Genomic DNA, 60,948 nt, shown 5'->3' on the forward strand with positions numbered 1-60,948 from the left:
GGGACCAATGAGGCTCCCAAGGGAGGTACACCAGGCCCAGGGATGGGGAAGGCCTCAGACCCTCTGCCTATCTTGTTCTAAAATGTCAGGGATACCTCTGCCCGCCCTCTTCTCCTGAGTGGAGAATGCTCTGAGAAGCACATTCAGTCTCCCGTTTCTGTGACCACAGCACAGATGCAACCTAAGGGAGGAAAGGAGGATTTGATCTCACGCTCAGAAGTTCCACCCCCAAGGTGATGGGTGTCTAAAGAACTGTGGGAATGTTTTTTTTTTTTTTTTGGGGGTTTTTTGAGACAGGGTTTCTCTGCAGCTTTAGAGCCTGTCCTGGAGCTAGCTCTTGTAGACCAGGCTGGTCTCGAACTCACAGATATCCGCCTGCCTCTGCCTCCCGAGTGCTGGGATTAAAGGCGTGCGCCACCACCGCCCGGCAAAATGTGTAGCCCAGGCTGGCCTCGAACTCGTGATCCTCCTGCCTCTGCCTCCTTCAGCAAATCCTACCGGCGTGCGCCACCACAACCAGCGGGAATGTTTTTAAATGGCTACACCATTAGACTGTGAATAGGAAGGGAAGAAAAGGAGTAGGAAAGGAGAGGGGGAGGAATAGGAAAGGGACTGAATTCAGCATTTCCAGGGAGGGGGGATTGCCTTGAGACTTAGTGACTCAAAACCGCCATGGATTGTTTTGTAGTAGAGTGTGGTGGTTTGAAAGAAATTGGCCCCCAAAGGGAGAGGCACTATTAGAAGGTGTGGCTTTGTCGTCGGGGTGGGTGTGGCTTTGTCGGGGTGGGTGTGGCTTTGTTGGAGAAGTATGTCACTGTGGAGGTCTCATATATGCTCAAGATACTGCCCAATGTCTCAGACCATGTCCTGTTGCCTTCAGGAGTCAAGATTTAGGACCCTCAGCTAGTTTTCCAGTGCCATGTTGGCCTGCTCGCCACCATGTTTCTCCATGATGATAATGGACTAAACTTTTCAAAATGTAAGCCATCCACCCCAGTTAAACATTTTTCCTTCTTAAGGAAATTAAGGAATTGCCAAGGTCATGGTGCCTCTTCACAGCGATAAAACCCTAAGACATGTAGCTTAGCTTCATATGGCTCTGTTTGGCCACCCTCAAATGCCAGTGGCTCTACAGTGGCCCACTCAGCTGATGTCAGCTGAGGCAGCAGAGATGATTTTATCACAGGGCCATTATCCTTTGGGAATCCAGCGTGGGCTCACTGCCAGCCTTGGGTGGACACCAGGCTTCCCTGAGCTGAAGAAAGCAAGGATCTAAAGGTAGAAGTCATTTCCCTGCTTCTCACTATGATGTGTGCAGTTATCCCATTGGTCAACGTCTGCATGACTGGAGTAGAAGACTGGGGCTTGCGTAGAAGTCAAGAATCTCATGGTTTTTATTTTGACTCTTTCCAGGGCCACCTGGAATGCAGGAGACTGTGTTTAGCACATCAGAAGACATGGGCTTCTTGACTCTCTGCCCAAAACTCAATAGGTACTAAAGTCAGAGCTCAGGGCAGAAATAGCACCCTTATTAAACTATTAGACGTGTTTGTCTGTAAGGAAATCACACTATGCGGCATATCACAGAACTGTTTTTAGGGAGAACAGAGGCTGGGGTCAAGTGTTCAAAGAAAACAATTATTTTTAAAGGGCCATTGTAATGGATGAAGAAAGGCCCGAGAGGTTGAGATCGTTGTTACAAATGAGCTGATAGGGCAGGAAGCAGCATCTACAATTATGAGAGTAAAGACACGGGAGACAAGATTAACAAAAATTTACAGCAGGAAAAACAATCAACATCCATTACATGAGGAAACCTGGGAGGTAAAGCAGCCACAACTAAGCTGAAATACCCTCCTAGTTCCAGAAGGAAGCCTGCATATGGCATCTGAAATAAGGACATTTCCAGACGTACATCGGGATGAGGTGAGGAGCAGAAACTGCTGTAAGTGACTCTATGGAGAAGTATTGGGGTAACAAAGAGGCACGCCACCCCAAAGAGAGGAAGGTCAGACGTGTGGACAGAGGGAACCACATGGAAACCTATGCAGCTTCAGCCCCTGCTTTTCCATAGAGGAGACCACCTCTTTAACAAATGCTGTGTGGAAAACTGGATTTCCCGCACGTGTAAGGAAGAGACTAGATCCATATAGCTGTACCAAAAATCAAGTCAAACGGCGTCACAGGACTCAATGTAAATTCTGGATTTCTGGAGCTGCTAGGAAACACCTGATGCATGACTCGGGCAAGGACTTTCTAGAAAGGACTCCAGGAAGTAAGGGCAAGAATTGGTTGGGGTTTGTGTGAAATTGAAAAGCTTCCATAAGGCAAAGAAAGCAGCAGAGTGGAGAAACAGCCTACAGCATGGCAGGAACCCACTGTAGCTACGCGTCTGATGGGGGCATTACTAACCAGAACATATAGAGAACTCAAAATGTCAAAAGTGAAAAAAAAATCCAATCCATAAATGGAGAATGGATCGGATGGAAGTTTCTCAAAGGACGAGGCACAAATAGCCAATCAACGTGGAAAATGTTCAACATCCTTAGGCATCAGTGAGATGGAAATTTAAACTACTTTGAGATGCCGGCTCACTTCAGCCTGGTGTCTATCATTAAGAAAACAAATCAAGGCTAATGAGATGCCTCTGTGGGTAAAGGGGCTTGCTGCCAAGCTTGATGATCTGAGTTCAATCCCCAGAACCCATATGATAGGAGGAGAGAACTGACCCCACTAGTTGCTCTCTGATCTCCACATGTGTGCTGTAGGATGGGCACAGACATACATATACACTCAATATGTACACTCAACAATTCATATATGTATATATACCTACATTCACGCATGCATACTGTTTGTGAGAAATGAAAGAAGCCGAATGATAACAAAATCTTGTGAGAATGTCGGGGGAGTCTCCTTAGTCTTTGATGGTGGGATCATAAGCTAGTACAGCCACCAATGAAAATTAGTATGGAGGGTCCTCAAAATCTAAAACAAAGGCATCGCCTGACCTCGCTACATCACTCCCATGTCCATTTCTGAAGGAACCGAAGTATAACACAGAGTTACCTGCTGCAACCCATGTGCACTGTGGTGCTCGTCACTACAGCCAAGCTAAGAATCAGCCCAGAAGCTAGTTGCATCCGCTTCTCTGTTTTAGTGATAAATAAAAAGCATCTTGGGGAGCAAAGGGTGATTGGGCTTATACGGCACAATCATAGTCTGTCACTGGTGAAAACCAAAGCAGGAACTTAAGCAGGGGCAGAGGCAGGAACCACGGAGGAAAACTGACTACTACCTTTCTCTCCATTGGTTGCTCGATTCGCTTTCTTATACATCCCAAGGCCTCCTGCCCAGGGCTATCACCACCCACAGTAAGCTGGACCCCCCACCCCCCCATATCAATCATTAGCCTAGAAAATGCTCCACAGACTTGCTCACAAGCCAGTTTGATGGAAGCAACTCCCACAGCCTACTTGGTAGTATGACCATCCTGAAATGTCTGAGATCCGACTTCCTCATCTGTAATGTGGGATAGTGCATGTAGATTCACATGGGATCACATGGTCGTACTGCTCAGTTGGTGCTGGTCTCCCTGTTAGGAAATATGCCCTTCCGTGTACATATATTTATGGATTTACAAAGTAAAATCATTTAAAGTTCCCATTAGATACAAAATAGAAATTTAAGCAAGATGAAATCACGAAATACAGATCAATATTCTTATTATTTTTTTCTGCAAGACTTGGAGGAACTTGGTGCCGTCCTCAGGTCTGTTTCTTTAGCTGTTTCATTAAACTGACAAGCCCTTTCCTGGGAGAACTGAGGTATGAGGACAGGATGACCATGCCCTGTTCACTGTTGAAAGTGCTTTGTTCCTATGACAACGCTATGGTTTGGCCATTGCTGTCATCCCTCCTTCAGTTTTGAATCAGTTAGCCTACCATGCCTCCAAGGTGGGCTACACAATGCTTAACTAGGCTCCTCTGGGCTGCAATAAGGAGTACCTGGTGAAGTGGGATTCACCCACAGAGGTTACTGTAGTTGTTTAAAAAAAAAACAACTCGTTGGGAGCCTGCCACCCAAATGTATCCCAGATAAATACATGGGATCTTATTCTCACTTATCAATGCCCGGCTTTAGCTTGGTTTATTTCTAGCCAGTTTTTCTTAACTTAAATTATCCTGTCTACCTTTTGCCTCTGGGTTTTTACCTTTCTCTATTTTTTCTTTCTTTCTTTCCTCCTTACTCCGTGGCTGGTTGTATGACTGGGTGACTAGCCCCTGGCGTCCTCCCCTCCTCCCCTCCTCCCCTCCTCCTTTTATCATTCCTCCCTTCCTTCTTTGTTCTTCTCTTGAGCCTAGATTTCGTCTCATTTATTCTCTCCGCCTGCCAGTTCCACCTATCCTTTCTCCTGCCCAGCTATTGGCTGTTTAGTTCTTTATTAGGACCAATCAAATATTTTAGACAGGCAAATTAACACAGTGTTACAGAGTTAAGCAAATGCAACTAAAAAGAATGCAAGACATCATTAAGCAGATGTTCCACAGCATAGACGAGTGTAACACATCTTACACTAATATGCCACAGCAGGATACTATTATTGCTAACTTCTTATTTTGTCACATAGGATGTTAGTTTGCAGGATTTCTTCAGAAAACTTCTGGATGGTACCTATTAAAACTAAACAGAGCCGCTGTTGCGGTGGCTATGTGGGAAAAGGCATTTGCCAGCTAATGATGCAAACCTGAGAGCTGAGTTTAATATCTGTAACCCATCAAGGTGGGAGGAGAGAACCAACCCCACAACGTTGCCCTCTGACCTCCACGTGCATTGGGGTGACATGCACACCTCTCTCTACCCACATCACACATACACCACCACCACCACCACCAATTAAAATAAAAACTAAATAGAGTTCAATTGACCAAGACCTTGCCTAGTATCATAAAACCCTAGGCTTGATCCATAACACCATGTAAAACCAGATCTGATAGCTAACTCCTGTAATCTCAGAACTCAGGAAGTGGAGGCAGGAGGATCAGAAGTTTAATGATAGAGAGTTCAAGGCCAGCCTGTCAAAAACAGTCAACTAAACAGAAACTGAGCTGTGGCTGAAAACTAGGCATTGTATGCATTAAGCGCACGGGTCCTAAGACATACATCTCAAAGAGTGTTTTGCAAATGTACTTGTCACCTAGGTCAAGAAATAGAACTTTCTGGACCCCTGCTTGGCTCTTTCATGCCTTCCTTCCAGCTGCTCCCCATCTTCCCTACCCACCATTGCAGATGTAGACTGTGGGAAAAGTCATCTTTACCAGTCTTTTCACGCATGGCGGTGACTTTGTGTCAGAAATCTCATGACAACCAAGGTGGCTAAAATACTTTCCTAATGGGGAAAGCTGCATAGATGTGGTAGAATCCGAATGAAGAGTCTCACCCGCAGCGAGGTTTCCACAGCTCTCAGAAGCCCACTGCGGCCAGAGAATTAGAAGATGAAAATGCTAATTACCCTGGTTTTGTATGTCCACACTGTGTATGTGAATTGAAATAGCACGTCATAATTTATTAACAAGTACAGTTATTCTGTGTTAACACCGTGGGTATGAGTTTAAGCCAGTAGGAAGGCTAATTACCCCAAACTGATCATTATATCTTGGGAAGAAGAGAGTGTCTAATGGGCAAGCAATTATGATGGCTGCCATGGAAATAGGTTTCTATGGTAGCATGGCTGTTGCTTCAGCTTACCTGAGAGATGGAGTTCAGGAACTGTAAGTGAGATGGTTTCAAGTAAGTCAAGGTAGCTGGCCCCCTGCCTCAAGCAGCTTCTACTCAGCCTAAAGTCAAGGGTAGGCTAGATTCCACCATCTTCCCTGGTGGAGATGAATCTGAATAAGACCCAAGGAAGAGATAATCTGCCCGCCTCCTCCTTTCCCCAGCCTGAACCACCCTCTGCTGCTATGGCTGTAGCTCTGCTCCAGCGGGCCAGTCCCAAGATGGTGCCCAGAGCCTCCTGCAAAGCAGGTTTGCGTAGAGTGCTGAAGGTTGCTGGAGGGGCACATGCAGCCCCTGTCTGCAGGAACCCCACTAGTATCATGGAGCTCAGTGATGGAAGAGGATCCATTCCAGACAAAGTGTGGCCTGCCAGGGCATCTTAGTAGGATTTCAGTACCCCTTCGTAGGAAGGGCTTCTATCCCTGTGTAGGGCTCCCTGCCACTCACTCCTCATGCCCTCTGATGGGCACACACATGGTGCTGCGGCCTAGATGGTTATCAGGCTCATAGAGAAGGAACTGGGTCCAGAGAGGAGCTACCAGTGGCCAAGGTCACTTGGCTGCCAAGTTTCTCCAGGGCCATCTCCTTTCCCCATGTTGTCCTCCTGCCAGGGCAAGGATGTCCTAGAGGAAGGGAGAGAACAAATCTCTCTCTCTCTCTCTCTCTCTCTCGCTCTCTCTCTCTCTCTCTCTCCCTCTCTCTCTCTCTCTCTCTTTCTCTCTCTCTCTCTCTCCCTAACTCCCTCCCTCCATCCCTTCTTCCCTCCCCCCTCTCTCTCTTGTTTTGTTTTGTTTTCGAGACAGGGTTTCTCTGTACCTTTGGAGCCAGTCCTGGAACTAGCTCTTATAGACCAGGCTGGCCTCAAACTCACAGAGATCCACCTGCCTCTGCCTCCCGAGTGCTGGGATTAAAGGCGTGTGCCACCACTGCCCTAAGCAGCATCCCCCAGCACTGTGGGGCCCTAGAAACCTTAGAAGCAAAGAGGGCCAGTGTTTACAGTGGTCCCAAGGACCTTTCCAGGGTTAATAATCCCCATCTGCACCCTTGACGCTCTATTTAGACTCTTAAAGATGTAGAGGCAGGATCAAGGGTCTACGGGAGGATACCTGGAGCCTCCTAGGGATACTGGAGTGACCTGTAGCCTTGTCAGACAGCGCCAACAAAATAGTAAAGACAATCTACCAGTTTACAAGGAAAAAGGGCCTGCTCTGGCCTCTAGTCTGATCAGCGGTCAGGAGGTACATGGCTCTGGTCTGTGTTGAGGCAATTCATGATAGCAAAAACTTTGTGAGACAGTAGCCTTCCTAAAAGTCCCCAGCACTTCTCAACTGTACCATCAAACTCGCTCAAGGATTTGACAAGCAATAGATACATATTTGAAGGCATTTCCTTGCAAGGCACTTTCTAATTACAAAAGGGAAATGTGGAATATTCCTTTGCGCTGTGAGAATATATGTCACTGTGATTGGTTTAATAAAGAGCTGGACAGGTAGAGGCTATCTGGGACATGCAGACAAAAAGAGAGCACAAAGAAGAAGGGGAGGGGTCTTGGGAGTCACAAGGAGATGAATTTGCTGTGCTGAGAAAAGGTACTGAGCCACATGGCAGAACATAGATAATAAATATGGGTTAATTTAAAATGTAAGAGTTAACTAGTAACAAACCTAAACTATTGGCCGAGCATTTATAATTAATAGGTAATAATAATAAATCTCTGTGTGGTTATTTGGGAACTGATTGGTGGGACAGCCTACACATGGCACCCAACAAGGAATAACTTAGATCCACATAAAACCTGAGAAAGCTTTTTAAAAAAATGTTCTAAACACACAAAAACGAAAACAAACGCGACTTCTTGGAACTGTCTAGGGTAGGCTCAGTGCTAGTGGCAAATGGAGGCTCAGCTCCTTTAAGAATCAGCATCCAGGCTGGGAGGAGGTGGCACATGCTTATAATCCCAGCACTTGAGAGGCAGAGACAGGTGGATCTCTGTGAGTTTGAAGTCAACCTAGTCTACAGAATGAGTTCCAGGACAGGCTTCAAAGCTACAGAGAAACCGTGTCTTGAAAAACAAACAAACAAACAAACAAACAAGCAAACAAAGATAGTCAGCTTCCTGGCTTGGTGCTAACAGCAAACACGGATGCAGCTCTTTTAAGAGGCCCCGCTACCAAACACTTACATAGGGTTTATGAGCATTGGGTGGCACACTACTCAGTAACAGCATGGGCCCAAAGACTTCCCAGAGATGGGACGGTAAACATGGCTCCCTTTGGTACCTGTGCCATGAGGTTAAACTCTCAGGGTACTGACGTAGGAGAAGTCAGCCACCAACTTATTCACTGGTGCCATTCAGTAAGCTAAGCAATGCCGGTAGCTGATGTAATAATTCAAGACCAAAAAACAATACAGATGCTCAGTAAAGATGGATTCAGACAGAAAAAAAGCCTCTAAATGGGTTACAGTGTGTTTAAAAATATGCATAGGCATGGAAGAGAAAAGAGAGAGTATAGACAGTCATAGATTTAATAATCATTTAAAAATGAGTAAATTAAAAATAATAATAAGCCATATAAAGAGGAGAAATATGCAGCCTAGATCCTATACGTTATTGTGTTATCTCTAGATTTTCTGATTGCTAATGAAAAAAGAACAACTATGTAGACACATTGGATTATAATAATTGCTGAATTAAACCAACCTATATATTTTAAAAATGTCTTGACTTCAAAATGGAAGTCAAAAGGTATGTTACTTTGAGGAAGAGGTTATGCTTTTATTTCCATTGGAATTGAGAAGTTGTGGATTCATTCCAGGTTGATATGGATCAAATTTGATTGGAGAAGACACCCTGAAAATTCTGGATACAGATATTAAAAATAAATAAACCTAAAATACTACAAAGCACATAATGTATATTTTACTTGTTCAGACATGAAACAAAAAATCATCTTTGGCTAACTTGTGTACATTGTACAGCCTATACTTGTATTAATATAGATATATATGTCACCTTTAAAAGTTAATGTATTTTCAGAGCAGGGGACCAATAAAAAGGGATGGCCTAGCATCTTGAAACACCTCTGTTACAGTCTCCTCAGAATTCTACATCCAAAACAACTTCAAGGCTGCTGGCTGAGATGGTCCAGCCACCCAAACTACTCCAGCCAAGACCTAACAATTCCCCTAAAGATACCAGCATCCACAGACAACAGGCAGTATAGTCTAGAGAGTGGTGCCCATAGTCCCAAAAGATGGGGGTATGAGTGGGCTTGGTTATTCAATGGATTATGAATGTTTGTCATTGCTTGGAGGGTTAGTCACAAGTTGTTATTGGTCGTACTAAATAAAAAAGCTAAATAAAAGAGGTAAATTCAAAGATCTCTTTCTAACTGAAAAAGGAGAAATATGCCATAGGAATGATAGAAAAAAAAGGATAGATTATAGAATCTAGTTTAATCTAAACAACAACGATTAATCTCAAAATTTTACATTGGCATGGATTTTGGTTTATTAATACAAATTTAATTTTGTTATACTATATGTATGCTTCTACTCTTTGGGGAGTATTGTGTTTATGTGACTCATTTTAAAATGTAATTGTATGACTAAGAAATACAGATTAAAATAGTCATCTATATAACAGTTAAACTTATAGTCATGTTAGATATGTTTTCAAAGTCATATACAGATGTATTTAGATAGATGGTCTTCAAAGACCAAGGAATATGACATTTCATATGTTTAATAACCTAAAGCTTTCATGACAATGAGACATGTCTGCTTCTGACAGCACCAATTTACTTCAAAAGAAGATGATGGGCATTGAAGAACTCTGTATGGAGTTTGCTTTCTTGATGACAAAAACTAATCATCTGGGCAAAGAAACTACCCCTGTTTCAATTGCTGGCAGTATACTATCCAAACTGGACCAGTAGGACCCACAAAAAAGCAACTGCCAAATTTTGCTAAGACAAGGTAGGACAGTCCTTCAAAATTCCCAGCTTCTCAAAAATGTCTGTCAGCTATACTAGGCCCATAGGTCAGAGCTGGATGCCCCAATGTCATAGAAGAACATATCTGCCCAATGACAGCGCATGCCTCCTCTGCCCACGACCTCAGCTCCCAAAGTCAGTTCTGCACACTCTCATAGAAGGCACACTGAACTGACTGCAGTGTCTCTTACATCCGTGTGAAGCTTAAAGGCTGATAAAGTCATTCTAAGATCCAGAAGGCATGAGAGGGTAGATAACTACCCTCTAGAGGGTGACGATTAGCCTGGGGACCCAGATGCGACCGATATTTGTTTTTCTCCATCTAAGTGCTGGAAGACTTTTCTGCTTGCTCACTCATATGTGCATATTTTAAACACATAGTATTCTTAAATCAGGTTTTTTTAAAGTGGGGTGTGTGTGTGTGTGTGTGTGTGTGTGTGTGTGTGTGTGTGTGTGTAAACAAGAGGTTGACCGTGGGTGTCTTCCTCTTCTGCTTCATTCAACGAGACATAAACGTGGCACCAGAACCAACCTCCTAATAACGTGAAGAAGGGGAGACTCTCCCCGACAGCCCCTCATGGGAAGCACTCCCTTTGTAGGCAGAGTAGCAGAAATCAGGGGAGGGTCCCTTAGACACAAGAAAGGGTCCAGTGTGATGAGCAAGCACCCTGAATGACAGAAGCTTGTGGCCCGAGGAAGCAGAAGACTCCGGAGGCAGGAAAGCTGTGGCTGTCCCCGAGGCAGAGCAGCACGCGTGGCTTTGACCCTCCTCTAATGGAAATGCTCCTGCTTCCTCTTCATTTGTGCTCCCAGTGGCTCAGGTGGTAGTTCGCCAGCCCTGCTTCCCTGCCCCGCTTTTTCTAGTTCTCACCCCCACCCCGCTCCAGCCATCACCTCAGCAGATGCAAGCATTTCTCCCTCAGGATCCTTGCTCTGAGATCCCAACCCAGGATGTCCCATGCTTCTGGACTTCTCACTCCATTCAAAGATGTTTTATAGCAGTGCTTGACTCTACTGGGAGAGACAGAGCTGACAGGGCCAGAGGGTACATGGGATTTGACCTGACTCGCCATTGCTGGTGTGCAGGGGCCTTCTGAGCAGCAAATGTTCACCATGGGGAAAGTGAGAATGCTCATTGTGAAAGAGAAGAGTTGAGGGGAAAGGGTGGCTTTCACTGAACACCAGCCGTGGAGGCCAGGTCAACCTCAGAGGTCTTCCTCACTCACTCTCTACCTTAGGTTTCGAAGCAGGATCCCTGACTGAATCTAGAACTTACAGACTTGGCTAACCTGGCTGGCCAGCATGCCCTAGGGATCTTGTCTCTGCCTCCCCCAAGTTGGGTTTACAGATGTACGCTGCATGCCTGGCTTCTGGCATGGGTGCTAGGAAACCAAACTCGGGTCCTTACTTAGGCTTGTACAGCAAGCACCATATTGACCGTGCCATCTTTCTAGCCCCACTGGTAGATTTTATATCCTTGATCCACTTAGCACGCACCCCTCCCTCCCAGTTATTACCAGGTAAATGCTAACTTACAGACAAGGAAATGGTTCAGAGAGGGCAAGTCGTTCGCGCAAGACCACACAGTCAGCAGCTCAAACAACTGGGATTTGAATTGTCCGACTGTCTTGTACTCGTCCCACCCATTTCTTAATAAACACCCTCATTATTAAGTGATGACTCACACTGCAGCAATGGCTCCTAATTAAGTTTGGGAATCGGAAAAGCATTTGGGCAGTGCTCGGAGGAGGCCGGCGTGGCAGAATTACTTCCATCCCAAGCTTTCTTCCCCAGCCAGGGAGCGGCTGGGTTTCTCTTTTTGCATTCCTTGCTATTCACAATGAGCAGATGACCAGCTTCCGCCTTTCCCATCCTCCCCAGGCTGCCTCAGACCCTTTGTATAACAGGAGCAGAGAAACCACAAGAACTGTCAACCGAGAAATTCATCAATAAGTCAATTCCCACTTCCCCAAGCTATGACTATGGGGAGCACATAGTGGTGGACCCATGGTGACCCATGGTGGACACAGAGAAGCCTTAGGCTCCAGCCCCCAAATGCAGTGACAACCCTACAGAAAGTGCTTAGCGTTGCAGCTAGAGGTCAGAGAACACATCTGCTCCCAAGCTTCAGGTTAAAGCATCATGCAGAAGAAGCCATGGCTGGCCTCCCGCTCCTGCCAAGAAGAGCTGGGCTGAAGGAAGCCAGTTGAGAAACCCAGCTTCACGTTTTCTGACTGTAGTCTGGAGGCCATACCTGTTGATCACCCGTGAGATGGTGGCTTGGTTGGGTGGTTGACGTTTCCTTCTGAACCAGCTATGAGAGAATCCCACAGGGCCCCTTCTCTGCGGTCTACCATCTCAGAGGCACTCTGGCAAATAAGATTTTGAAAGACCTGGAAGGGGCCTGTGTTAGCTCTCCATCGCTGAAACAATACACCCGAGGTAATCAACTTAGAGAGCGAGGAGGCTGGCTGTGGTTCATGGTTTTCGATGTTTCAAGCCCATTACTGGCTGGCCCACATCCTTCAGACCTCCAGAAGGGCACAAAGCGGCAATGGCTGGGAACATAAGGCAGGGAAAACTGCTTACCTGGTCTTAAGGAAGAGGAAGGGACTGGGGTTCCACAACCCAAGGGAATACCCCAGTGACCTAACAGCCTGCCGGGAAGGTTCTCTCACCTGCTGATAGCGCCACTCTGAGAACCTGGCCTTCCACACTAGGGTATTTGGGGGATATTCAATATCCAAACCTGAGCAAGGATGTAAGAGTGAGGTGGATTTGGCATGTGACCTCCAGCCAGCTACACAAGCTCCCTGAGGCTCAGCTGACTCTTCTACAAATGGAGCGGATGAGGGAGAAGACAGAGCAGGCTGAGGGGTGGGATCCTCTCCTTCCCTGAAAGACAGACAGCTGCAAAAGCCGCTGCACAGACTTCAGTCCCTGGCTCCACTCTGACCTCAGGCGCCACCGAGGAAGGAGAAGCTGGGATTACCCATGTCGGGATAGCCGTGTGCTTTTCCTAGTAGATTAGAACTCATTCTGGCACTGGGAAGACCCTGTGGGCCAGCTCAGTACGGACTGCACACAGAGCTTGCCAGCCCCTGTTTCCCTTCCATGTCGTCTCTCTCCCCTCACACTGCCCCGTCCACACCAGCCCTTCCAGTTCATCTCGACCAAAGGGCTTTGCACAGCTGTTCCCTCTGCCTTTCTCCCAAGATGTCAGAGGGCTCCCTTGAGATCAGGTACAGCTGGTCACATGAAGACAGCAGCTGCTTTGCTCGGAGGACCAGGCTCGACCACAGTGTCCATAGCCTGGAAGGTGGGTGACCGCAGGTGGGGGTTAGTGATGGAGGGTGGAAGTGGTCAATCGCAGATGAATGAACGCAATGGAAAGCGCTGAGTTTGAAGTCCCATGGCCCCTGCCTTTGTTCCAGTCTTCCCACTCATGACCTTTGCTGGGCCACTTGTGTTCTCTGAGTCACTATCCACACATCTGCTCAACACAAAACAAATTCTACCTCACAGGGCTTCTCTAAAGCAGACGTGATAACGTGAGCCTTGCCTTTGCTTGCTCACTGCGTGTTCCCTGGGGCATTAGAAGAGCTTCCCGCACGATGGGCCCAGCCTTCTGTAATTCTCACCAGTTTTGCTCCCATGAGAGCAGGTATCATGATGGGGCAACGTCTGTGGAGCGACTGTCATGTCAAGAAGTTGATGGGACAAGGTTCTTGAATCTCTTCCAGCTTTCTTGAGATGAGGAAGCTGATGCCAAAGGGGAGACTGCAACCCAGCTGTCAATACGTTAGCATCCTGAGTAGGATCTCAAAGCAGTGACCTCTTTGGACACTGGGAACCAAGAGAAGAAATCACAACCGGTGCTGACACCGAGGTGGCAGCAGGGCAGCTTTCTCCAGAAGGGCACTTCCAACCCTTCCTGTAGTCGCTCGCTCCTTCCCCTGGCTCCAGGATCAGGTTTTATATCTCCACCAATCTCAGAAGGGCAAAGGAAAGCCAAGGAGTGTAGGGCACGCACCCAAGAAACACCACAGAGATCATGCCTCAGACTCTGTCGCCAGAGGGAACCAGATGGCTGGAGAGATTGAGGCAGCCGGAATGGAAGGGTCTAGGTGGATAACATGGTAGAGGGAAGAACGATGACAATCCGGGCATTCATAGGATAATTAGTCCGAGGGAAGTTGGAAGCTACAAGAGAAGCAGACACATGAAGAGAGGAACCACTTCCCAGCCAGGGGAAGTCTGACTAGGACCCAGATGAGCCTGTATGAAGAGCAGGGCTTTAAGAATCGGGGACCTGAGGTCTTGTCCTACCTCTGTCATGACAGAGGTAAGTGGCTTTCTTTCTCAGAACTGTGGTTTCTTCTGCTGAGAAACACAAGTAATAATGTATCTGTAACAGAAGGATGTTGTGACAAATGAACTAGCCTGATTTTCTAAGTGCTTAGCATGCGTATCTATCCTGGGAAGTCAGATGCCATGCTGGGAAGACATGAAAATGACTCCAGGAAGAGGCCTATGTAAAGAGCCACTGAGGTCCTCCTCACCATGTTCCCACATCTCAAGGCCATGCCCAGAAGGAATGCTAACCTAGCCAACTACTAGAGGAACAGGCAAGGAGAGCCCAAAGCTATTGGTGCCACAAGCCAGGAGCACACTCAAGCCCTAGGAGCACTCCCGGGATGAATGTGGTCTGGAGAATTTTTGGGAGATGAACTTGACCTGAGTATGGAAGAGCAGTTGCAACTCAGACAAGCAGTAAAGAAAAGAAAGCTTTCCTTGGGCCATAGAGAACAGCATGAACCAAACATGGAAGGGTAGACCCAGTACAGAGAGTCCTTGAAGTTTGGACATCATCCTGGTGACCAAGGCTTCTCAGACTGAGTTAGAGATTTCATGGATGTGCTCTGGGGACAGAGACTGTGACTTCCAAAAAAATCCTGTGGTTCAGAGATAACAAAGAGACAGAGAAGGCTCTGTCAACCCTGAAACAAGCAAATTGCAAATTGGACAGACTCCAGCTCCAAAGGGTGCCTGGATGCAACTAAGGGCATACACCTCAGTCAAAGTGGGGTGCTGGGATTGCCCACTACCTCCCATAGCTCACTGGATGAGAGATGCTTGTAATATAATCCCTCAGTTCAAAGCTAAGGCCTTGGCAAGCTAGCAGGAGAGTCATGGGCATTTACAGAAGGCTGCTTGGCCACGGAAAGATAAATATCAAGGGGAACAAGACATGGCAGATACATGGTGTGTCATGGAAGACAAACCGGAGCCAGGGACTGCAGAGCATCACGCAGGAGGAAAGCCCTGGTCCACACACTCAGCGTACAAGTAGACAGGTCCCTCTGGGAATCAGAGCCCGCAGTGGGGGGGGGCAAGACCTTAGGCCCAAGACACCCAGGACCTCAGTGGAGCTGTCCACATGAGCGCATGGAATGTGGTGACATATCTGGGGTGGGGTCACTGTCTGAATTCTCAACCACGGGTGAACCAGTCCTCAGCAAATCTCATTCAGTGAATGAAGGGAGGAAATGAATGAACTACTGTGAGCCCTACCTTACTCGGTCCAGGTACTATTTCCATAGGCTTTTCACGGTACCTCCCCTGGATGCCCATGACCCTCCCATGGCCCCAGATTCTAAAACTTGACTGACTTTACAAAAATCCCTTCTTTCCTAATATACCTCTCCACCAGCGTGTGAGTACCTAGACATCATCTTCAGCTTCTGCCAATCCCTCCTGCAGTGAATGCTGGGTAATAAATGAACGAATCCTTCAACCAACTGCTCACACTAATGCATGTGGGACAGGAGACCTCAGAACCAGTGTCCATGCTACAGCTCACAAGATCAACCCGACTTGTCCCTGCAGCCTGAACGTTATATGTACATTTGAATATTTTGTGAATCTGTAACAAGCTACCCGCCCCCTTTGCACACCTGTGGTGATCATGAACCTTGACTCTTAACTCATGGGATTTGAATCACCATGGAAACAACCCTTGGGCAAATCTGTGAAGGAATTTCTGGGTTAAATGATGGGGGAAGACCACCCTAACATGAGTGGCACCATTCCATGGACTGGGTCTCCCACTGAATAGAAAGAAGAAAGCAAACTGAATGCCACAATCCACTCTCGCGGCTGCCGATGAAATGTGACAAGCTGCCTCAAGTTCCGGTGGCCCTGACTTCTCTGCTGTGAAGCACTATACTCTTAGACTGTGAGATAAAAATAAATCCTTTCTTCCCTTAAGTTGCTCTTGCCAGGCATTTTGTCACAGCAACAGGAAAAGTAACCAATACACCCATAATGCACCAGGGGCCACATTTATCAGCAAATTAATCTTCATAACCCAATTTCTATCTCCATTTTAGAGACGAGGAAACTGATACTCCAAGTGGCTCAGCAGTTCGCCTAAGATCGTGTAAGTAAGCGGCCAGCCCACAACTTGACTCTGGCTTGTGTGGCTCATCAAACCCTCCCGTCACTCCACTGACAGTGGCTGCAAGTCATGACAAAGGCAGACACTGTCATTTGCATCTGCTCAGCACTTCACAGCCACCATGCAATCCTTGGGCAGGTGCTGGTGACTCCAGACTGCAGGACTCACAGTGGCTCATAGACCCTGCTCTCATCAGCTCCTTCCAGAGTTGGGACACAAGGGCGTTTCTCCTCCCTTCGTGGGCTCAGCTCTCCGTCCCCCCTCTCTCTCTATCCTTTACTTCTTCAGTGCAGACTGGCAGCCCAGCTCAGCCCCCACGGCCCTGTCCCCCACCCACCGCAGACCTCCTCCCCGCTCCGGATGGAAAACTCCTGCAGTCCTCTCTTCTTCCCTCAGTTTCCAAGGGGATCAACTTGACTGTGAACGTAGTTTGGAAATATTTTCACTGTTGTTTTTCCATTTTGTCCTTTGTTTGAAAGAGTGTCACAACTTCCAACAGCAAAGAAAAGAAAAATGCTATGCCAGGCTGACCAAGGCTGGACGCAAAACCAGAAATGACTTATTCAATAATCAAAACTGAATGCCACCCAGCCAATAGCACTCACCATCACTCCAGCGTCAGAAAACTTGGAACTTTGGGGCTCTTCTCCCTGGGGTACACCCAGCAATTACGGCCACAGGAGGTGAGACAGGGTCTTACTCCTATGGTGGCATATGAATCTTGCCATGACACCTTTCCAAGAAATGCCCAATCTTCTGGTTCAATCTTTCCAGACAGAGGAACTGATGGAAGATGGGCAGCAGCTGAGGTGGACATCTAAGTTAGAGATCCCCATTGTGCTTAGACAGTGGCCAGAGTCGGGGCTCAGCATGGAGTCAAGATCCTGAGTCAATATGGGATCAGTATTAAATTCAATCTGTCTCAAGGATTAAGGGTCAGCCTACCTCAAATATCAAAGTCCACTTGAGACTGGAATCAAGAGCTGGTGCAAAACAATATTCACGGCTCTGAGTTCTATTAAAAATTAAGATTTTAATCTTGGTTTCAGTCTACAATTAATAATGGGGTCAGACCTCTTCCTTGGATTAAGTTCATTGCACCAATATAATGGCTAATTTTGCTTGTCAACTTGATATACCTGGGAAAATAGAACTTCAGCTGAGGAATGGTTTCCGTGAAATTGTGTGTGAGAGGATGTCTCTTCTGATTGCTAATTGATGTAGGAGGATCCAGTCCACTGTGGGCTGATGGTACCATCCCTAGACAAGGAGGCCTGGGCTATGTAAGAAGCATAGTTGAAGGTGAACCCATGGCAAAGCCAGTAAGTGGTATTCCTCCATGGTTTCTATTGGAGCTTGTACCTTGAGTTCCTGCCTTGGCTTCCCTCGATTATTGGTTATAGCCTGCAAGATTCAATAAACTGTTTCCTACCCCAAGTTGCTTTGGTCATGGTGTTTATCACAACAACAGAAAGCCAACTAAAACATTCTGTCTAGGATCAGGCTCAAGTTTCATTGCGTGACAAGGATCAGGACCCCTCCCCCTGGCCAGCCTAGCAAAATGGAGCCTGACTCTTGCTGTTCTGAGAGCAGGAGTCGGTTTGCCTGCCAGATGCTGGCTTCTCAGACTCCTGTCCTGAAGCTCCCCGTAGATCAGCATGGGATGCTGGCTTCTCAGACTCCTATCCTGAAGCTCCCCCTAGATTAGCATCGGGCTGTATAAGGTAGCAGGTGTCTGCGAGCTTTGCCGGCTTTGCAAACTACAGAGGTTCATGTGAGCACCCTGGAAAAACGCTGGGATGTCACTCAGTTTCACCTGGGCCCCCGCAGCTTCTGCTTCCTCTTGCACCTGTGAAACTCACAACAACTAAAGTTCCCCAGTGTGCCCTTGCGCTGTCCTCTACGAGCTTCATGTATATTTGACTGATTTGATTCTCTCCTTCCATCTTGTTGTAGGCACTGGAGATCAAACTCAGCTCATTGGACTCCCACAGCAAAGGCTTTCCCCATGCAGCCATTCCCCCTGCCCATTATTGCAATCTTATGGACTGACGCTAGAGCCCTGCTTTCTATGGAGAAACTGAGGCCAGGATCAATCAAGTAACTTGTTTGAAGCCCTTCCTCAATGGGAAAATGTCTGCTTTAATCAGAGAGGGTGGCTCCCAAGTCTACACTGATTGTGGGACCTGAGAAGGAGGTGGGAAGTGTGTCATGGAGCAGAGTGGTAGACATACGTCATCATAGAGCCTGAGAGGTGACCGTGATTCCCAGCAGTCTCTCTGCCCAAGAGGCCATGCCCCAGCAAACTCCACACTTGCACAGGACATAGAGGGTTTAAGAGAGTTCTGAGTGGTGCTGAGGTAACTCATTAAACTCGTTTGTTTATGGAAAGAAATTTCAAGCCAGCTGCTCAAAACCTGTATTTTGTGGGTAATTTTTTTCAATTTATTTCACGGCATTAAAATAATAACAAGCCAATCCGTGGAGGATGGGGGCTGGGATTCCTCCGGGGTTAACACAGAAGGGCCGGCTTGCTTGAAGCTCTGCGGCTGAGTCCTCCATAAGGCCTGGGCTGTTTGCCTTCCCGGGGAAAAGGCAGACACACAAGGAATGAAGACAGAGGTTTCAGGGTTTCCAATTGAAGAGGGACTGACATGAAGCCCTGAGGAGGCGTTAGGAGGTTTGATATCTCTGTTTACAGATTCTGAGCAGACACAGATGAGGAACACATGAGAACATTCCCTGAGTTGGGAGTTGCTCCTAGCTCACATACATTACCTATGACTTACCATGAGAACTCTCTCATCCTCTCTTGGTTTAGAAGTGCCTTGGCAGATGGAGGAGTCAAGCCGAAAGTGAGGTGGGGTGGCGCACACCTTTAATCTCAGCACTCACTCAGGAGGCAGAGGCAGGTGGATCTCTATGAGTTTGAGGCCAGCCTGGTCTACAGTGCAAGTTCCAGGACAACCAGGACTGTTGCACAGAGAAACCCTGTCTAGAAAAAAAAAATAGTTGGGGTCAAGTTCATGTGGAAACTGATCCCCCAAAACATGGCATAGGATAGACACTGGACAGGAAAATACTTGAAACAGGAAGGAAGTTGGCCCTGGAAGGAGAGCTGCTCAGTCAGCACCAGCCACAGCCCAGTCAGTTTGCCATTCCCAGTTTCTGCTGGCACTGGGAGAAGGGGGACAGTGTCTGGGAAATGCCTTGGGCCACCTTGTCCCTTGTGGGAGGGAGCTGGGGTCTGTCCATCATTGCTCATTTCTACTCTATTATTGGGTCTATTAGCAAGTTGTTTTTTCCAATTATTAATTTTTTTCAGCTTCGTAATTTCTATTTGGTTCCTTTTTTTTCTTTGCCATGGTTTTATATGCTTTCATTTGTTTCAAGAGAATCTGTAATTTCCTACAAGAACATTGTTATGACGGCTTCTTGAAAATCCTCGTCAGACTATTGCAACATCTTAATTATCTTGGTATTAGCATCAGTTGAGTGTACTTTCTCACTAAAATTGTGGTCATCCTGATTCTCATTATGCCAATTCTCTATTCTGTCTTGGTTACTTGGGCTTTTATGTCAGGAAGCTTCAAGTCTTATAAATCTTCTCTTTTTATGTATTCATGTATTTGTTTGCTCTCATGCTGAGGATCAAACCCAGGACCTTAGGACACACTAGGCAAGTGCCCTATCACTGAGTTTCAACTTCAGCCTTTATCCCTCTTGATTTAACAGTCTCACTGATGAAGAGAAACACGAGGATTCCTATTGACCTTCAAGTGCGGAGTTACAATGACAGGAACACACTTTTAATCCCAGCACTTGGGAGGCAGAGGCAGGTGGGTCTCTGAGTCCAAAGCCAGCCTGCTCTCCATATCAAGTTCCAGGACATTATGTGAGTGTCCAAATTAGTCCAAGTAAAGGCAAAGATATTTTGCGACCAGGAGCGCAGGAGAATAGAAAAGAAGGCATCCTTAAGGTCAAGGACAAAGAAATGGGAGGTGTCTGACAGGAATTGGGTACTTCGAGGTGCTGAGGAACCACTGCTGAGATGATTAGCCAGAGACCCTGAGCCAAGGGATAGACCTGTTGGGTTTTTTAGCTGCTGGTGTGGGTGGGTTAAAGGGGGAAGAAGTGAGACAAAAGATTCTCTCTTGCCAGGCGGTAGTGGCACATGCCTTTAATCCCAGCACTTGGGAAGCAGAGACAGGTGGATCTCTGTGAGTTCGAGGCCAGCCTGGTTTACAAGAGCTAGTTCGTGGACAGACTCCAAAGCTACAGATCGAAAAATGATTCTTTCCTAAGAGATCAAAGATAAGAGTCTTTAGTCCCCCGGGGCTTTGAAGAGAGAGTGAGTATTGGGTCTTAGATGGCTTAATAGTTGGATGATGCTTTCCCCATAGAAGGGTTTTCAGTGTCCCACACCTGGGGATCTACTTGAGAGGCTGGTAATGGAAAAGGAGTAGCAGAATGTGGGTTTGGAGAAGGAGGGGAATGGCAGGCAAGCCTGGGGTCAAGTGGACAGGGGAGTAAAAGAAATACAGGCTCCCTATGGCTCCATGGTGAGATCCTGTCTTGAAAAACCTAATTAATTAATTAGTTAAAACCTAATTAATTAATTAATCGATCCATTAAAGTATTATGTCAGGGTAGTCATCAGAGCCTGTGCAATTTCATTCTGTCTGCTTTGTTCTTCTGGGGCTTCCTTCCAGACTAGTGTTAAGCACTGGTACTTGAATAAGACAGAGAACACAAAGGAAAGCTACAGGCCTCTAGCCTTCATGAATGTATTCAAAGAATTCCTTAAAACATTCAGAAAGAGAGCTAAGCAAACCATGACCAAGTGGGGCTTGTTCCACTCTAAGAAGTAATGTATGACATTCACAGGTAAAAGAAAAGTTAAATGATCACATCAGCGTACACAATAAAATTGACAAATTCAAAATCCATTCACAATTTTAACAACCAGAAAAACAGCAACCAGAAGAATATCTGCAGCTTGATGAAAAACATCCACAAAAGCCTGACTGGTAATGTCATGCTCACTGGTGAGGGCTGGACGCCTTCCCGCTCAGATTGGGAACAAGACAAGGATGTCTGTTCTCATCAGGCCCTTTTGGCATAGTGCTGGAAGCTCTCAGCAGTTCAGTAAGTCAGAAACAAAGGCATAAAAGGCACTAAGTCCAGAAAGAAAGGAAAATTGTCCCTACATGCAGGTAATATAACTGTCTATATAAAAAACTTATACATACAGAAAACACATACATATAGAGGTGTATGTTAATTCTGAATATATATTTATGCCCTTATAGAACTAATAAGCAAATTTAGCCAAGTGACAAGATAAAAGAGCTGTACACAAAATTGTCTGTATTTCTATATGTTAGTAATGAAGATGGAGATAGCAAAATTAAAAATCCAAAAGCATTTAAACTTGTTAGGGGAAGAGGGAAACGAAACAGACTCAATCCTGACCAAACATGGCTGTGAACGCTGTGCTACAAGGATGAAGTGTGTGGAGAGAGAGACACATGCCGTGTTTGTGGATGGGACAATTCGACAGACTGAAATATCGCTCCCAAATCTATAGGCATACATAGTAGGATTCTTGGTAAGATTCTCCTCTAGACACAAACAGACTTATTCCGAGATGTATGTAGGAAGGCAGACAAAAGAAATAGAATAGCTAAAATAATTTTGAAAAAGAATTAAGAGAAGTGGGTCTAACTAAATTCAAGACTTACTACACAGCCACAGTGAAGACAATGTAGTAGTGAGTGTGTTTACACACGTGTGTATGTGTGTGTGTTTACACAGGTGTGCCTGTGCTCTGCACAGAGTACGAGGCCAGAGGTCAACGTTGGGTGTCTTCTGTTTCTTTCTATCTTATTTTTATATGAATGTCTTTTGCTGAACCTCAGGCTTCCTGATTGGGCTGGATCCTGTGGGAAGTGCCTGACTCGGCCTCCTCAGTACTGCAATTAGAGACTGCTGAGTCCAGTTTTATACACGGTGCTGGGGATCTGAACTCAGGTTCACATGCTCGTATGGCAAGCACATTACTGATTGAGCCATTTCCTAAGCCCCCAAAGTGCAGTGTTGACAGGCAAAATATATATATACAGTCCACACAGCAGGATAGAAAAGTTCCAAAATAAATCCATATAAAAATGTTCAACTAATTTGTGGTAAATGAGTTAAAGCAGTTGAATGGAGGCAGAGTACTAATACAAGTGGAGACAGTAACACCAGAGCAACCTGAGAGTCCCAAGCAGAAGATGAACCTTGAGCTAAAATAAACCCCAGACTTTTCACAAAAACAAATTCAAAACAACTCATGAACCTAAACATAGACGTATCATTTTTAGGTCATAGGAGAAACCCTTTGACACGCAACATTAGGAAATGTTCTTGGACTTGAAACTTGAAGTGTGATAGCTGATCTTGGCTGTCGGTTTGATACACCTGAGAAGAGGAGAATTCCGCTGAGGAACTGCCTCCATCAGACGGGCCTGTAGGCATGTGTGTAGGACATTTACTTAATTGCTGACTGATGTAGCAGGGTCTAGCCCACTGTGAGCAGCACCATCCCTATGCTGCGTAAGAAAGCTAGCAGAGCCCGCAAAGTGGTGCTCCTCTGCGGCTTCTGCTTCAAGTGCCTGCCCTGAGCTCCTGCCCTGGCTCCTCTCAATGATAGACCGTAACCTGTAAGCTGAAGCAAACCCTTTCCTCCCCAGCTTGCTGTTGGTCATGGTGTTTGTTAGACAGAGCAACAGGAAAGCCAACTAGGACACAAAGCATGATTTATGAAAAGGAGAATATGATCAAGTGGACCCCACTGAAGTTAAATACATTTGCTCTGTGAGGGAGCCTGGGAAGGAGACGAAAAGACAAAGTACAGAGCAGGAGAAAACACTTGAAAAATCACAATACCCAACACAGCACTTTGAATCTAGTACATAAAAAGACAGACGGTGGCTTTATTCATAATAAGCAAAATTTGAAAACACAAATGCCTTTAATGGAGTAAACTGCTGGGTGACTGGGTTCGATGCCCACCACCATGGAAGACCACTCAGAGATAAAAAGCAGCTGACTGTCGTGGATGAGCAAGATGGGGTGACTCTCAAAAAAATTATGCTGAATGCAGAAAGCGGGTCTCAAAATGTACACACTTCACAATCCCATTACATAATATTTGTGTAACGACATAATTACAGAGATGGAGAACAGATGAGTGGTTGCTAGGGATTAGTGCTGAGGAGGGAGAGGAAGGGCAGAGCCATGAGGGTACCATGTGGGAGTCCTGTGGTGGTGGCTCTGTTAGGAATCTTGACTGTGGTGCTGCCGAAACCAAGGTCTGTGTAGTGAGATAACACAGCATTCTGGAAACAATGCAGGCGCTCACAAATCTGGGCTGGTGGTCATCTGAGCAGGAGCCATCGAGTGGCTCTGGGGAGCCTGTGCTTGGCCTAATGGAAAGTTCAGGTGTCTTGGTTGGAGATATCCACCCACTCTCCCCGCCGACTATGTGAACTCCAGCTACAGTATTAGACTACATTTCCCAGCCACCCTTGCAAGGAAGCAGTGGTCCAGTCAACAGCGCATAAGTGAACAGCTCTGTCCTCTCCATAAGCCCTTTCCCTTCTGAGGAAATTGAAACCATGTAGAGAAGTCCCCATTCCAAGATGCATATCCCTAAGATGCCTAGTGTAAGTCTGAAACAGAGCATACCAGATAGATAGATAGATAGATAGATAGATAGATAGATAGATAGATAGATAGATAGATAGACAGACAGATAGTAGATAGAAATAGAGATACAGTTCTTTCTATATATCCAACTTCTGATAAAGTTCAATTTATAAGTCAAGGCACAACACAAGATTAACAACACCAACTAATAAAAAGAGGGGAAAATGTAACAATATACTGTAATAAAAGTCAAATAAATGTAATATACCCCCTCAAGATAGCTTATTTTACATTTACCTTTCTACTTAAAGGAAGCACTTCCTGGCTTCTCTCTGGCATCTGTGAATCACTGGTGTCACTACTTGGGACCACTAATAAATGACTTAACGGTGGCCTGAATATAAACACTGCCTAGCCAGCTAAGTGATTAACAGGAAGGTGATGTATTCAGAGTAGATACGCTAGAAAATGGTATGATTCAAATCCATGAGGAGCAGATAAAACAGGAGGTATGTATTATTCCAAACGGGCCGTAACTTCACACTTACGAATACTTGCTTCTGTAATTGTCCATTATATATTTGCAGCCTCTGTCAACTGGTATCACCTGAAACTGTGGCAAAGAAAACCATGACTGTGGAAGAGGGAGGAAGCCTGAGACCTCCGGTCTGTGAGGATTTCTTCTGGGACCATGTGTTATAAGCCAGTATTCTTGACAGTGCCCAACAGTTCCTAAGTATTTACCCTCAGGCCCACAGTTCCTAGGCAGATCACCGTTATCCCCAGCCTTAATGCCCTGCCTGGGTGGCTGTACTCGGGGAGGGTCCGCACGGTGGGCTGAGATGCCTAGATAACACCCTAGAAATAGCACCAAACCCTCTGAGCATCTAAGGGAGGGAAAGGATCCTGAGTTTGGGGCTTAAATCCTCAAACTCAGATTCTGGAGGGTCCAGAGGGTTCACCGGGCTCACAAGAGTCAAAAACTCTTGAGCTATTAGTTGCTGTGATAAAACACCGTAACCAAGGCAACCTAGAGAAGGCAGGGTTTATTTGGGCTTACAGTTTCAGAATTTTAGGGTCCATATTGGTGGAGACAGCATAGAAGACATGGATCCTGCTAGAAGCTGAGAGCCGAAGGCTCACACCACAGGCTTCAAACAGGAGGCAGAGAGAGAGAGAGAGAGAGAGAGAGAGAGAGAGAGAGAGAGAGAGAGAGAGAGAACTGGGAATGGTATGTGGCTTTTAAACTCCGAGGCCTGCCCCCAGTGACATGTATCCTCCAACGAGGTCTCACCTCCTAAACCCACGCAAACAGCACCACCAGTTGGGGATCAAGTACTCAAACATCTGAGCCTATGGGAGAAATTTTCATTCAAACCACCACAAGGTCCCGCAACAAAGCTTGGGGTTGAGGAATGCTCAGTCATTCATTTATTCACCTCATTCATTCATACTTTCATTCATTTAAAAATATTGAGTAATCATTGTATGCACCGGGTGCATGGAGAATATACAGGTGATTGCTACCCTATATAACTCACAATCAAGCTCCTTGAAGACAAAACCAGGCCGGTGGCACTGGTACTGTGGAGAGCAGAGGAGGAGAAAGAGTGAGAGTCCTGTATTTCTGCAGTGGTGGGAGAGGTCTTCCGGGAAGGCCATGCTGGAGACATGTTCTAAAGGGACCTGGGGAAGAATTTTCCATACAGAGACACAGCAAAAGCCCTGTAAAGGACTATACCTGAGGAGTGGGAACCAAGAGGAGGCATGGGAAGCTGGGGCAGAGGAAGAGGCAGACATGTCTGTATTTCCCAGTATGTTAAGACAGCTATGGTGGGGAATGATGGATGCCCAGAAGAGGTACTGAACTGGCAATCAGGGACAACTTCCTGGAAGGTGTCAAACTACTACTGGGTCCTGAAAGTTTCAGTGGGGAAGAGGAGTGGGAGTTGGCTACGACTCCAGGAAGAAGCCAGGGCAAGAAATGCTCAGAATGGAAGGGGATGCTGGATGGGGTATCACATACCTGTAATGCCAGCAGTTGGGAAGTGGAGGGAAGATGGACAGGGGTTCAAGGTCATCCTTAGCTACACAGTGAGTTCTGGGCTGGCCTGAGATACACGTCTCACAAAACCAAACAAAACCAAAACAACAACAAAAAAAAAAAAAAAAAAAAAAAAAGCAGGTGTGCAAGGCCTGGGAAACTTGCAAAATAGGGTGAGAAGTTGGAGATTTGGGGTAAAAGGGAGAAGAGAGAAATCAGAGTCATCAGAACCAGAGGACTCTGCAGGGAACCACAGTGTTTACCAGAGGCAGGCACTTGCACATGGGCTGGGGTGGGACAGCCAGCCTTGGGACCTCTTTCTGTCAAGTCACTTATAGGAAACAGAAAGCCTGACTGTCCTTTGGGCCTCCGAGGCTCTCTCCACCCTCTCTGTGATGAGGCTGTGTGCTGGAAAGTGGCTGAAAGGCGATTGACCTGCTGTGCAGCTTTGGGCAAATCATTTGGTCTCTCTGAGCATCCGTTCTCCTTTGGAAGGAAGTTCGGAAGCTTTTAGCTCACAGAGAGTGTTTAGCAGAAGGCCAAGCTCGTGGGTCTCAGATATCTCTGTGGCAGCTTGGCTCAAAGGGTCACAGGAGACAAGAGAGTACTGTTTTATTGAAAGAGCAATTTGGTATTCAAACAGTTAAAAATAACCCAATCCCGGAGATAAGACTTTAAGAAATGCTCCAAGTCCCAGGCCCCTTCGTAAGCAAATTTATGAGATGCCGGACACTGGGTTAAAGAATAGGGGCTCTCCAAGGCTGCAGCAGGAATCGCTCAGGGCCTGGACCAGATAATGTTGGGGACATCTAGGAAGAAAAGAGTGGGGCAGCATGGTTCACACTCCCACCCCTGAGAGCCAAGGGATGGAGAGAGCAGCGCGAGCCCGCTGGACACCAGAGAGCCAGGTGTGGACAGCGCGCCAGAAAGGGGCCTAGCTCTTGGAAAGAGTGGAGTGTTGGAGGCCAGACAGTCAGGGGACAAACAGTTGGAACAGAAAAACAAGCCAGGAGGGTCCTGGAAGAAAGAGGGAAGGAACCAGAAGTGGCAGAGGGAGGGTGCTGCTGGAGGGTCTGAACGGGTGAGTGTGCAGTACTCCGTGGGCGCGGGCGTGGGCGTGTGTGTACCTGAAGTCGGCCTGTGCACGTGCGCAGGGCGTGGGGTTGCGTGGGGTGGGCAGAACCGCAGGCACCCGCACGGGGCCCCCCCGAGGGTTAAGCGCCGCCCAGCCGCCGACTCCTCCCCGCCCCAGCCGCGCGGCCAAGCGGACGCCCTCACTCGACCCACCGCGCCCTGGGCGCACGGCGGGTCCCGGTGACCGCAGCGACCAGCGACCCGCGGATGCGCAACGCGTGCCACGAACTGTCCCCGCACAGCGGCTGTCGGGCCGTCGGGGCGCCCGGGCGCCAGGAGCATCAGGTTGCCCAGATGCGGGCGCCACTCTGCCTGCTGCTGCTCCTCGCCCACGCGGTGGACATGCTCGCCCTGCACCGGAGAAAGAAGCAAGGTACAGATGTGGCTGAACTGTGGTGGGGTAGTCTGCCATGAGGCAGACTCGTGGTAGCCTGGCGGGCATCTGTTTGGTGCCCGATGCCTAGGCTATTGACGCAGGGTCAGCACGGGGAGTTGTCGAGCAACCTGGACCTAGGAAGCAGAGAGAAGGTCCAGCTCACTGGCCCCAGCCTCCCGGCTGTGTCCCAAGAGTAACTCCATGGACACCAAAACCCAAGGAACCATCCTTGGGACCAAGGCACTAGAAAACAGAGCTAGTGGCTTAGAAGCCAGCCCAAACATCCTCGCTGGACCACGGGGTCCCATCAAGAGCAGTTGCTCCAGGGCCTACATGAGACTCTATCACTGTCCCTGACCCCTGCTATCATCCCCCACCTCCCAGAGAAGTGATCTGGGTGAGCCTCTCTGGTGATCTTTTCTGGATGACCTGGAAGAAGTTTGTCCCCTCTAGGATAGGAGCCTTGGAATTTATTTTTCCTTTGGGACCTGCTGGAACTACTAAGAAACCTGAACCTGAGACTAACTGTGCCTGGGCCTTGAAAACATTGTCCTTAGGGTCCTGGGCCACAGTTCCTCAGTGTCACAGTCAGATGTCTTTCCTAGGTGAGTTTGGGACTGCTCCTGCTGAGCCAGAGTTGGCAGACTCTGTGCTGGCAGGAGGAGCAAGATGACCAGCAAGCCCTAAAGCTGAACAGGGCAGGTCCTAGGACCCTTGCTGCCTGTCTCTGAACCAACAGCCAAAGACTAACCACAGTGCCAAGAGTCTGCCACACACTGTCTCCTCACATCCTTAAGATGCCCAGAGTGGCTGCCTCACTCTGTAGAACTAGAACCCAAAGTGTGTGCAGGGTGCTTTGCTGAGTGGTCCCACAGGCAGGAGGAAGCTCCAGCTGAGAGCCTGGGTTAGAGAATGCTGAGTAGGAGAGTGTGAGAGTGGCCTTGCCTTAGGGCTTCGAGTCCATCCGCGTGAAAAGCCTTCTGTGGAAGTGGTAGCTCCTGTAAAGGAGCAAGGTGCACAGAGGGACGGTGGGAGAGCAGGTGTGAGGTGGGATGGCAAGCCACGGCCTAGGGGTCCATCTTCTAAGGGAGGAGGACAAAGGGACAAAGAATAGAGAGGCAGGTGGACCTGGGTGGGACTTCGGGGTCCTGAAGGTTTACCTCTGTGAGTGGCCTTCACTCTGCTGTCCAGAGCCTAGGCACTGAGTCAGTCTGTCTGGATGCGTATCCCTCCTTTGAAGTCTCCAGATGCGTGACTACAGGACTTGAGGTTTGCCTGCGAGAGATCCTTCAGCACACTGGTCCTCCAGAATGCTTCTCCATTCTGAATCCTGTGTGAGATCCTTCACTTTGGTCCTCTAAAATGCTTCTCCACTCTGAAACGATTTTTAAATTCTTTCCTTTTACCAACTTATCTTTAAAATGGGAATAGATTTCCGTCTCTGTCAGGAGGACCGTAACTATGATGATGTGAGGGTAAAGTGGAGGGTTCCCTGCCTCTGCCGGCACCTCATGGTCCTTGGCACCATAAATCATCCCAGTCTCTTGTCTGTTGTGTCATTAGCTACTTCCAGAAGCCCAGTGAATGCAGGGAGAGGTGCTTACTTTCTAGAGAGAAAACAAGTTCAGAGATTCGGAGAAGGGGGTTGATTTGTCTAAAGCCGCACAGCCGACGAGCAGGCTGAGATCGTAGGATCAGATCTTAGCATCTCAGAGCTAAGATGATAGGGTGTTGTGAGGTCCTGTGAGCTGGATTGGTCTTCTTTTCTCAGAACCTCAGTTTACCTCACTAGAGGGGAATATAGTTAGGCTTCTAAGATGCTTCCCACTAATCAAAGGCAGAGAGGGGTCGTGAAAATCCTTTGTTCCTTCCCGTTAGCCCAGCTCACTAGCAGCTCCTCCGGAACTTGCCACAGAGAGATGCTTCTTGCCTTGGTCCCGCTAGATGAAAATGCTGCTTTTGAGCCTCAGGTGCACCCGCCTGCCCAGCATCTTCAGCGAGGTTGTGACTGTGTTCATGTGATGCAAAGCCTTGGGCTTCAGTCCCTCTCCTGACCCATTCATGCGACGTGACCTTGGATAAGAGGGTTTCTTCTCTGCTTCTGCCCACAGTCTCAGTTTCCCCCTTGGCACGGAGGTGGAGACTACACAACTCTGGAGCCTGTTCTGCAAGGCAGTCACAGTTATCATGGCCAAGTAGGTTTGGGAAATGTAGGGTTTGGTAGAGTTCTTGGCTGTGCAGTTTTATCAGAGCAGGAAGAGGTGGTGGAGAGGGGCTGACCTCTCTCATACCTAGACATACACATGAGGACCGTTTCTCAGACATGCCTTGGAAGGTTGTGCGTATGGTCCTCAGGGGCTAGCTGACTTTGGCCCTCTGATCTGACTTTGGTGAGAGAATGTGTCCTTTAGATGCTCAGATATTGGCAGTGCCTCGCTCACTTGCTCACACATCTATTCATGTAGTGTTACAGAGCAGCCCCCCCAGCCAGGTCGTATCAGAAGGCTGGAGGATGCTAAGCTGAGGCATCCAAGGCTTACCCTTCCTTGCGTTCCTGAGCCACCTCCCCCACACCCTGCCCTTGACCTCAGTCTTTGGCCCAGTATCCAGCCATGGGGAAGGACCTGCTTGCCCCAGCTTGATCTGTGCTGCCTCCCATGGGGTCCACTTCTCATGAACCTGGGCTCCTCTGGCTCCAGCGTCATCACTCGTTTTGATGAAACCTAATTTTTCTATTTCTGCAAAACAGACTGAAAGGAAAGGCTTAAAAGGAGTTCTTGGACCTCCAGTGTCTCTTACAAAACACTTTGATTAATTAAGTATAAATGAATTAGAACCAGATGGCGACATTTCTCTTGAAATGAACTGGTGTGCCTGGCAGTGGGGCAGTGGAGCAAAATGAGGGGACTTGCCGGGCGGTGGTGGCACACGCTTTTAATCCCAGCACTTGGGTGGCAGAGGCAGGCGGATCTCTGTGAGTTCGAGGCCAGCCTGGTCTACAAGAGCTAGTTCCAGAACAGCTAGGGCTATGACACAGGGAAACCCTGCCTTGAAAAAAAAAATGAGGGGACTGTAGATTGTGTCTCCTGTTCCCAGATCTAGAGCTTCTGTAGGGATGAGATGAGGCTGGGGTCCAAATTCTCTGTCCTCTCCTACACTGGGCATGAGAACTTAGGCAGTCCATGAATGTTCTCTGATATGTGTTTCCCTCATCTGTGAAGTGGGAGCCACTGAACCTGCCTTCTTGGATAGCAGGAAAAATTTACTGTCATCCCAGAAGGAAGGTACACGAAAGCTTCTTAGGGCAGAGAGGGCTGGGCAGAAGGTACCTCCTGAGCGTTGACTTCCCCATGACCTTGTTCCCCTGAGCTATTTGATTTACTGTGGCAGGTGCAAAGAATACCATGTGCAAAGCCGGAATGGCAGCACTGGCTCCGGATGCAGATCCAGAGTGGGGGCTAACACCTGGGCAGGCAAGTGACAGATGGCACAGACCACCTGGGCCTCTTGTCTATGGGTCGGAGCGTGGCTGGGTGCAGAACAAGATGTGTTGCCTGAGAGATGGTATGCAGATGGAGCCAGCTCGGATGGACATTGGCTCGGGAAAGAAAGCCGGTTCCCTCGGGGCAGAGCGAGGTGATGCCTCCATGGGTGCTGAGGGATGGGGTGGGTGAATCCTGACCTGAGACCTGGGTCTCTTGGGAAAACAGCAACTGCTTAAGTCTAGGAAGCAGAAGCTTGCACACAAGGCAAACAGGCAGCTGATCCTGATCTCCTCACCTGGCCTGTCCCTCCTCAGCCACTCTGAAGCCAGCCTGTGGACAAAGGGAGGGGGAGGAGTTTTCCACTTATCCTGCCATGGCCCTGGGAGGCCCTCCAGACACCCTCCCCATTCCCAGTCACCAAGGCTGCAGAGACCACAGAGAGAGGGCTGGCCGTGTACTGGGTCCCCGAATAGGGGACGCGGACTTCCTTTTCCATGCCTTTTGGCAAACCCAATTTTTAGGCAAGGCAGTGAAGGGGCAGCAGCCTATGGAGAACTCCCAACAGCTGAGTTGGGGCACAGAACCAAAGCTTAGGAGGCACCCCAGCCTGTGCCTAAATCAATCAAGGAACTCTGTTGCGACTGATGGTCAGGTCTAGGCGAGCCTTAGCAGGGTCATCAAGCAATGGCAGCAGTGTAGCGACCTGCAGGAGGAACCACATGGTGGGGAGGAGATGGGAGCCCCACTGTGGACAGAGCTAGTGTTGGGTCATGGAGGGATTTGGGGTACCATATTTGCTGAGCTCCCGTGTCCAGACTCTACCGAGTCCTGAAGACAGCATGGGTGGACACTGCACTGCCACTGATGTCCCAGCCAGTCCCTAAAGTCCATCAGGGACAATGCTACGGCAGGGCCCCAGTCCTCTTCAGCCCAGCCTTGACAGGCAGGCCATAATTGTTCCAGTCTCAGCTGGGGACTCCAAGAAGGGACATTGCGTGGAGACTCTGGGGCATTGCTGAGCTGGAGTGTGTAAGAGGTTTCCTGTCCCTTATGAAGGGATTCATGTAACAAGAAGGGGCCAGGCCTGTTTGTGTGGGTTTCTGTCCCACCCAGTACCCCACAGCCGGCAAGCCCCAAAGAAATAACACAGAGATCTCTATAGTTATAAAGCTGATTGGCCCATTAGCTCTAGCCTCTCACTGGCTAACTCTTGATTAACCCATTTTTCTGGTCTATGTTAGCCATGTGGTTCAGTACCTTTTTTCAGTGGGGCAGATCACATCCTGCTGCTTCGGTGGTCTGGGCAGGAGAGGGAGGAACCAACTTCCTCCTTTCCAGAATTCTCCTGTTCTCATTACATCATTTCTACTTCCTGTCTGGTTTTCCCGCCTATACTTTCTGCCTGGTCAATCAGCGTTTTATTTAAAACATGATTGACAGATTACAGACAATTCTCCCACACTAGATTCACACCTGAGAGCTGAAGCCTTGGCAGTCAGCTGCCAACTAAGTAAGTTGCAGGCCATTTTTTAATGAATGGCATGGAATAGAACAGGACAGAAGGGAACAGAACAGGGTGGAAGAAAGTAGAATGGAGTTAGAGGTTGTTTCTGTCAAGAACTAGAGTCAATATTCTAGGTTTTGTGGACCACCAGGGATCATGCCAGAGGCCGTGGCATACCATACTCTCTGCAGAAACTGGCATAGTGCTTTTCCAGTGTTGAGAAGGGTAGCGATGCTTGCTTATGTGTAGGGCTGTGTGCACAGACAGGTATGTGAGCATGCTTGCAAGTATGTGCAATTGCACATGGATATGTGGTGTGTGTTCTCACGAGTGGGAGTATGTATACAGCGTGAATGTTAATATGAAATATTTTTCTGTTTGTGTGCACGTATGCGATGTGCATGCCTATGTTATGTGCATGTTTATATGTATGCATGCTCACATGTGGGTGCATGAGTGTGAAGGCCCGAAGTTGATGTCAGATCTGCTCAACGGCTCTCTATGAGCCTGGGGCTTGCAATTCTGACTAGTCTAGCTCGCTAGCTTGCCTGGAGGATCCTCTGCCTCTACCTCCTGAGTACTGGGATTACAAGTGAGTCACCACACCTGCCTGGGTTTTCATGGGTTCTGGAGACCCGAATTCAGGTTTCCAGACTTGCACCAGCCTTAGATGGTGTGAGTGTGTCCTTCCCATTATCAGAACATGGATGCTATTCCCCCAGCTGTGCCTGTCAGAGGCACTCAACCCTTTCCAAGCTGGCCTAATAACAGGACAGATGTAAGATGCAGGACTCTATGAAGGTAGGAGGGTCCGTTTTTTTCCCTAAGAGGGGACCAAGGCCCAGTGGACCACGTGGCATTATCCAGAATTGGAGTCCGATTTATTGCTCCACTCCCTCCACAGGGACACCTACACACACACACACACACACACACACACACACACACACACACACACACCCATGAGCAGTCCCCAAGCTCTTTTGCTTCCAGTTGCCCTGAGCCTGGTGCTATATCCTTCCTGGCACCTCTTGAATGTTGACCTGTAGAAGGTTGGACTTCTGTGTCTGGACTCTGCAGGCCTTCCTGTGTTAGACACTCCAGAGCAGTGAACATGACAGACATCGCCATGTTCTCTTCACACTGGCCTTCAGCCCAGCCCTGTCTGCTGGATACAGTTCTACCCCTCCCCCCCACCCAAGAAACAGGAAGAAAATTGAGGGGACTGAGTCACACAGCAAATGTATGTGTGACTTGGGTCTTTCTGGTTCCAAAACCCACAGGAGCAAATCCTACTTGCCGTGGAGCAAGGAGTGCTGTCGTTCACCAGCCTCTTTCTCGCCCGGAACTTTCCGGTTTGCAGAACAGTCCGTGCTTACTTTCTCCCAGGAGTTCCTCAGAAGGGCTGTAGAACATTGGGGAGCGGGGAGGCACACACACGAAAAAAAGGCCAGAGGAGCCCCTGAGTCTGACACTTAAAGGTCAGAGGAGCTGACACTTGCAAGATTGGAAGTGGCAGTGGGAAAAGGCTAGCCCCAGGTCAGCAGCAATTGGTGGCCAGGTCCAGAAGGACCAGTAGCCAAGGACAGCAAGGCAGCCTGCTCCAGAGCCTGTGCAGTCTGAGATGGCTCCTTAGAGCCCGTTTCCACCGTGCTGCTGAGGGATACCAGCCTGCCTTGCCCTTCCACGGGCGGAATTAGTGTCAGAAGGCACCAAGAGGCCTTCCACAGATGAAGGGAGGCAGCCCGATCGATATCCAGGGTTCTCTAGTGACCTGGGGAATGTGCAGCGCCACACAAGGTCTGGAGATTTAGTTAAGACCTGAATTAAAGCTGTCGTAATTTCAGGGCTAGTCCTTCATCCAGAGCCATGGTTGTGGATGCTGTCGAGTTGTGAAACAGTCTAGCCTGGTCACTCCTGGAGCATGCCCCTCCCCCAGCTGTCGCCACACAATCTGCTCGCATTTTTCACCAGAATCACAAGTCCCTCAGTGTCCTTGGGGGACTGCCCAATTTTTTTGACCTACAGAAATGGCAGTTTCAAATCCTTCAACCCGCGATCCTCTCCACTGCATTCTGCCTCTGAAGACGTGGTTCCCTCTCTTCTACAAGACTGTTCAGTGACCCACATTGAGGGACCACCCAGCTGCTAAGGGACCCTGACCCCCAAGAGTGCTCACATCCCTTAGGTTACTAAGCCTGTGAGGTGGATATTATTATTATACCTGTTATATAAATGAGAAGGTATGTGACCCAAAGAGGGTAGGTAACTTGTCTAAGGCCACATAGCTAAGGTCCAAACACTACCCGGCCCTGGTACCTGAGCGCTAACTGGCCTCACAGCCTCCCATCCGCCACTCATGGGGACTGTGCTACCCACACTCCATAGAGCAGTAAGCAGTCTGACGGCAGAAGCACGGATTGAAGCATATGCAGTTGCCATGTTTGTCCACTGAAAGCAGCCACATATCAGCAATTTCATGTTCCACCACAATAGCTTCACAGAGTAAGTTTTGCCAAACTAGGATTTAAATCCAGATAATTGATGACTGAGCTGGGGTTCAATGCCAATACCAAACCTCTGAGGGCCTGTCTACAGTATGGCTCCTGAGGTGGCCTGGTCCTGCAGACCTCTGTGCTCTAGGTAGGAGCAGGCGTCAGCTACCCAAGGCCACACACAGACAGGGAGAGATGGAATGTTCCCAGGCAGGTCTCTAGGGTCCCAAGCCTTCTTTCTTAATCCAGGTCACATGTCTGCCCCAGATCACGTGGCGCATGTCTGGCCTCTGACTGGGGAGACCCGCACCCTAGGGTGCTGCTTCCCAAAGCTGGACCACCACCATACCCTGGATTGATTTCTCGTAGGGCCCAGGCCCCCCTCCATGGCTCATGGGAGGCTCTGATGCCTGTTTCAGAAGGGTCTGTGCCCCAGCAATCCATGTCATGGGGGGCATCACCCCCGTCTCCAGAGCGTCCACCTTCTCTACAGTTGATGGCAGAGATGGAGGGCTCTGGTGGTGACTGGTGTAACTGTCAGAGTTCAGGTGAATCCTGCACCAATAGCAATGTGGGCACGGGTGCTGCTGCTCAGAATGCCCCACGCAGGCCACACCTCCTCCTGACAGGCCACGCCTCCTTCTGTTGGCGAATTCACAAAACAGCCTGGACACGAGCATAGCACATTCTAACAGAATGCTCCACAGAATGGCAAGTGTCAGACAGGCAAGGACCTGTGACAGGCCTGGGTTCCCATCCTCCTCTCCCTACAGCCATGCTCCCGAATGTCACTGTTGTCAGGACAAGGGGGCCAGTGAATAGCATCTGACTGTACGGTGTCCTGGAGGTCACTGCTTGTGACCCATCTGGAAGACACAAGGCACTCAGCTAGTATTGGTGGCTGCCATGTATCATGGGAGACTGGCTTCTTGAGCATGTGGAATGCTTAGAACTAATGTCACACACGGCCCTAACAGCAGACGAAGATCTTAAGCAGCTGTGGCTGAGTCCAACCGAGGTAGCTCTGAGGAACCTAGGTTCTTAGGATGAAGTTGGTGCTCAGTGCTGTGTGGTGTGGCCTAGTGAGCCACCCTCTCTGAGCATCTGCACTCCTTGTATAGGGACCTGAGGGTGATAGTGAGCATGGGGATAGCGAGGGTGACAGCTCGCACACTAACTCACTACAGGGCGCACCACGAACCCACAAGTAACTAGGTGTGTGTTCCCAAGTGAAGCCATCAGCACCTGACGCCTTGCTCTCCATTGTTCGACAAGCTGGAACCCTCGTTCCTGGCCTCTGAGCCGCTCAGCTCCTGAACTCCCACACACTGGCCACAGGTGTCTACAAAACCCAGCTTTCATTGTGTGCTGACAGTATTTGTTTTCTGTCGTTATTTTTTAAATTGCTTAAAAAAAAAATCACTTGGATTTTAAATGTTCCTCTTAAAAGTCTTCTTCACTTCTCTTCTGTTTCCTCTGTCTGAGTGTCTTGCCTGCGTCTGTGTGTGCCCCTCATGCATGCTTGATACTTGCAGAGGCCAGAAGAGGGCGCCCATTCCCCTAGAACTGGAACTGCAGACAGTTGTGAGCTGCCTTGTGGGTGCTAGGAATCAAACCCAGGTCCTCTGACAGAGCAGCCAGGGCTCTTAACCACCAAGCCATCTCTCTAGCCACTCTTTTTTAAATTTCAAATCTTGATTTAGGCATTAAAGTTACCTTCAATCTGTAGGATTTATTCATTTAAAAGCAATGTATTGGAATGTACTTGACAAGTGATTTTTTTTTTATTTCACTTTTACATTTTAGGTTTTGACTTTTATCTTATTGTTTTAAATTTGTTTTAAGTGCCATCTTATTTTAGAATTGTTTATTAATTTAAATTTTCATATGTTAGGGACTTTGTGTGTTTATATGTGTACATGTATGTGCATGTTTGTGAGGAGATATGCACACATATATGGGCGAGAGGCCAACCTTAGCAGCCATCTCCTTGGTCTTTGGAGACAGGGTCTCTCAGTGGAACCTGGAACTTGCTGTTTTGTAGGATAGGCAGGGTGGTTACTGAGCCCCAGGGATCTGCTTGTCTTTGGCACCACACCCAGGTGCCGGGGACTCGAACTCAGATCCTTGTGCTTGCAAGGCAAGCAGTTCACTGACTGAGCTATAACACACACACCCCCGCACGCCTCATTTTAGTGTCTTACTTTAATTAAAATAGTTTTTAGTTTTTCAATTTAATTTTTGCTCCCCTCCTCTTTTACTGGGCTTCCTGATTTTTTTTTCCTGTCAGTTTTGTGGGCTCCCTTAGTGCCACCTGCTTACTGACCCATCTTAACATTGAAGAGTCTTGGGGCTCATCCATTTGTCTCGTCAGTTTATTGGTCTTGTGGAAAGCAGTCACCACGTGGCATGGTGCTGCCGTGGTCAGATCCAGTCACCACGTGACATGGTGTTGCTATAGTCAAATCCACTAATCCTGTCTTAATTTGTATTGATTTAAAAATATTTTAGGGACTTTTTAAATTTTTTCTTTTTACATATTTTGGAAGGGACAGGATTGTTAATTTGGCTCACACTTCCCTATCAGTTGATCATTGACAGGACAGGAACTCAAACAGGGCAGGAACCTGGAGGCAGGAGCTGATGCAGAGGCCATGGAAGAGTGCTGCTTACTTGCTTGCTCCTCATGGCTTGTTCAACCTGCTTTCTTATAGAACCCAGGACCACCAGCCCAGGGATGACACCTACCCACCATTGGCTGGTCCCTCCCCCTTAATCACTAGTTAAGAAAATGCCCTATAGGGTTGCCTACAGCCTCTTATGGAGACTTTTTTAACTGTGCTTCCTTCATTCAGATGACTTTAGCTTGCATCAAGTTGATATCAAACTAGCCAGTGCAATGAATCTCTATGACAAGGTCCCCTTGGAACATCTGCTGGGTGTGACACTGTGGACACAGCCATCTACCTTTTAATTCGTTTGACACCCAAGCAAACTTGCTGGAGCTGTTAGGGTCCGCACATGACCCCACAGAGACCACCACTCACATATGCGATCAGCAAAAGCATTTATTTCCAGAATGCTGGGGTCAGCCACACAACAAAATGGCAGCAACCCCCAGAGAAGCCCACAGGTTTCTTTTAGACACAGCTCCGGAAATTCCAGAAACAGTTAGGTCATCTCCCACAAACCTGATTAGCTGAGCAAGTGGTAGTCACTCTAATACGTTTCTGATTGACCAGGGCTTGTCTGGGCAAGTCCTCACCTCCCAGCCTGAGTCCAGAAAACGTGACACCATCCAAGCATATACCTTGAGATCACACACAAGGCCACATACAATGTAACTGTTTGTAATAGTTCTGTTGTATTGTTTTGGGAAAAACAAGAAAAAAAAAACCCTGCCTAGTCTGTCAACAGGGTTTTTTAAAAATTATTTTTAATGCAGAACTTGGGCAAATCAGCTACAGTTAGCCCACCCTAGTGGTCTGGGCCCCCACCTTCTAACCTTAACACTCGCTCATCCTTCCTTGGCCACTGCCCTTTGATCTCTCCAGCCTGAGGACCTTCTACTTGCTGGTTCCTCTACCAAGAATGTATATTCCAGAGAGGCTTTGGAACCCCACTCCCTTCAGGATGGAAACACCCACCGTTTCCATCTTGTCTAGTGGACTGTCCATCCACTGAGGTCTCCCTGTGCCTTAAACAGTATTTGACACAAAACAATCATCCCTTGGTATCCCACCACCTCAAGATGCCCAATCTGCAGGTGTTAAGTCCCTTGTATAACACAGCGTATGGGTGTTATGGTTGTTTGAATGAGAATGCCCCCATAGGCTCATATATTTGAATGTTTGATCCCTAGTTGGTGGAACTGTTTGGGAAGGATTAGGAGGTGTGCCATGGGGGTTTGAGGTTTGGAAGTTTCTGAAAAGTCCACACCATTCCCAGTTAGCTCTCTCTGCCCTGTGCTTGTGGATCAAGATGTAAGAAAGCTTCCGACTGCTGCTCCTTTGCCATGCCTGCCCACCTGCTGCCATGTTCCCTACCATGATGTCATGGACTCAACCCTCTGGGACCATGAGCCACAAATTAAATGCCTTTTTAAATGTATTTATTTTTTGAGAAAGGGTTTCTCTGTGTAGCACTGGCTGTTCTGGAGCTCACAGAGATCCCCCTGCCTCTGCCTCCCTGGTGCTGGGATTAAAAGTGTGTGCCACCACCAGACTTTGTCTTTTACTTTGTCTTGGCCATGGTGTTTTATCACAGCAATTGAAAAGTAAGTTAGATACCTTGTAACCTTGCGATCACAAACAAGGCCGCATAACAATGTAGCTGTTCCTAAATAGTTCTGTTATATTGTTTAGGGAATAACAAGAAAAAGTCTCTGCCTGTTCTGCCCACTGGTATTTTTTTTTCTTAATATTTTCAATACTGAGCCTGGATAAGTCAACTCCAATAAACCCTCTGTGGACAACATGCACACACTGACATCAAACAGCTGTATAGTGGGGATCTGGGATCTGAGACCAGGTTGGTTGAAGCCAGGACCTTGTATTCCTGCTTCTGTCTTCCGCATCTCACCCCTCAGCCAGCCTGACTAAGAGCCTCAGCTCCAGGGCCGTGTGGTGGTGAGGTATGTGTTACCTGGAGTGGCAGAGACCCACCCTTTGTCTCCCAGCAGGCTGCAGTGATGGATGTAGCAGAGCTGACCTCTGAGTCAGGGGCTGTGCCCACATCCAGATAGGGAGGAAAAGGTAGCTGGAGAGATAGAGAGTCCAAAGCACCCATTCAGATCCAAGGGTCTCAGCCCTGGATTCCAAGGATTCAGTGTGTGCCTCTAAAAAGAGTTCCTATTCTTTATTGATGGAGCCCCCTCAGGAAAATTCTGTTACCTACTGTGCTGGAGACAGCAGACCCCATCTCCTCTCATGGAGTGGCGGGTGCTGCGGTCTTTTTCAGTTTGCCTATCCAGTAGGTCACAGTATTATTTTGTAGCAGTGTGTCCAGGCCCCTGATGAGGTACAGGGCAACAATGGCGGAGAAGCCCATGGTAGAGGAAACTGTTCGCAATGGAGAAGCTGAAGAGAAAGATGGAGTGGCCAAGCATGTTCGCCAATACCCTGAGGGGCTCTCATTATAGCCTGTTCCTGAAAGGTTCACCCAGCTCTCATTAGGGGACTGAGTCGTTTGCCAATACATCCTCCTCCTTACATGCCCATCCCCCTTGCCACAGCCAGGGCACTCCCTATGGGAAGATAGCTGTGTCAGGTTTTACTTAGCTCACGGTTATGTAGGTTCCAGTCTCAGTGGGGCAGTTCTGTTGCTTTGGGTCCCTGGTTGTGGGGTATGTGGTAGCTATGGTGGAGAGCCCATGGTGTGGGAAACTGTTCACCACACAAGGGAGAAGCCGAAGAGGAAGACAGGGAGGCCAAGCAAGTGCCCCAATATTCTGAGGGTGTCATTAGATCCTGCCACCAAAAGGCTCCCCCATCTTTCCTTAGGGGACCAAGTCTCTCACATTTGGATCTTTGGGGATGACGGCCCAACTTTAACACTGCTTGCCTGTGTTGTGCAGAAAGAGTAGGGATAGAACTGCTTGCTGTTGTCACCTCCAGAATTCCTGCAGTTGGAAAATCCAGGGTCTATCCCGGTGAGTAGAGAGGAGGGGCTGTGCCAGGCGCACTGGTACGGATGGCTGGTGTCCCACGATGGGACTCTGAAGCCTTGCACCCCTCCAGGTAGGAATCGCCATCTCGAATCAGTCAGTCACCACCATTGGTTCCCCGATACTCAGATCATAAATTGGCCAAATGACGACAACATGCTATCTCACCTGCCCCACACCCTCCACTTCTTACTGTTTGCTCATCCTCAGTGGTTCCAGGTAGACAGCAAATGTGAGTTAGTTGGGGTGTGGCATCTCAGTCTCTCCATCCTTCGGGCCCCTCCAGACCAGAAGCCCACCTGCACATGGGGGCTGGGGACATGTCTACTGGTCCATTCTGTAGCAAGCTTTCTTACTGGACTATCTTTGTACCTCCAGCCCTCAAATAATGACCCAGAGACTTATTAATTATGAAATCTTGACCTTAGCTTAGGTTTTTCCCCACCTAGCTCTTACCACTTAATTAACGCGTATTTTTTAAACTATATTCTGCAGTGTGGCTCAGTTACCTCTTAGTACGGCGCATCTGATTTGCTCCGAGTCTGCTGGAGAAATTGCACACTTAGATTCCTCCTTCCAGTTTCTCTCTCTCTGCCCGGAAGTCCCGCCTATTTTCTCCTTCCTACCTATTGGCCACTTCGCTCTTTATTAAACCAGTCAGAAGGCACCTGGGGCAGAGACTTCTACAGTGTAAACAAATATTCTGCACCACTAGACACCGCTGGGCCATCCCTCTGTGCTCTGTGGACAGACACCCATAGACTGGAGGGGTGCAAGGGAGGGGATGAAAGGTGGCAAAGAGAGCTGGTCCCTTCCCGGAAAGTCCAGGTGTTCAAGCAGACCACACAGGGCATCACACTGGACCTTACATCTGAGGGCATTGATCCCTGTTTTACAGAAAGGGAAGCTGAGGCTTAAGGATGATCATCTGGGTTAGAACTCAGGGCATCTGCCTCTGCAGCCTGTGCTCCTGGCTACCCTAAGCTCTGCCCTCCTCTGCTCCTGCCATCAGCCCAGGGGCGCCCAAGCCTCTGGGCTTCTCCGGAGATAAACTAAAGGAATAGAAGGGCTAGGCATGAGGTCCTCCCCTTACCCATCCTGGACTCGCATTTCCCGGCGTGGGCAGCTGGAGGGCTCTGGCCCCCACATTGTTGTACTCCCTACTCCAGCTGGACTCTGTGATGATCTAGAAAGCTCAGACAGGAACTTAGACCACCCTGTGAGGCACAGAGCCCCAAAGGGAGCCAGAGCTCAGGGCCTCAAGGTCATTCAGCAGGCACCCATTTAGCACCTGTGTGTAACAGGCACTCACTGAGAACCTGCTATCACAGAAGCAGCGCTTCAATGACATACACAGCAGTCCCCTCCCTACGTCATGGAAAGCTTGTCAGTGTTCCCTGCGTGACAGGGCTGCAGACTCTGAGTTGATCTCTAGGAAAATTCCATGATAATCTCTCTCTCTCTCTCTCTCTCTCTCTCTCTCTCTCTCTCTCTCTCTCTCTCTCTCCTCTCCCCTCTCCCCTCTCTCTCCCCTCTCCGCTCTCCCCTCTCTCTCCCTTCTCCCCTCCTTCTTCCTCCCCCCACCTCTGTGTGTGTGTGTGTGTGTGTGTGTGTGTGTGTGTGTACACTGAGTGGGTGTTCAGCTATACATGTGTGCCTGTGTATGTAGAGGGCATGTCAACCTCATGTCAGTCCTCAAGCGTCGTCCATCTTGGGTTTTTTTGAAACGGTCTCTCACGGAACCTGGCGCTCACTAGTTAAACTCAACTGGTTGAGCAGCAAGCTCCAGGGATCCTCCTTGTCCCCACCTGCCAACACTGGGGTTACAAGCTTGCACCATGTCCCTCTTTCTGTGCTGGTTATAGGATTGGCCCGGATCTCTATGCTTGTTCAGAGGGCACGTACTGACCAAGCTGCCTCCGTGACACACACACCCTTGTATTTTCAGTATCTTCTTATACGGTTTTACATATTTGACACATAGGCAGGCCAGCTGATTCTCCAACAGTTCCCCTCAGGGTAGCTCTGTGGTGATTCTGCGCTGGCAGCTCTCAGAAGGCTCAGCTGTGAGGAAATGACCTGGGAGAAGCCAGCTGGTGCTTCCCACGTTGCGCAGCTTCCTCTCTCAGCACGTTCACCCTGTGAGGCCCCAGGAAGTGGAGTCCTGTCTCGGCCTCGCTCTTTCTGAAGATCACCAGGGCTGCTCTGTGCCCCAGGCCTCCCACCAGGGACACCAATCTCACTTCTCCTGTTGAGTGGCCAACAGCGAGCTGTGCACCTGGTGGTCCTGCAGAGACGGGGAGGAGAGACTGGATTTGGGACACTCAGCCTGTTCTGGCCTGTATCCCACACCCTACCAGAAGGTCAGGCAGGGGCACTGTTGAGCAAAGATCAAAGCCTTCTCCATGCTGCATTGGGGGGCATCTCAGTCAGTTAGAGCTGATCACAGATGTCAGTGCTCACCAGCCGTGTCATGGAGCACACAGGGACCCAAACAGTCCTTCTCTTTCCTGTCATTTGAGGCTTAGCAGGGATGGTCCACAACCAAGGTCTCTCCTGTAGATGGAGAGAGTGACCTCCAGCCACTGTCCCTTGATTTCAGAAGCCCTTATTGATCTGTTCCATGGCTGCTGGGAAGAAGGAGAGTAGAAAGGTGGAGGGTGGGCCAGGCCCAAGGCAGCCATTGCTGCTGCTGCCCTCATTTGGCAAGGTTTCTATCTCTGTTAAGGTTAGGTGGCCAGTGGCCTTAGCATGGCCCTAGGAAGACTTCTCAAGATCTTGTTGAGGGGCCTGTGGCCCTCACTACGTGGAAGCTTGAAGAGGCAGCTGATGGCGCAACGCCAAGGTTAAGCCTTTGGATTCTGCTGGATGTGTAACCTCTCGAGGTCCCATCCTGGTGCTGAGAAGAAACTAGTTGCCTAAAAGCCCCTAAGCCTGCCCTCCCTGGGAGCCTCCAAGCCAGGAGCTATCTCCAGAGCCTGGATGGTGCAATCTGCCCCCCAGGCAGGAATGTGCTGGCCCTCTGAGCCAGCCTCCAGCGGTGGCAACTGCCTCCCATATGTGGCAGTCAAAGGGGGCAGGCGAACGCGCAGATGTTGTTCATTTCCCCTTGGTCATCAGCGACATGCGTCCCTCATTGCCAGGAAGATATCTGAGATGTGCTGACTAGCCCTCTCTTTGCAGCTCCTCTTTTGAAGTTCTGGATCCTTCCCAAGGGCAGAGCAGGGATCAGGTCCTGCCCTGATCCTCCCTAGACTTACTTAGCTTAGAGCAGACTCCGTGATCTTTCTCTGCCCGTGCCCCCCACCCCCCGCCACCTTCTCACCCTGGGAGTCCTGAGGACGGCTGTATTAAATCTGTAGTCCACCATGACAAACCATGTTCTCATGCAAGGCATACTTCTCTGGGCCCACTCCAGTTATGAAGAAACTCTGCCCCCAAAAATGTTGGCATTGAAATAAGCAGTCCTGCACTGACTATCGAAAGAATGACAGCCACAGATTGGAGTCAGGGTAGGTGGTAAAGGTCTCAGCTGCATAGCGATGTCACTGAGACCCTCTTGTCTGTCCGCACTGCCCAGCAGCTCCACGGATGTCTGTGAGCCTAACTCACGGATTCCTGCTTTGCGAATGGGTAGCTGGAGCACAGAAAAGTTAGAACACTGGTTCCGGGTAACACAGGTAAGAGGAGAGGGTCAGAGCCAGGATTTGAACCTGCATTGAACATGCTCTGGCCTCGATCCTGCCCTCCACTAGTGGATTTTAAAGTGCGGCTCCAAGACTACAAGCAGGGACCCATAAGCTATGTGGGTTCCAGATCCTGCCAACCCTCCCAAAGTATCTGCTGATGGGAGGCCCAGCTGGGGGTGTTCCAGCAAACTTCGGGGTATTCTGTAAACAAAGGGGGTGGATCCTGCTTGGCCCAGTTCCATATCTGTGGAAGACTGAGGGAGGATCCCCAAGAATTCAAGGCCAGTCTGAGTAACATGACAAAACCCCCCATCTTAAAATCAAAATTGACGAGAGACCCTCTTCCCATTGTCACTAAAGGGGGAAGCGGATGTGGCTGTTGCCCAAGCTCAGTGAGATCTGGAGTTCCATCATCCTTGGCACCAGGATGGGCATAGAAACTTGAGGGTCTGCATTTGGCACCCAAGAACATCACTTCGGACAACCCCAGCCGCTGCCACTGTGAGAATGCAAGCCAGGGCTGGCAGATGCTCTGAATTTTCCCAGAAGTCCAAATTCTAGCTTTTTATGTGAAATCCCTTGATTTTATAAATGCTGGCCATCTGTCCAAATTACTCTTTAAAAGAAAGTGTAGGGCGTACACTTGGCCTGGGTACCAGGGGCATATTAATGTCAGGCGCACTGTGTCTGCTGAGGTGAACCTATCTGGGACAGCATGGTGTTTTCAGGGTCCCAGGTGTCCACGCAAGCCCCCAGGGAAAGAACGATGTGTGTCAATGTGGAGGTGACCTAAATCCACTCAGAGTTTCCAAATGGAAGAAATAGTTGTCCCCTATTCTGGGGCCATTGGTTCCTGTCAGATGACTCTGACCCTGGAATCTTTGTCATTCCTTGTCCCCAGAAGAAAGAACAAACCTGCCCTTCACCCAAGGCCAAAGCTGGCTGATGAGATCTTCACTCAGTGGTGGCAGAAAGCCGTGTCCCCATTCCTTGCTAGCTACCTTCTAGTCTTTCCCATGCGCCTGCCCTACGTGAGACAAGGGACATGTGGTGGTTCACAGTTCCACTGAGGGTCATGACAGTGACGGAACAAGGTAGGCACTTCTGTTGTGAATGAATTATATGTGGGACACTCGGCTTATTTGCTGCTATGCCCCCTTAAGGTTTCAGGGCTGGGAGCTGCCATCTCAAGTCTTCAAGTGGGGAAACCACAGCATCAGTAATGAAGGGACTTGTCTAAGGGCTGCAGTTCCTCGGATGCTGGCTGTGTGCTGGGCTCTGAGCTCATCATAGGCTCCTTTGCCCTCCAACACGGCAGCCCTGCAAGATAAGCGTCATCATACCTAGAACAGCATACCTAGAACACCACACCTAGAACACCACACTCATGGATTCCTGCTTTGCGAATGGGAAGCTGGAGCACAGAAAGGTTAGAACACTGGTTCCTGGTAACATAGGTAAGAGGGGAGGGTCAGAGCCAGGATTTGAACCTGCATTGAACATGCTCTGGCCTCGATCCTGCCCTCCACTAGTGGATTTTAAAGTGTGGCTCCAAGACTACACCTAGAACCACACCTAGAACACCACACCTAGAACAGCTCAGGGTGGCAACGGATCTTGCCCAGTTCACACAGTACTCCCCACAGGCCTTGTAACCCTTGAATCTCTAGCATCTCCCAACAGAAGAAAAAAATCTCAAAGGTTCAGCGACTGTGGTGACATGAAAGAAAGTAGCACTATTAGGAGGTGTGGCCTTGTTGAAGGAAGTGTGACACTGGAGGCAGGCTTTGAGGTCCAATATATCCTCAAGCCACACCCAGTGAGACAGACCACTTCCTGTTGCCTGTGAGTCAAGATGTAAGAACTCTCAGCTCCTTCTCTACCACCATGTCTGCCTGCATGCTGCCTTGCTTCCCGCCGTGATAATAATGGACTAAACCTCTGAGCTGTAAGCAAGCCAGCCCAGTTAAATGTTTCCTTTATAAATTACCATGGTCATGGTGTCTTCAGAGCAATAGAAACCCTAAGACAGCAACCATTCATTGAATGAGTGGCTGGCTTCCTCAGCACCGGGTTTCTGTGTGCGTTCAGAGTCACCTTATAAACTGTCAAGCCAAAGTGGTTGCTGTGTTCTGTAGAGTGGACTTCCAAGTCCTAACTCATTCCCCAGGTACTGGAAGAAAGACCCGTAACTGAGATGTCATTCAGAGTGCTCCAGCTGCTGGCCCAGGCAGAGCTGTACCTGTGGGGCCAGCTGGCATTTCTACTGCGGGAAGCTGGTCTCAATTGTAGGAGATGGTTGCTCAGGAGAATCACATGGGCTGTCGACTCTGATGCTCCAAGGAAGCTCATGAGGTTGCAATTAGAGCCCAAATGTGCTCATTTATAAATATGCGCCTCTTCTGGGATAGGGAGGGATTCAGTCGGGATCCACCTGACATGGGGAAGAACCCGGGGTTTCCTCGGAGTGCCACGGAGGGCAGTGGTGTAGGTGGTGCTGTGGGCCTCTCTGTCCTGCAGGAGAATAGCTGCCCACCCGGCTCTTCCTATCCAGGGAGCTGGGTCTCTTCTGATTGCATGCTGACAGAGGAGCCTTAGCTGGAGCGGAAAGCTCCTTTCTTCGGAGTGGTGAGGGAGCCAAGCCCCAGGAGGGCCTGGAAGGGCCTCAGAAGCTTTGCTGCCTTTTGGAGCTAGTGAGGTTCCTGGCTGCCACTTCCCACTAGGAATCTCATTGTTTATTTATTTTTCTCCCTCTGCTTCTGTATTAGTCAGAAACCATTCGGTTGCAAGTGACAGAAAAGCTAACTGACTGAAAGTGGCTTGAGAAGAGCGTGCAGGCCCCTGGGATGGACCAGGTGGAATGGAGGTGCCTTTGAAACGCAGACGTAGCTCCTGGCTCTGCTCTGAGAGGTCTTCATTCTTGGGAGGTTCTTAGTTTGTGCAGCCTTCACCATCCACAGCTTCCCAGGTCCAAAGTGCAGAAAAGAAAACACGCATGAGATACCACACACACTACACCACCACAAACTCACACACCACACACAAAAAAACATATACACCACACACACACATTACATACCACACACACACATGCCCACACCACATACCACACCACACAAAGAACATATACACCGCGCGCGCACACACACCACATAGCACACAAACAACACATATACCACACCACACACACACACACACACACACACACACTACATGCCACACCACATACCATACTCCCAAACACTTACACCACACAAAACGACACATACACCTATTGCCTTAAGAAGAAGAAAAATCTCAAGACGAGTTTCTGTTGGGACACATGCCTGTGTCTGGACCAGCAGTGACTAAGGTCAAGGGCACATGGTGAGTCAAGTCATTACGGGTGTCAAAGTGTAGGTGGTGCCACATGCACCTCAAAAGTCAGGCCGAGTTGAAGATTAGCATTTGCCAGAAAAGATGCCAGTGCCCACCAGTGGCCGCTTTGCCTTGGGGAAGACTTGTGCACCCCCTACCTGCGCCGCTTTGCCTTGGGAAGACTTGTGCACCCCCTACCTGCTGCTCTCCTTGTTCTGACTACCATTTCTCATCCAGAGTCACTTTCCACAGCGGGATCTCGCTGGCCCAGGGGAGCCAGAGCAGAGCCTGGACCAGAAAGCACATGCCTGGTGGCCATCTTCTTTGCTCAGAGAAAGGAGACTGGAGCAAGGAAGACATTGTGAAATGCCCAGTGTGTTTATTTTAGATTTGGACCCAAACAAACCACTTCCTGCGCCTCGCTGGGACTCTGATACAGTCAAGTATAAGAACCAGTATGTGTGGCCCCTTCTGGAGCAGCCCTGTCCAAACTCGAGTGCCCATCGTTTCTCTTCCATAAAGTGAGCATTCGGGTTCCTTCACCCATGACCTTGAGGGGACCCCATTGTTCTTTCTAATCAATCAAGAAAGATGTGCTAAAGACCTGGGAATACACTTGGCACAGGAGACCACTTCCTAAATATAATCCCAGTAGCACAGACACTGAGAGCAACAATTAATAAATGGAACCTCCTGAAACTGAGAAGTTTCTGTAAAGCAAAGGACATGGTCAACAAGACAAAATGACAGCCTACAAAATGGGAAAAGAACTTCACCAACCCCACATCAGACAGAGGCCTGATCTCCAAAATATATAAAGAACTCAAGAAATTGGCCTTCACAAGAACAAATAATCCAATAAAAAATGGGGTACAGACCTAAACAGAGAACGCTCAACAGATGAATCTAAAATGGCTGAAAGACACTTAAGGAAATGCTCAACATCCTTAGTCATCAGAGAAATGCAAATCAAAACAACGCTGAGATTCCATCTTATACCCATAAGAATGGCCAAGATCAAAAACACTGGTAACAGCTTATGCTGAAGAGGATGTGGGGTACAGGGAACACTCCTGCATTGCTGGTGGGAATGCAAGCTGGTACAGCATGTACAGCTGCTTTGGAAATCAGTATGGCGATTTCTCAGAAAATTAGGAAACAACCTTCCTCAAAACCCAGCAATACCACTTTTGGGTATATATCCAAAGGATGCTCAATCGTACTACAAAGACATGTGTTCAACTATGTTCATAGCAGCATTATTCATAATAGACATAACCTGGAAACAACCTAAATGCCCCTCAACCAAGGAATGGATAAAGAAGATGTGGTACATTTATACAATGGAGTACTGCATAGCAGAAAAAAATAATGACATCATGACATTTGTAGGCAATGGATGGAGCTAGAAAACAACATATTGAGTGAGGTAACTCAGACTCAGAAAGACAAATATCATATTTACTCACTCATAAGTGGCTTTTAGACATAAAGCAAAGAAAAACCAGCATGCAATTCACAATCCTAGACAACAAAGAGGACTCTTAAGAGAGACATACATACATACATCTACATGGGAAGTAGAAAAAGACAAGACCTGAGTAAATTGGGAGCATGGGGACCATGGGAGAGAGCATAAGGGGAGGAGAGCGGAGAAAAGCATATAGCTCAAAATAAAATAAAATAAAATAAAATAAAAACTTCAAAAGGTGCCATTACAACTTTGAAGCACTAGATGGCACTGTAGCCAATTTCTGGGTCAGGGAAGCAGCCAGAAACTAAACCACAGCCGTCACCTTTGAAGGTGGGAGACTTGTGTGTAAGCACATGGGCGGGGGCGCGCGCACACTCATCCTGTGCCTACATTCTGACTCTCAGAGTCAGGGGACAGTTTTCCTGAAGGGTTCTTTTGCCCTCGGCATGTTCAGTCAACATCCTCCAAAGAATGTGGCTCTAGTAGGGAGTTTCCTTAGGTTTGCTAGGCTTTTTTCTTTTCCTCCTGCAAAACGGCAACACCCCCACATCAGGGCATCTTGGCCCACAGATTCAGTTTGCAGGGCAAACCCCACCTTGTGCTCTGATGATACAGTGTAACTTGCAGTTTGTCCAAGTTTCCTTGGGATCACTGAGTCCGCTGAGTGGCAGCTTGGCTCCGAGGCTTTCCTGGCGCACAGCACGAGGGGCGCACCCTCATCTCGACAACACCACTGTGCTTCCCAGCATGGAAAGCCTTGGAGCCTGGGCAAGGCCGTGACCTAAACCAGGTGTATGGGTTTTCTCCTCCTCTCACTAAAGCCCTGGGTTCGTGTGGTGACTGTACCAGTGCCTTTCTCAAGATTCCTCTGCCACAGGGAGCAGCCAAGGCTCCTGCCATCAAAACTGAAACCCTAACGGGGAGGACAGAGGAGAGAAGAGCAATGTGGACCCTCCTGGGCATGGCCCATGACACTCCCACTCCCACCTCACTGAACACGGTTAGACATGGGACCGCTTAGTGGTGCAAGAGGGTCTGAGCAATGTAATTTCTGAGACAAATCGTGCTAAACATCAGGGGACCGTTCCTGAAGACAAGGAGAGCAGGTGCAGGAGATGACTAGCGGAGAGCCTGGGAGTGGGTGGATCTCCACTGCTCCCAACCTCCCTCCCCCCAGCTCCAGAATCTCTTTCCTTCCCTACCCATGACCTAAACCTGAGGGCAGAATGGGGCTTAGGAAGGGGATCTGGAAGAAAGGGGGAATGAAGAATACATCTTTATGGGACTAGAGATGGCTCAGTGATTAAGATAAGGCTACTCTTTTAGGGGACCCTGGCTCAGTTCCCAGGACCCATGTGGCAGGCTCACAACTCTTAACTCCAGTCCCAGGGAACCCCATGCCCTCTTCTGACGTCGGTGGTATAGGCATGCACATGATGCACAAACATACATGCAGGCAAAATGTTGATGCCCACAAAATAATAAAATAATCTTGAAGAAAAAAATAGCCCTTCCATGCTCTTGTACACCAGAGAAGCTAAATGTCTTTTTCTTTAAATGGACTTTTGTTTTGAACTGTTCAGGTCTATACTAAAGAATAAAAACTAATGTAATAAGTATCCCAGTGTGTATGTGTACGTTTGTGCAACAGGCATATGTGTGCATGACCATGTGGAGGCCAGAGGTCAACACTGGGTGTCTTCCTCAATTCGGTCTCTACTCTGTTTGTTTGTTTCGATCAGGGTCTCTTGCTGAACTCAGAGCTCTCGAATTTGGCTAGGCTGACTGGCTAGCAAGCTCCAGGGGATCCCCCTGCATCTGCATCCCTGGCACTGGAATTACAGCCATATTCTACACTAACTGGCTTTTTGTGTGGGTGCTGGAGATCAGAACTCGAGGCCTCCTGCTTTCATAGCAGGCACTTTACTGGCCGAGCTGTCTTCCCACCCACCCACCCTCATCAGCCATTTTGACCAGTTCTTTCCATGTACATGTCTGCATCAAATTTTAGGAAGTTAAAAAACAGATGAGGTCTCAAGTCTTATTTCCCATGGCCTCTCCCACATCTGCACCAGAGGTACCCCCATACTGAGTTAAATGTGCATGCACCCTTATATGTCTCTCATTCTTCGGATGCCTCGTGTATAGGCAGCGCTACAGATCACGGTTCTGCTGTTGAACTCAGATGGTAACTTGTACATGACTCATCCACACAACTTGCTCTTTCTTCTCAGCGTTGGCTTTGAGCTGCGTCCGCAATGATAACCGACCCTGCCTCAGCCGTTTATCATGGCCATGCTGTGTGTGTGGTGCACGGCTGTGGCGTATGACTACACCACCACGTATTTATCTGTCCTCCCCAAAGCGGGTTCTCTTTTGTGACTGTGCTATTAAGCCGCACCACAGTAAGCATCTCTGTCAGGGTCTCTTGGCGCAGATATACAAGAGTTTCTTGGCTTTGTGGTTTCCCGAGTGAGTCTGTGACGGGCAGTGACAGATCACCTGGTAGATTCTCGAGTCTTTCTTTAGACCTCCTGTAACGATTTGAATCTGAAATGGCTCTCCCAGCTTGGCATTTTGAATGGTGCTCCATAGCTGGGGAAACTATTTTGAGAGGCTGGAACTGTTGGGAGGTGGGGGCAGCATGGTATAAGTCTGTCACTAAAGGCAGCCTTTGGAAATCTTCCCCTCTCCCACTCTGTGCATCCTGACCCACTGTGATGGGAGCAGCCTCCGCCATGTGCCCCCACAACCATGAACTCCCTGCTCCTCCGTGGCTTCTCTGCCATCAGTGAAGGATCTACTTTAAAACTTTGAGCTCAGATAAACCTCTCCTCCCTGACAGTTGTCCTGTAGCTACTAGGGGATGGAGGGACAGCTCCCTAAACAGCTCTTGGCGTTGAGAAGTTCCCTTAATCTCAACTCTGATAAAACTGGGCCCTTGATCTCAACACAGGAAAGCATTTCAGGGCAGTCTAGCACGGAGTGGAGTTGGAGTTTGTTAGAAATAGAAAAGGGCTCAGAGAAAGCTTACGACATACCCAAGAGCACTGTGAGGTGGGTGCTTCTGAAAAGCAGTCACACTAAGTGCCCTAATGGTGACAATGTAAAGGACTTTGGGAGCTTTTGAAAATTCATAGTGCTCTCTCTCTCTCTCTCTCTCTCTCTCTCTCTCCTCTCTCTCTCTCTCTCCCCTCTCTCCTCTCTCTTTCTTCCCTCTCTCCCCTCTCTCCTCTCTCTCTTCTCTCTTCTCTCTCTCTTCTCTCTCCTCTCTCTCTCCTCTCTCTCTCCTCTCTCTCTTCTCTCTCTCTGTCTCTCTCTCTCTCTCTCTCTCTCTCTCTCTCTCTCTCTCTCTCTCTCTCTCTGTGTGTGTGTGTGTGTGTGTGTGTGTGATGCACATCCATTCAGAGAGCAGAAGAGAACATGGAGTATCTTCCTCTCTTGCCTTCCATTTTGTCTCTTCAAGACAGGCCTTCTCACTGAACTTGGAGCTCTCATTGGCTAGGCCGGCTGCCCATCAGGCTCCTGAATCCACCTGTTTCCACCGTTCAGTGCTGGAGCTACTTGGCTAGTCCTGGCTTTCAGGTGGTGCTGAAGATTTGAATTCAGATTCTCTATCTCTGATACTGTCGACAAGCACTTGCTAGTGCTCTTGACCATTAAGCCATCTCCCTAGTCCCTGCTGAATGGGTTCACAAGGTACCTGACCTTCTCTATGTCTATTCCCTCTTTGGATCATTGATGATCATTGAGTTTCTGGGGTGTCTCTGGGGTGTCTTGGGTGGAATTATAATCTGATAAAGTAAAACCACAAGCCACTGGAGCTGCTCAAGGAGGTCCTAGAAAATTTCAGGTTTCCAGCTGGAAGGAGAAAAGGTACATGCTGGTGATTGTATTGAGATGATGTTTCTCTGCTGGTGAGTCTGCAGAGTGCGGGGCTCCTTTCCCATCTCACGTTCCCATATTTTTCTCTATCTTGCCTCAGCATCACCACCGTAACCAATCACAGAGCTATTCTGGAGTGGGGTCAGATGTCAAACTACTAGGTGTGAGAAGGCATGTCTTCAGATTTACTGGATGCTATTAGACTTCTTTCCAGGGCTTACACCAGCAGAGGGAGAAGTTTCCTTTCATGCCAAACAGGTTTTGCTGAGTGAGTGGGGGAACCTGGCTCCATCTGGGTCTGGAAGTGTTGCTCTCTCTAGTCTGGGGCCCTCTCGTACCTTCACACTTTCTCTTGGGTGTCAGCTGCCTGCAGCTTTGGAAACCCCAAGTCTTTATTCTCCTGTCCCAATTCTACACATTCTTTCCCTGGAGCAAGTGCACTGAGGGTACTGGCACTTTCCCGGTACCCAGGGTGTGTCACGGGGTACACATCTGCTACAGTGTGGCCCTGTGAGGGCCACATCAGTCAGCTCCTCCGGTGTAAGTGACAGAACTAGGGTGACGAGGTGCAAGGCTCTCAGGTTTCTGGATTGGGAGATGGAGAGAGAGGCAGAAACCCAGCAAGTCTAAGCAGAGAGCTTGGATGTTCCCACGTGTCCCTTACTGTGTACCAGGCATAACATATCGTCCAGGCTTTGCGGACAGGAGGAGGGGTGGCCCCTCTAGGGAGGTTCTGGCACCTCTCACACCAAAGGCATCTCAGTGAGGAAGATACACACGGATGGGAACAGAAGGGCTGGGAGGTGGAGAGCCAAGGATGTCCTCTCCTGAGGACCCATGGCCTCAGGTCAGTCAGAGGGGGTAACCAGCTCATCCAATGTCCCAGCTCGATGAGGTGTGAAGACAGAGCAATTCAGGGCTCTCTGGGCAGCTTCAGTGTCCTTTCAAATCCCAGCTCTTCTCACTACCCATCCTCAGTGGTCTCCACTGTTCCCTCTCTGCCGGGCGCCTGCCTCTGCAAGACATAAGCAGACCCTATGGCCTGGCTCCTCCATAGATCCCCTTGCAGCAAGCTCCTTGTGCTTGCCATGAAGTCTGGGGGCTTTCTGCTGCCTTTCTCTGCCTGCTCCCCCAGGTTCCTCCATTCAGAGAGATACACGGAAAGGCTGGTGTCAGGGCTGGGCATGAAAACTTAGCGCTCCACGTGGTTTGGCAAAGATCTCCCTGCGAGCCTTGGCATAGAGCATACGACTCCAGTCCAAACTATTGCTCATCTTCTCCCCAGCTTTGCATCCTCATTCATCCTTCATCCTTCCTCCCCTTGACTTCCTGAACCCAGTGTGGCAGGAGCTTTTGTGATGGTGACAGCGGAGACTGGAGTATTGTTCAGGAACTGAGAAAGAAGGTGATGGTCTCACCCGTCCCCATGTATGCAACACACACACACACACACACACACACACACACACACAAATACTGTTTTAGTAAAGAGTAAATGTGTCTGTAATAGAAAAGTCCAGGTAGCAGTGTCTGAGCAAAGTAGACATTGATTTCTGTCATATCAGCAGTCTATAAATGCCTACCTCTATGTCCCATGCACCAGATTTTGATCACATGATATCTAGTAGTCGGAGATGCTTGGAAATGTTGTCTTCTATTGCATCCAGCTAATAGCCCAATGAGTCCATCTAAGTAGCTCACATGTGTGATTTGGCTATCTTTCTCCCGTCTGGTCTGTCTGCAGCAGGCACCGGTCTGGGGGGCAACTGCACGGGCTGTGTCATATGCTCAGAGGAGAATGGCTGTTCCACCTGCCAGCAGAGGCTCTTCCTGTTCATCCGCCGGGAAGGGATCCGTCAGTATGGCAAGTGTGTGCACGACTGTCCCCTGGGCTTCTTCGGAATCCGTGGCCAGGAGGCCAACAGGTGCAAGAGTACGTGTCTCCTCCCACGTAGGCAAGCTTAGATAGAGCTACCCGGCATTCCACCCTCTCCCCACACATACCCTGGGAGGAAGCAGAAGCATGCCCAAGTCCAAGCTTGCTGGTTATAGCCAACCCTGCAGTCCTAGGCCAGGTCATCTCCTCTCTGTGAGCTCTAAGAGGACACCAGCAGGTCTCAGCACAAACAGGGCAGGGAACCTCCACTTCTATCCAGGTTCTACATGACCGCCAGTAGGTTACTCACATCCTCTGGGTCTAGCTCTCGTAGGAAGGCAGCCCTGGCCTTTTTTCCATTTTTGCTGTGACCTAGGACAAATCACTAATCTCGGATCCTTGTGGGTAAAGGACAAGGAAGCTTCATTCCCGGCCCAGATTGGCTATGTGATGCCTAGGGTATCCCTTCCCGTGCTCAACCTCAGCTTAGATGAGAAAGGAAGGCATCTCCTATGCAGTCCACCTCACCAGTTTCCAAGTCTGAGCTGCCGACAAGATACTGAGTCCAGACCCCAGTGAGCTGCACAGAGACCCTCCCTCCTCAGGCAGGCCCATGACTTCTGGTGTCTCTGTCTCTGTTGCAGAATGTGGGGCCACGTGCGAGAGCTGTTTCAGCCAGGACTTCTGTATCCGGTGCAAAAGGCGGTTTCATCTATACAAAGGGAAGTGCCTGCCCACCTGTCCGCCAGGCACCTTGACCCACCAGAGTACCCGGGAATGCCAGGGTGAGTGAGACACTGGCCACCTGCCCTGGCCTTGGGGAGATGTCAGGAGACCTGGAAACAGTCAGTGAGATGTTATGGGGTGATGGGTAGCCCAGCCCCATGTTGGTACACAGAGAATCTTCAGGGCTCTAGTGCCACTGTCACCACCAACTCTTGACATTACTGTTGTTACCAAGGGTGTTCTCACCAGCAAGGCAACAAGGAACAGTGTTACAGTAGCTTCTCAGAAAGTCACTTCATCTGCGTCTCGGGGCTTCTCTGAAGATTTTTAAAAAGTAACAACACAGGGCCAGGCAAGTGGCTCTATGAGAAAAGGGGTGGATTCCCAGCACCCACATAAAAGCACTGTGAGAGACAGGTGGACCCCCCTGGGATGGCCGAGAGCTCCGCCCTCACACTTTAGTAGGAGACAGAAAGTATGTGCAATTGGTATGTAGCATGTTAGGTGCAACATCATTGAAAGGGATGCTGAAGCAGCATAGAGTTCCTGGACCCACCCACCAGTCACTCCCTGCATCTTTCTTCCTTGTTATGGCTGCCTGGGTTGTCTCTCCCATGCATGACCAGAAAATATAAGGCAGCAATCTGAAAAATGCCTCTGCTGCTCAAGGTCCTTCTGTGGCTCCTGCTATCCTCTGGCAGAGTCCTGGCCAATCAGGTTCCCCGTCTATAACCTCTTCACGCATCTTCCTCCTCTTCCAGGCTGGGCCTGCCTAAATGGGGTTTCCACTCACTGGAAGCACCTCCTACTTCTCCTTCCCACCCCACTGGACAGTCAGTACCACAGCATCCTCCAGGAAGAAGGCTTCCTGGACCTAAGGATGTGGCCCATTCCTCTTCTGGGTTCCCATAGCCTCTGTACCCTCTAGAACTGCACAAAGTACCCCTGCCTTCGTGGTACAGAATCTCAACATAGTGCATTCTGGGAGGGAGGCAGGTGCATTCTGGGAGGAAGGCAGGTACTTTCTGGGAGGGAGGCAGGTACATTCTGGGAGGGAGGCAGGTGCATTCTGGGAGGGAGGTGGGTGTCTCATCTGCAACTGCCCTTCTGTAATGCAACCCTGGGTCTCACAGTAGGTGATCAATCTTGACTTGTCAGGTGACTCCATTGGGTAGTGGCAGCATAGGTACCTCGGTCTAGGGACCTGTTCCCACCCTGCTCTGTATACCAGTTCCTGCTGCAGGCCTCAGCACCTAAGACTGCAAGTTGGGACATTCACTGTCCCCTGAGCTGGGTGCTGCCTCCTGCTCAGAAGTGATTGGAATGATTCTGAAATTTCCTTTTCTGAGAGCTTTCTGTCCGTCACCTCATTGTCCCTCACAATAGCACTGTAGAAGGCTTTGTCTTTCTACAGTTCTTAAAAGGCATATGGTCGAGTTCAAAGCTAGAACCCTGATCCTGAGGACCTTTTAGAGTCAGCTACCTCTGTGCCTGTCCCTAACCCCTATCCCTTTCTGAATTACAGCCACTTGGGCTCTCAGATCCTGCCAGCCGGGGAGGCTTAATTCAGCTCTGTTACCTCCCTAAGAAGCCTTCTGCTTCACTGGCAGGAGCCGGCTCTGGCTTCTAGCACAGCCTTGGTGGGGCTCTTTGCAGGCTCCTGCAAGCAGCAGTCTCTATGCATGTTCTCTGCATCCAGAGCTCCTCAGATCCCTGGTCCTTGAATCCAAGAGGCAAACACTGACTCACCTGTCTGTCTCCCTTCACCCACAGAGGAGTGTGAGCCAAGCCCATGGGGCAGCTGGAGTCCCTGCATACACAATGGGAAGACCTGCGGCTCAGGCTGGGGCCTAGAAACCCGGGTACGGGAGGCTGGCCCAGCCAAGCAGGAGGAGACGGCAAGTTGCCGAGTGTTATCCGAGTCCAGAAAATGTCCTATAAAGAGGCCCTGCCCAGGAGGTGAGTACTAAGCCTGCACGGCTGCATGGGAAAAACCCATGGGTGATTTCTAGCGTCCAGGGACAGAGACAACCCCACAGATGGCATCTGCAAGGCCACCTGAAAGGCCCCTGCCTGCCAGCCCTTCCTGAGAACTAAGCATCACCCTGTGAAGTACTTACAGAGAAGGGTCCCAGATACAGTAGGGAGAATGATTTGCAGTGCCCAGACCCCTATGCTGCAAGGACTTTGGAACAAGCTGCTAGTTCTAGTGGAGTTCCTGGGAAAGCCTGAGAAGTTGGGGCTGGGGATGCAATGCAGTGCAGTATCCATACTGTAATACAAAAGAGAAGCAATGCCAAGAAGCAGATGCTTGACCCAGCATACAGGGATGAGTTGGAGTCAGGTCCCAGGAATGCAGAGAGCCGAGGTTGCCATAGAGATTTGAGTGAAACACTCTAAAACCCCAGGCACACGTGTGCGAAGAGATCTCAGCTCTGAAGAATCAATGCTGTCAGCTATGCAACAGTAGAATGGGAGACTGTGCCTATACCACCCCACTAAATACTGCAGGAACCCCTTCCCTTGGGCAGGCAAGACCACAGATTTCCAGTGGAGACCACTAAGAACCCCAAAAGAGAGGGTTGTGAAGTACAAGAGGCATCGGCACAAAGAAGCAATGTTTAGGATATGAGCATGGTGTGTTAGATTCTCTATAGTCACTGGCTCATTTGATCTGCACAAGGACTATGATGTAGGCATGGTTACTATCCTGTTTTAGGAGATGGAGGCCCACAGAACTTAAATTCCTGGCCCCAGGGTCACATAGCCAAGAGTAGGTGTACCTGGAGGCCAAACGTTAATCAGTGGGCAAAGAAGACTCTAAGTCATAGTCAGCAGTGAAAGACATGAAGCCAGGACACAGGACACACAGCTGGGACATCGCAGAGCCAGAATTTAAATCCAGGGACTCTCCTACCCCCATCACTACCCACACTAACACAATGGGCAGTTGGGACAGAGAGTGGAGCCTAGGTGAGACTATACACCCAAAACTCGAGGAGAGCCCTTTCTCAGATAATGACCCTAGGAGCTGTGGCCACAGACACTCTGTGATGATTGCTGTGAGTGGCGTATGCTGAGTGTACGTATGAGTTCCCAGAAGCCTGCAGAGCCTGCTGGTATATGCCTCAGCCCTGGCACCTTTTCCACTCCGAGGTTTTCCGAGGTCCCCTTCCGGAATCCTCTCCTGTCATGTCGTGTCGTAGCACTGACACCGCTAGGGGAAGCCTTGCTCTTTCTGCAGCTCTGTATGGTGAGTCTGTGGTCTCGGGAGGGCGAGGCTGACTCTGATGCTGGAGCGGGACCCAGATGTCAACTATGTGGGATGAGTAGGTGCGTGGGTGCAGGGAAGATGGATGGGTGAGGGAGTGGCTAGGTCGATAGTTGTGTGAGTGGGTGGGCAGATGGGTGGGTAGGTAGAGAGTTAGGTGAGTGGGTAGATGGATGGGTGGGTGCATGGGTTGGAGGACATGGGTGAGTGGGTAAGTGGATGGGAAGTAGGTAGCTTTGTGAGCGCATGGCTAGATGAGTGGGAGGGTGCATGGGTGAGTGGGAGGGTGCACGGGTGAGTGGGAGGGTGCATGGGTGAGTGGGAGGGTGCACGGGTGAGTGGGAGGGTGCATGGGTGAGTGGGAGGGTGCATGGGTGAGTGGGAGGGTGCATGGGTGTAGATGGAAGTGTGCATAGTCAGTGGTCTGGCATAGGAGAAGGATGGGGAGTACCCTCATCTGGGAAGATTGCTCCAGGGAGCTGGCATATACGTAGAAAAGCATGCAAGCAGCGTGGAGTACACAGGGAAGCTCAGACAGGCCTACTGAAAAAGTGACCAGAAAGGAGCTGCCAAAGGAGGCTGCCAGAGGACCTGTCAGGATATTGAGCTCTCCTAAAGACAGCATGCTGGGATCTCTGCCACGCCCTATGCCATCTGGCCACTAGCCACCCAGTTAGCCTTAGCCCAGATGAGCTTCTCTGAAGGGAAATCAGAACTGGTCCCAGGAACTCTAGGCCGCTGAGCAAGTTAATCCTCTGGCCAGCCTTTGGTCATCTTATCTGAGAAACGAGACTAATCCAGTGCTCACACTGGACTGTATTCCTCCGGGATTGGTGGGACATGCTGCGGTCTAACTGAGACCTGGGTCTAGGATTTGCAGCCAGCCCCTTGTACTGTGGGAGCAGCCAAAGCCAACCCCTTTCCCTGCCTGTCAAATGGGATAGAAATAGTAGTTTTCACTCCCAATTGCGTGAATTTACTCTCCATACTCTCGGGTCATCTGGCCCACACCAGGAGCAGCTAAATCTCAGGGTCTCGAGCTATCAGGCTGCTAGTGAGGGCAGATCCTGGCTGGGAGTAGCTGGGAAGCTGACAGGAACTTTGTGTAAAGAAGACAAAGTCTCCAGCAGGAAGCCTTATTAACAGGAAGTACATGTGTAGAGAGGCATGGGGAGCCCTGGGCGGCCATTCAAAGTCCTGACAGGTGCTGATCCAAGTGGTCCTGCAGCCCTTAAAGGATGTTGCCTGACTCCACCTCCGCTCCAGCCATTCCCTCCTCAAGCCAGTGTCCTCCTGATCCCCTAGGAATCTCCAACGACGAGTCTGCCGCGAGCAATTTCACCTGCAGCCTCAAATTTAAAACGGGGACTTTGAATCCAGCACTCAGAACCTGCTGGGAATATTTGGGCTTCCCTCATCTCTCAGGACCTCCATGGACCTGTGTTCTCTTACAGAGAGAAACCCCAGGCAGAAGAGCCGGAAGGATCGGAAGGATCGGAAGGATCGACGCCAGCGCAAGGACAGGAAATTGGAGCGCAAGCCACAGTTGCCTGGCTCACAGTGACCCCTCTCCACCTCCGGCATCTGACCTCTGCCCTTGGCTTGCTGCCTTCTTCCCCTGTGACCTCTTCCCTTCCCCCTGCCCTGCTCTTTACCCACATCCTTCACTCTTTCTACCTTGCCTTTCTGTCTCTCCCGTGTTTTCTTCACCTCCTTTCCTCCTCCCTCCCTCCCTTTCTTTACGGAATTCCTTGTTTCATCTTTGGACCTTTTCCTCTCTTCATGTACCTTTTTCCCCCCATTTCCTCCTGCTCTGCTTTCGGTTCTTCTGTCCACTCCCACCCCGTACACAGACACACATAAGAGACGGAGCCTATATCCCCCATGTGGCTCTGTACACCTCAGAGCAAACATTTTTTCTAGATCTTTCTGTGACCCTGTCCTCACCCCACCTTTGCAGAGTTAAAATTAAGGAGGAATAAGGATGAGTGTGACTTGACTAGTCCTGGGAGCACTCAGCGCTGCCTCTGTGATGAGGCCAC

At 49.1% G+C, this 60,948-nt stretch overlaps 1 protein-coding gene across 1 annotated transcript; it reads left to right on the forward strand.

The window, feature by feature from the left end:
• The first annotated feature begins 27,397 nt into the window (after window positions 1-27,397).
• On the forward strand, window positions 27,398-60,470 carry Rspo4 (R-spondin 4). Its single transcript, XM_038329222.1, has 5 exons — window positions 27,398-27,476; window positions 54,778-54,966; window positions 55,554-55,694; window positions 57,409-57,594; window positions 60,361-60,470. Exons 1-5 carry the CDS (start codon window positions 27,398-27,400, stop codon window positions 60,468-60,470), a joined length of 705 nt encoding a protein of 234 aa, XP_038185150.1.
• Window positions 60,471-60,948: the final 478 nt, after the last annotated feature.

This window comes from Arvicola amphibius, chromosome 5 (assembly GCF_903992535.2).
Source record: "Arvicola amphibius chromosome 5, mArvAmp1.2, whole genome shotgun sequence".
In the NCBI taxonomy this organism is placed as follows: Eukaryota; Metazoa; Chordata; class Mammalia; order Rodentia; family Cricetidae; genus Arvicola; species Arvicola amphibius.

Bases quoted from the DNA above. Each gene is read 5' to 3' on its own strand.
- Rspo4 (XM_038329222.1), top strand. From the start codon at position 27,398: ATGCGGGCGCCACTCTGCCTGCTGCTGCTCCTCGCCCACGCGGTGGAC. The intron at 54,967-55,553 runs GTACGTGTCTCC...TCTCTGTTGCAG, and splicing joins GGAGGCCAACAGGTGCAAGA to AATGTGGGGCCACGTGCGAG. The intron at 57,595-60,360 runs GTGAGTACTAAG...GTTCTCTTACAG, and splicing joins AAAGAGGCCCTGCCCAGGAG to AGAGAAACCCCAGGCAGAAG.